The sequence below is a fragment of the Ziziphus jujuba genome, chromosome 1 (genome assembly GCF_031755915.1).
Source record: "Ziziphus jujuba cultivar Dongzao chromosome 1, ASM3175591v1".
NCBI classification, from domain to species: domain Eukaryota; kingdom Viridiplantae; phylum Streptophyta; class Magnoliopsida; order Rosales; family Rhamnaceae; genus Ziziphus; species Ziziphus jujuba.
Genome location: NC_083379.1, coordinates 31,986,143 through 32,058,231, shown reverse-complemented (window position 1 = coordinate 32,058,231; position 72,089 = coordinate 31,986,143). Strand labels below are relative to the sequence as shown.

The following is a 72,089-nucleotide window of genomic DNA, read 5'->3' as shown; positions in this document are numbered from 1 at the left end:
AGGATTTTGATATCTCTAAAAGGAACTTCGAGTAAAGGACTTTTGTTCAAAAATAGAGGTCATCTCCAAGTCGAAACCTACACAGATGCAGATTGGGCAGGTGATATAAATGATAGAAGATCTACCTTAGGCTATTGCACTTCGATAGGAGGGAATTTGGTCATTGGAGAAGCAAAAAACAAAATGTTGTAGCAAGGAGTAGTGCAGAGGTAGAATTCCGCTCTATTGCACATAGCTTTTGTGAAGTGTTATGGATCAAAAGACTCCTAGAAGAGTTGAAGTTCCTACTCCAGCACCTATTAAAGTCTATTGTGATAACAAAGCAGTGATTTCAATAGCTCACAATCCAATTCTACACGATTGAACAAAGAATGTAGAAGTGGATAAACATTTCATCAAGGAGAAGATAGACAGCGGTGTGATATGTATATCCTACATACCCACCACGAGCCAAGTAGCAAACATTCTTGCCAAAGGACTTCCTAGGGTGTAGTATGAGAACTTAGTTAGCAAGCTTGCTATGAGTGATATATTCATGCCAGCTTGAGGGGAGTGTTGGAAGATTCTGTAACTATGTATTTGAATATGTACTATTTTAGGTAGTTAAGAGATTTATGAGCTGTACAGATATTTAGGAATCAGCTTTACTTTTTTATTTTTTAATTAAGGAGATTTATTACTAATTTTGTATCTTAGAGAGAGATATAAAATCTAATGTAGAGAAGCATAATAAAATATCCCATTCTTCACATTTGTCTGTCTCTATTTTTTATACGTATATTCCCATTTTTCTTTGCTAATTTTAACCAAATTTTGTGAATGTTGTGAGAGAACATCATAACTTGGGCAGTCAACAGGTAATAAACCCTTTTGGATGGCAACTTCGCCATGTTCATGCTTCATTTCAAGAATTCTAGTGATGTGTTTAACAAATTATATTCTTATGCTACCTTAGGTCTCTGAATGTTGACTCGAAAACTTACAATAAACCACAGATCTTCAACGGCTTGGATGATTACTCCAAGCTCAAGATTGCAATTATTGGATTTGGCAACATTGGTCAGTTTCTTGCCGAAACTATTGTACGAGAAGGCCATACAGTTTTAGCCTATTATAAATTGAACTACTCTGATGTGGCTAAGAAACTATTGGTGCTTTACTTCTCAAATCCAGATGATCTTTGTGAATAGCATCTAGAAGTGGTACTTTTTTGTACTTCCATGCTTTCTACTGAGAAAGTCCTCAGGTCACTGCCGGTTCAATGATTAAAAATAAATACTTTGTGGTTGATGTAGTATAAGTGAAAGAATTTCCCGGAATCCCTATGTTTGGAGCAGAGAGTAGTTAACATGGGTGGAATTCTCTACCTTTTGTTTATGACAAGGTTAAGGTTGGAATTGATGAATCAAGCATGTTGTGGGTGACTGGTTTCTTGATATTTTTGCATGAGAAGGGTGTCGAATGGTGGAAATATCTTGTTCAGAACATGATAAACATATGGCAGGGTTATAGTTTATCACATATACCATGAGAAGAGTTCTGGAAAAAGTTGAGATTGGAGTCGACACCAATGAAAACTATTGGTTATCAGACTTTGATGGAGCTGGTGGAAAACACAGCAGGGAATAGCTATTCTCTTTATTATGCTTGTGCTTGCATAACATAAATGCATCTGAACAGCTTGATAGGTTGGATCTGGCTTTTAAATCCTTGATAAAGCAGCTGTTCCAGTTCAGTGGTACTCATCAACTGCAACTGTCTGGGAATGCTTATATGTCCCTAGTTTTAAAATACTTTTTGGACCATCTTAAGTATCCTTATATATCCTTACTCTTTATATCTATATACATAGTTTGGTTATATCGGTTGGCCTTTTCCCCAACTTTGCATGTAGGATTAGAATATACATATAGTTGCTTTCATTCATTGCATATATAATGGTGTTTTTTTGTTTTTTGGCATAATTGTTTTCTGGCCTAAAAGCAACTCTAAGTGCTGTTACCTAATCTCGGCTTTCTCATGTTCTTATGCATTAGTTGACGAATTCATAAATGAAGACCGGAATCCCTTTCTGGAATGTGGAAAAGGGTCATGTACAACTCCATCTCTGGCTTTGCCAGTTTATATCTGATACTACTTTAGTTGGATTGCATATATTTTGTTGGTTCACAATAAACTTTCATTTTTAATGTTCATGAAACTTTCCAATTTGATACATGCTTAAACTTCAATATCATTTTTCGTATACAAGCTTTAGGATGTAGAGACATTAAAGTGGAAGTTTTGCCGCATCAATTGGTCTCTTTCCCTGTTGATAATATTGGAAACAGATATCACAATAATTTTTCACCTTCTTGTATAATCTTGGCCTTGAATTGTCGACTAGCCTATCAAATGGTTTAATCTCTTTATCTGTTTCTGGACCATAGAACACAGACACAGAAATCCTATTCCTTTTTGAATTTGTCACTACTCTGTGTACTGGGCTCTTGAACATTCCATTACTTGATATCTGCATTTCACAAACAATCAATTATATAAGCAAACTGTATTCTATTCTTACAATCATTTTCCTTCTGCGTGAATTCAATCATTTCATTGCCAAGAATCAATCTTTCCAAAATACATAAAATAAAATAGATTTAACCTTTGATTACCTCTACTTGATCGCCGACATTGATGAGAAGAGCCTCGGGGATGATTGGAGCTTTAAACCACTGGTTGTCTTTTAACAATTGAAGACCTTCTACATTTTTGTCTTGCAGGACAATGGCGATTGCTGATCCATCTGCATGCGGTTTGAGACCAAGAACGAGACCAGGACCTCCACATTTTGGATAGAAGTTGAATCTTGGTTGCGGTGTTGCTTGTTCTCCACACTGGCTCAGGAAGCAGTTTTCCTCCAAGCTCAATGACCTTGCCATTGCCTTAAAGACAACTTCACTTATCCTTTGTGTTTTCATGGAAAATTTGTGCAAAATTCTCCTGCAGTGTTCATGTATTGTAATGTTAAAGTGTGAAGCACACTCATTATCTTCATACAGTGGGGAGGGGATGATTTTTGTGCATGATGCTTAAACATACTATACATGGGCATGATCAAAGAAATGAATACTTCAGGAAAATTGCTTGCCCTATTTGCATTTATAGACTTAAAGTCTTATTCAGATGGCAAGTAGAAGAATATTACCATGCTAGTCTTTCACAATTCATTTTTCCTTGACTCTAGCTATGAATGTAAGAATTTGTTCTTCTGACTTCTTAGTAAGAAGATCACAAGAAAAATTACCTAAAAGCTTGGGGATTATTTTCTGGCCAAAATTTGAGCTTACGTTAATTTTCTGGATATATAATTAAGAATAGTCGGTAGGTCCAATCAAGTTTCTGTTGCTCTGAAAGAACCACGTCACTCCCCTAGCCTTCAATATCATCAACTTATCGGGAGTATTTATGCTTTTCTTCCACTAGAAGTTCAAAAAATTGTTTAGCAATTTCAGGAACTTCATCTAGGAATTCAGGTGTCATACCATGGTTTATTGCTTGAAACATACATCCCATGTACATGTCATAAGAAAGCTTAAGCTAGAAACCAGAAAGGAAAATAGAACTAAAATGGCAAGCCTATAGGTAGTATATAATACTTTTGGATCCTGTTCTCTTATTTTGATAAGTTTCTGTACTGAATTAAAATTGATCTGGAATAATAATTATTTGTATCCAGTTTTCCTAAATCGTTTTTGTTTTTCCTACTTTGCTGTTTGTATCCAAGTTTCAATTCTTTTTGCTGTCCAGGGAAAATATTTCCTGAGCTAGGTTTGAACCTGATTTTATAGTTTAATAGATTTAGAACTAAGATTTTTTCTGTGATCTTCAATGACTTATCTTTCTTTCTTTTTTTTTTTTGGGAGCCTTTATAAACATGGGCTAGAAAGTTAAAATGATCATATTGAATTAAAAGTGATGTTTGAAGTATTTTTATTGATTTCAAACCTGAAAGCAACCCCTAGTGCTAAGAGTTGATCCAAGTTTCTCAAGTTCTTCGTCTACTCTGCTGCTTGACGGTGTCAAAAGAAGGCCAAGATCAATAACCAGAATCTCCATGAACGGAAACTTACCATTAAGAAGTACACCATCATCCTCTTTCTGAATATATTTTCTGGCATTTCTTTTCCTTCAAAGACCAGCTCTTGCACAGTTTTTGAAGCTACGTCCATCTTGGCAGTGGAAAAAACAGGCTGAGTTATGATATTGACTGTGTAATTCTAAAGCATTTTCATAATATCAGCTAAATTTTAGGTTGTTTTCAACGACTAGCTCATGATACAAGAAACTTCAACTTCTACCAAACTTTTCAGATTTTATAAACAAAACAGAATCATTAAATTCCAGTTACACATGGTTCTGGATATGTTATGGTTTCTTTACGATAAAGGGTTTTGCTAGTTTTAGATGAATATAAGGGTAACTCCTGGTTCACATGGTCCAATACAGTATCTATTGGCTGAACCAAGAGATATAAAAAAAATTCTATTATTTTTTATTTTTAGAAATAATTTTGTCTTGTTCTGTACAAGTCTTGCTGGCTGCTGCTGATGCATATGTATTGATAGCGATGTTTATGTTCATTCAACGAAAGAGGTCCAATTCCTCTCCCCCCCCCCCCCCCCCCCCCCCCAAAAAAAAAAAAGGGAAAAAAAAAAGAAGGTCAAAGGTGGCTACCAACAGACATTTTAATCCTTTTTGTTAATAATTTTTATGGTCAATAATTTTCTTATAATAATTCAGGTAATGATCATAATTTTTCTAATCAAAATTTAATTACTTGTAAAGGTATATTTAATTAGCGGCTCTCTTTGTAATTATTTTTGCTTAATCCCACCCGCTTAACATCCTCTATTAATTGGTTTTGTAACTTGAAATTTCCATGACAATCTCTACATCTCAGAATTTATGGTAGCTGTGGAAGAAAGTTCTATTATTAGTCTTTATCAAAACAAGAGCAAACAAACAAACAAAAGGATGAGAAAGACCTAATATTAAGTCAAGATTTTGACACAAAGTCAAACCATATGCAAAACAGTTCAATAATCATGACAAATTTTGACCATAAAAGCCAAACAAACAAATTAATCTACTGGAATTAATTAAGCTTATTCTCAGGACAACAATCCCATCAATAATACATATGCTGCTTAAACATAGACAATTTGCTTTTACGTGCACACAACTTTAGAAGTTGCAAAATACTAATTACATTTAAATTTTTGATGCATCAATTGGCACTTTCCTTTGCTTATTGCAGTTACGATAGATTCTGATACAGCTTCTCATATTTTTGTGCAACTTCGGCCTTGATTCATCCATCAGCTTTTCCAGAGGTCCAATATCTTTTTCTAAATCTAGAATATAGAACACAGTTATAAAAGTCCTTTCCCTGTTTGAATTTGTCACCACCCTGTGTATCGGGCTCTTCAATAGTCCATTGCTTGATACCTGTATATATATACAGTGCAATCACGTTAGCGTTGCCTAACATAAGCTTAGCATTGTCATTTAGGAATGCACAGTGAATTTTGGTAGTAGCTATATTTAGTAATACCTCTAATACATCTCCAACATTGATGAGAAAAGCCTCAAGAATGATTGGAGCTCTAAACCATTGGTTGTCTTTCAAATACTGAAGACCTTCCGCCTCTTTGTCTTGTAAGATAGCGGTGATTGCTGATCCATCTGAATGTTGTCTAAGACGAACATGCCAAGGCCTTGGAGATTTGGGATTGAAGTGTAATCTTGTAGCCAATTTTGGTTCTCCATGCTGCTCAAGAAAACTGTCCTCCTCCAACTTCAATATCTTTGCCATGGCCTTTGATAAAGTTGAAAATAATATGGCTGGAATGATTGTATTTCGTTAACGTAGTGGTATTTATACAAAAGTCAAAGACTATGTGATAAGTCATATAAAAGTTACAGATAGACTTGCACATACAGATAGGTTTACATATTTATCTTAATTAAATCTGTTAAGATATTTTGTCATTACCCTGCAAGCGAAATGGGGATGCCTTCCGATTGAGCTTGGACCGTAGCAGCAAGAACTGTGAGGATGGAAGAACTTTGGTTAAGACATCTGCAATTTGTTCAGAACTAGGCACATAATGAACTTCTAATTTCTTTTGAATTACTCTATCACGAACAAAATGAACATCAATTTCTATATGTTTCGTCCGTTGATGATGAATCGGATTTTCAGCAAGATAACCAGCCCCCACATTGTCACACCAAATAACTGGAACTCTGTTTAACTCAACCTGTAACTCATTGAGTAAGGACTGTAACCAAAGAACTTCCGCGGCACCATTAGTCAGAGATCTATATTCTGATTCAGTACTAGAACGAGCAACAACATGTTGCTTCTTTGAGGACCAAGAAACTAAATTTTGTCCTAGAAAAATACAATAATTGCCTATAGATCTTCTATCATCAACATCTGAGGCCTAATCCGCATCTGTATAACCTGAGATTGTAATATCAGAAGAGGGTCAAATATGAAGTCCAAAGGTTTTAGTACCTTGTAAATAACGAAGGACCCGTTTACATGCACTCCAATGCATATCTGTAGGTTTGTGCATAAATTGGCTCAATTTGTTTACTATGAAAGTAAGTTCCGGTCTTGTAATTGTCAAGTATTGAAGAGCTCCAATGGTACTTCTATACATAAAAACATTCTTGAAAGCACTACCGACAGTTTTACCAAGTTGAATGCCTGTGCTAGCAGGAGTTGGACTAATGGAACAATCAGCCATACTAGTTTGTTGGCGGAGATCCTTAGTATATCGAGTTTGTGACAAATGCATGCCATTGACATCTCTGACAACTTCTATGCCCAGAAAATAAGATACTGAACCAAGATCTTTAAAAGAGAAAGTTTTGTTTAATTGAAAAACAAACTTGTTGATGAGAGATAAAGAAGAACCGGTTATCAAAATGTCATCCACATTTAGTAGTAGCCAGATACATCCAACATCATAATGAAAAAGGAACAAGGAAGAATCAACTTTAGAATGCTTAAAACCCCATTGTAAAAGTGTACCTTTGAGTTTATCAAACCAAGCACGTGGTGCCTGTTTGAGACCATAAAGTGATTTATGGAGTTTACACACAAAGGTAGGATGAGTTGCATCAGAGAATCCCACCGGCTGCTGCATGTAGAACTCTTTGGGTAACTCACCATTTAAGAAAGCATTATTAATATCAAGTTGTCTTACTGTCCAACCTCTTGAAACTACAATGGACAGTACCACCCGAATGGTTGTTGGTTTGATTACAGGACTGAAGGTGTCTATATAATCAACTCCAGCATCTTGATGAAAACCTTTTGCCATGAGCCATGCCTTATATCGCTGTATAGAGCCATCAGGATTCCTTTTAAGCTGAAATACCCATTTATTTCCAAGCAAGTTCATTTTGGGATCATAAGGCATAAGAGACCATGTTTTATTTTTTGACAAAGCATCAAGTTCGTTCTGTATTGCACGTTTCCATGGAGGTGACTGAAGGGCTTGAGCAACAGTGACAGGTTCAGTGTGAAGAAAATTTTCTATGGAACATGTAAACATTTTCTTTTTGGAGATACCAAGCTTGGATCGAATGACCATTGGATGCGTGGATATTGACAAAGCAGCAAGAGGATCAAGGAACAATTGAGTGTCTCGCATGCTGGTTGTTGTGTCCACAGGTTGTCTCTGGTGCAAGCTAAAAGTTGGAGGAATTGGTATCTGTGTTGGTGGAGCACTATCATGTGGGTTGGATTCTCATGAAGGAGATGGCATGGTGCTAGGATGTGATATGGCCTCTGTTTGTTGAGCATTATTAAAAGCATGTGACATGTCAGATAATAATGGATGAGAATGACTTACATTGGGAGTTGGTGTTGAATAAGGTGAAAAAGGTGGTGGACAAGGAGAAGTTAAAGATGGCCCGTGACTTGGATGGTGGTTATTGTCCTGCACTAAAACACTTAAGGAAGGAAAAGAATGGCTGGAGTTAGAATTGATGTGGGGCCCCCCCTTTTTATCAAAATAAGGAAATGCATTTTCATTAAATATTACATGTGGAGTAATATATATTTTACCCGTAGTAATACTCCGGCATCTATATCCTTTATGATTTTGACTATAACCAATAAAAATACATTTTTCAGAGTGATAAGAAAATTTATTATTTTGATAAGGTCTGATAAAAGGATAGCACTCACATCCAAATATTTTTAAAAAACGAATAATCAAAGGATTTTTTAAATAATTTTTCAAGTGGGGACTTAAAATTTAGAATTTTTGTTGGTAATTTATTGATTAAGAAAATAGCTGTAGAACATGCATCCCACCAATATGTGAGAGGCATGGAACTATGTGCCAATAGAGACAAGGCAGTTTCAGTTATATGGTGATGTTTTCTTTCAATTTTACCATTTTGATTGTGAGTGTGTGGGCAAGGGTGTTGGAATTGAATCCCAAAATTATTTAAAATAATTTTAATGGCCTAAAATCACCCCCCCAATCAGATTGAAAAGTTTTAATGGTAGTTTGAAAAGTATTTTCAACCATAGTTTTAAATTGTAAAATATTTTTGAGGTTTCAGATTTTAATTTCATGGAATAAATCCATGAATAACGAGAATAATCATCTTCAAAAAGAATATAGTACCTACTCATTTGACAAAACAGGGGCTAGTCCCCACACATTAGAGAATACCAGATCAAAAGGTGCATGACTTATAGAATTAGATACTGATGAAAATAAACGATACATTTTTCCTAAAGGGCAGGAATCACAAAATTCTTTATTATTTGAAATTGAGAATTTTTTACACTGAGAAGTAACAGATTTAAGAACAGGTAAAGTAGGATGACCTAGACGATAATGCCATAACTTATTGGAAGATAAATTTGCAGAAAAACAAGTAAACTGATCAACTTTATTGTCCACAGTGGCAAGAGAAACAAATTTTTTTGACTGCACGTTAGGCAAGGACACCTTATACAAACCATCATTAAGGATTCCTTGTAGCAACACCTTCTTCGTAACTCGATCCTTCACAAACACAAAATGTGAGTTAAATTCTACAATCGTATTATTATCAAATGTCAAACGTGCAATACTTAATAAATTTCTTTTGATTTGGGGCATATGCAAAATATTTTTAAGTATTAAATTATTAGAGGATTTGACAAGAGAAGACCCAATATGATGAATTCTCAACCCTTGTCCATTACCTACTACTAATTTGTCAGTTCCTCCATATTCAGATCTCTGATGAATGTTAGCAGGATCCGCTGTTACGTGATTTGTTGCACCACTGTCCATCAGCCGATCAGGATTGGCTGCCTCAGAAGATGAATAATACACATAATTGTTGCTATTATTATTTGATGACGGAGGGACAAAGTCTCGATCAAACCTGTGCCAACACTTAGCAACAACATGACCTGGCACCCTACACAATTGACAATAGACCCAAGAGCCACCTCTAGAACCACATCCTTTACGAGCTCCTCTTCCACGGCTTGATGACCTTTCGTCCCAACTTGCTTTGTTTGACCCAACATAGTGGTCGTTATTCCTAGAAGTAGCAATATTTGATGAGGACATGACCAAGAGCCCTCTAAGATGGAGCCCAGATCCACTTTAAATGTCTGCAGGACCCATAACCCGAGCACAAGCAAAGAGATTGAAAGAGACAGTAAATGGTTTAATCCAGGAGGTGTTTACAACCCAAGGAAGTAAGTTCATTAGTGAAAATGAACTAAAATTGGTCCATATGATTGGGATGGTGAATGCCAATGTGAAAGAGAGTTTAACATATGGACTTCTACAATATGATGATGTGGCATTATATGGTGACATGGCATCCAACTAAGCTTGGCCAAATTTTATAATTAGGAAAATATTAATTTTTATTTATGTTCTGATTGGATTTTGGCATGTTGCCTATTTACTTTCCTAATTTAGTTTTTATTAGGTTTTTAAATTACTTTCCTAATTTTATTAGAGTTGAATTGGTCAAAGAATTAAAGGCCATTCAAATTAGGAAACTAGGAGCTAAATTAGGTTTCCTAAACCTAACCACATTAGGTTTCCTAAACCTATCAAAATTAGGTTTCCTAAACCTAATTTTCGTCCATTATTATTTCACCTTTACTTTTTAGCAAATTTAGGAAAGCTTTGTAATTTATTTTGCCTATTTAAAGGCATATAAGTCATGAATAAAGGGGATATTACAATTTATTCAAAGTGAGAGTGATTCTCTTGGTTCTCTAAGAACTATATCAAACTTTTTCAAGCTTTGTTTGTGGAGTTCAAATTCGACTTATCAATAGGTTATTCCGCACCCTATTGTGGCGTATTCACTATACCAAGGTTCTTACCTCAAATATAGATAACGGATCGAGGTCTTCCATTGATAACTTGTAATTAGACGGTCCTAATTCAATCTTTTTTATGGGTTTAGAGGCAGGTCGCTTTAGGTTTGTATCAATTTGGTATCAGAGACAGGTTTCTAATTACATGTTTGATCCATCTATCTTTGTTGTCTGATTTTGTTCTTCGTTCTTCGTTTTCTTTTTTTTTCTTTTTTTTTTTGTCTCATCTGTTTGGTCATTGCGTTCTTCTTTGCATCTTTTCTTTTGTTTGTTCTTATTCATTCTTCACTCATCCAATCATACCAAACCGAATGGTCATTAAAAAAAAAAAAGCTGAATTTGTTTTCAAACCCTTGATTACAACGAATTGGTCTATTCTCATTGAAGTTTTGTGCGATTAAGGTTTCTTTCATTTTATAAAGCTTGTTCTTTTTGTTGAACGCAAAAAAAAAAATAATAATAATAATAATAATAATTGTTCTTGTGGTTTGTGGCATTGAATTACTGAGATTTCAAGAGAAACCAGGTAGTGAAATTTTTTTAGCTGATTTGAGGAGCACCAAAAACAAGCCAAAATCAATACCAAAGATAATGTTTGTTGAATATTCACTAATTCCATTTTGCAAATCTCATTCCAATTTGTTCCTCACATTCTAGTTTCTTTTGTTCTTGCTAAATTTCTTGTTGAGCTTTCATCGTTGTCTTTTTCTTGTTACTTTTCATTCTATTTGTCTTTTTAGCCTTATTTTTAAAACTGTTTGGTAGGTCTATTTGGATTGTTACTTGCTAGTTTGTTTTAGTTTGAAACTAGTTTGCAAAGAACCAAATAGAATTACTAGAGTGGTAAAAGACAAGAAAGGTGAGAATTATAGAGCGTAAAAGCCGAACTACAACTAGAGTACAAACACGAGTGACCTTGAATTTGAGCGAGACATGTGAGGGAGTGTTGTGAGGCCTTTCTTTTTTACTAACAAATTTTGCAGAAAAATCATGTCACAAGACAAAAGCAAAGAAAGCATAGATGAAACTCTAGGTTTGACTGATCCAAAGTTATACATTCAAGCCATGGTGGGAGAACTTCAAAGAGCACTACGGTTGGAGATGGGGCAGATCCATGATAGGTTGGATAGGATGGAATTATCAATCCAAACACCGCAGCCATAACCTCCACAAAGGTTTGCTCATGGACGTGGTAGAGGAAGAAATACTCGAAGAAGGGAAGAATGGGAATGTGTGGGAGATGACTATGAGGAAGAAAAGGAAGACATTGGTTCGGGAACCAACCAATTCCGTGGGAGAGAGATGTTAGACCGAGGCAATGACTATGAAGGAATTAAGATGAAAATACCATCATTCCAAGGTAAAAGTGATTTAGAAGCATATCTCGAGTGGGAGAAGAGGATTGAGATGGTATTTGATTGTCAGAACTACTCCGAGGCAAAAAATGTGAAATTAGCCGCTGTTGAATTCACGGACTATGCTATTGGATGGTGGGACAAAGAGACACTTTCTAGGAGGCGAGCAGGACAAAGGCCTATAGATACATGGGAGGAGATGAAGGCTTTGATGAGGAAGTGTTTCGTACCTAGCCATTACTATAGGAGCATTGTTTAGAAATTACAAAGCTTGTTTCAAGGAAATAGAAGTATGGAGGACTATTATAAGGAGATGGAAATCCTTATGATGAGCGCTAATGTTGAGGAGGATAGGGAGGCTACAATGGAACGTTTCTTGGCTGGTTTGAATAGGGAAATAGCAAATCAAGTGGACTTGCACCATTATGTGGAGATTGAGGAGATGCTGCACATGGCCATCAAAGTAGAACAACAACTCAAGAGGAGGGGTACCACAAGACCTAGTATTGCTCAACACACTTGGAAAGCAAGCCCATCTACATGGAAACAAAATCAGCCCAAGTTTGAAGATAAAGCCACCACATGGTCTAAATTCGAAGTTAAGGATGAACCATCCTCATCTAAGAAAGTAAGTAAATCCGATTCATCTTCAACTAGAACTCGAGATATCATGTGCTTTAAATATCAAGGCAGGGATTATATTGCAAGTCAATGTCCTAATAAGAGGGTCATGGTGATTCGGGAAAGTGGAGACATTGAAACTGAAAAAGAAGAGTCGGACAATGAATCCATGCCACCTTTGGAGGATGTTGGTAATGAAGATGAAGAAGATTATAAGTATCCAGTTGGAGGGGACTTGTCATTGATTGCTAGAAGAGCTTTAACTGTGTATAAAGATGAGAAGGAAGTGCAATGAGAGAACATCTTTCATATTAGGTGCAAAGTCAAGGATAAGGTATGTAGTATGATTATTGATGGAGGAAGTTGTACTAATGTTGCTAGTTTTACTATGGTTGAAAAGCTAGGTTTACCCACTATGAAGCATCCAGAACCATATAAGCTACAATGGCTTAATGACTGTGGAGAGTTAAAGGTGAATAGGCAAGTGAAGATTGCATTCTCTATTGGTGATTATGAAGATGAGGTTATTTGTGATATGGTACCAATGCAAGCTAGTCATTTGCTTTTAGGACGTCCGTGGCAATTTGATAGAGATACTAATCATCATGGTCGAACTAATAAGGTTGTCTTCAATTTCAAGGGTAAACGAGTGGTGCTTATACCGATGACTCCTGAACAAGTTTTTAATGATCAATTGGCTTTACAAAGGCGGAGAGAAGCTGAACAACAACACAATCAAACTGTATCCAACCACCAAGAGAAGAAAAAAAGTGGTGAGGATAAGAGTGTGAGTGAAAAAGAAAAGAAAAAGAGTGGAAAGAAAAAAGAAAGTTTTTATGCAAAACAAAGTGAGATGAAGGAGCTTTTTTGTTGTAGAAAGCCTATGATTATAATGATGTACAAAGAAGCATATATGAATCATCTAACTAACCCTGATGAATCTGTTTTGCCTAGTTCTATTATTTCTCTTTTGCAGCAGTTCGATGATGCCTTTCCTGAGGAGATTCCAAGTGGGTTACCACCGATTAGAGGGATCGAACATCAAATTTATTTTGTTCCAGGATCAATAATTCCAAATCGACCGGCTTATATGAGTAATCCAGAGGAGACAAAGGAACTTCAAAGGTAGGTAAGTTAATTGCTTGAAAAGGGGTATGTTAGAGAGAGCATGAGTCCATGTGATGTACCTGTGTTATTAGTCCCTAAGAAAGATGGAACATGGAGCATGTGTGTAGATTGTAGGGCTATTAACAATATAACTGTCAAATATCGTCACTCTATTCCTAGGTTAGATGATATGCTTGATGAATTGTATGGTGCATGCATGTTTTCAAAAATTGATCTTAAGAGTGGTTATCATCAAATTCGCATGAAGGAAGGTGATGAATGGAAAACAGCATTTAAAACAAAGCATGGTTTGTATGAGTCGTTGGTTATGCTATTTGGGTTAACTAATGCCCCTAGTACTTTCATGAGACTTATGAATCATGTTTGCTGTGCTTACATTGGAAAATTTGTGGTTGTGTACTTTAATGATATCCTTGTATATAATAGGAGTCTAGAAGAGCATGTAGGGCATCTTAGGTTAGTTTTAGATGTCCTTAGGAAAGAAAGACTTTATGCCAATCTTAAAAAGTGTGACTTTTGTAAATCTGAGCTTGTGTTTCTAGGCTTTGTGATTAGTGCTGCAGGTATCAAAGTTGATCAAGAGAAGGTGAAAGCCATTCAAGAGTGGCCCATGCCAACTAGTATCACCCAAGTTAGAAGCTTTCATGGTTTAGCTAGTTTCTATCAAAGGTTTGTTAAAGATTTTAGTACTATTGCTGCACCTTTGACAGATGTTATTAAGAAGAGTGTAGGTTTTCAATGGGGAGAAGCTCAAGAAAGGTCTTTTAATTTGTTAAAAGAAAAACTAATAAATGCTCTTTTATTGGTATTGCCTAACTTTTCCAAAACTTTTGAGATTGAATGTGATGCATCAGGAATAGGTATAGGTGCTGTTTTGATGCAGGAGGGAAAACCAATTGCTTATTTCAATGAAAAGCTAAGTGGGGCTGCCTTAAGCTACCTAACTTATGATAAAGAGCTATATGCATTGTTAGAGCATTGAAGACATGGCAGCACTACTTATGGCCTAAAGAGTTTGTGATTCACACAGATCATGAGTCCTTAAAGCACATAAAGGGACAAGGAAAGCTTAATAGGCGCCATGGCAAGTGGATGGAATTTATTGAAACATTTCCCTATGTTATTTGCTACAAGAAAGGTAAGGAAAATATTGTAGCTGATGTATTATCCTGCAGGTATGTATTACTTTCTACTTTGGATGCTAAATTACTTGGTTTTGAAAAAATTAAAGAATTATATGCTTTAGATCATGACTTTGGTGAAATTTACAAACTTTGTGAAAGGCATGCCAAGGGAAAGTTTTATAGATTTGAAGGATTCTTATTTAGCGAAAATAAACTTTGTGTGCCAAGTTGTTATTTGCGTGATTTACTTGTTAAAGAATCTCATGGTGGGGGATTAATGGGACACTTTGGAATAGCTAAAACCTTAGCTGTTCTACAAGAGCATTTTTATTGGCCACATATGAAAAGAGATGTAGGAAGAATTTGTAATAGATGCATTAAATGTAAGCAATCTAAATCACGGCTGCAACCACATGGGTTGTACATGCCACTTCCTATACCTAACCACCCTTGGGTAGATATTTCTATGGATTTTGTTTTAGGGTTGCCTAGAACAAAGAAAGGTAGGGATTCGATTTTTGTGGTTGTGGATAGGTTTTCTAAAATGGCACATTTTATTGCATGTCATAAAACCGATGATGCATCTCATATTGCTGATTTGTTCTTTAAAGAAATTGTTAGGTTGCATGGAATGCCTAGAACAATAGTGTCTGATAGAGATGCAAAATTCTTAAGTTACTTTTGGAAAAACATTGTGGGCTAAGTTGGGTACTAAATTGTTGTTTTCTACTACTTGTCATCTACAAACTGATGGACAAACAGAAGTAGTAAATAGGTAGAGTTGTGGTTGCCTACCAAACTCGAAACTCTAGAATTAAGGAAATGTGACAATCTTGTTAAGGTACCTGAAGGATTGCACCTAGCATTACTTCAAGAGCTACACATATATGAGTGCCCAAGTCTCATATCTTTTCTAGAGTCCGGTTTGCCATCTTCTCTCCAAGTTTTGAAGATTGAACACTGCAAAAATCTGATATCCTTGGTGCACGAGGAGGAGTACAGTAATTGTGCAGCTACTTGTTTGGAGTCATTGGTGATAAGAAACTGTCCATCTCTTAAATCCATATCATCGGCCAATGGCAGCTTACCAGCAAGGTTTAAACACCTTTCCATCAGGTATTGTCCAACTCTCCAGTGTTTATCATGGGGCAAGTTACCAGACAACCTTAGAAATCTTGAAATATATGATTGTGATAATTTAATTTGCTTATCATCTTCCTGTGAGCTACCTGAGGCGCTTGAAAGCTTCCAGATCTGGAGTTGCAATAGGCTTGAATCCTTAAAAGCCACATTGCCCAAATCGCTTAAAAGCCTTCTCATATGTAATTGTGGACAGCTGAAGTGGATAACAGATAGGTTTGATGGCAACAATTGTCTTCAATATATTTATATTAAATGGCGCAAGGACCTTGGATCATTACCTGAGGGCCTCCACCACCTCATCAATCTTGGTACACTAATTATTGAAAAGTGTGAAAAACTAGTTTCCTTCCCGCAAGGAGGGCTGCCAGCTTCAAACCTGAGAATGATATATGTGATATGTGATAATATGGTGGCATATCCTAGAGGCATTCAAAACCTCATCTTTCTTAAAAGATTGGAGATATCTTACAGTGAAGGATTCATAAAGGTTTTAGAAGAAGTTGGTTTTCCACCAAACTTAAGTTCGCTTACCATTAGGAATCTCAAGGTGTGTAAGCCACTCTTGCAGTGGGGATTGCATAGAGTCACCTCTCTTAGAGAGCTTCATTTGAGTGGTGAGGCTACAGATATGGTGTCATTTCCACCTGAACCTGAAGAAGAAGAAGAAAAAGAAGAAGAGAATGTGGATGATGAGCTGCAGGGGAAGATGATGTTGCCAAACTCTCTCACCACCCTCAATATTGAGAGTTTCAAGAACTTGGATAGGTTATCCGCTGGAATTCAATGTCTCACCTCTCTTCAATATCTTTCCATCTGTTACTGCGAGAAGCTCAGTTCCTTCCCCGAGGGGGGTCTGCCTCTTTCCCAAATTTCCTGGCTTAACAATATGGCCTGAACATCTTCAGTCTCGACCGATCCATTGATTGAATTTATATTTGTAACTACTGGATCGTATTCAATTAGCAGCCCTTGAAGGACATGCATCACAAAATCATCAGTGGAAATTGAATAACCTCCCATGGTTAGATTGTTTGATATCTCTTTCATTTTAGACAGATATTCAGTCATGGTAAGTGATCCCTTTCTCATAGATTGAAGTTGCAATTTTAATTGCATTAGTTTTGCCTTGGACTAATTTCCAAAAAGTTTATTTAGTGAGTTCTAAAGCTGAAAAAACGTTGCCAGTTTTGTAATCTGAGTTTGAACTTGAGGTGACATAGATGAAAGCATCCATCCCAAAAGTGCTTGATCCAAGCGTCTCCATAGCAAGTATTCTAGGTTGATTTGTGTAGTTTGATTGGTGCCTTCTGTAGCGGCAATCTCCATTGATGGCTCACAGAAAGCTCCATTAATAAAACCTTCAAGGTTGCTTCCTATGATGGCAGGCAACATCTGAGTTTTCCATAGTATATAATTATCATTCTGAAGTTAAAAGGGAAAATTGTAATTTGGCAAAGAAACTTCATTAAGTTGTGGGAGTTTAGGAGATGAAATTGTAAGCTGAGACATTTTTGCAAGCTCTGATACCATGATAAAGTTGAAAATAATATGGCTGGAATGATTGTATTTCATTAACGTAGTGGTATTTATACAAGAGTCAAAGACTATGTGATAAGTCATATAAAAGTTACAGATAGACTTGCACATACAGATAGGTTTGCATATTTATCTTAACTAAATCTGTTAAGATATTTTATCAGCCTTAAGGACTACTTCAAATACTAGTTTTATCTTTACCGTATATTCATCCATAATTTCCCTGCAATACTTGCACGCACGCATTTTGACCAAATTAGATGACTCTGTATTTCAAAAAGTTTGATCTTATAATAGGTAATTAATATAATATTATAATTCCAACATCACATATATATACATATATATATAGATTTTGTCAGTCTTTATATAACTTGACAATATATATATATATATATAATGTTTTGGAACTATAATATTATATTATATTATATTATATCAATTATCTATTATAAGATCAAAATTTTAAATTTGAATTTACTTTTAAAAAATAGGAAGGCTTGGCCAAATTGAGGGAAATCCAACATATTTGTGAACAGATTTAAACTACTAAAAGAAGTCCAATAAAACCATTAGGTTGTGAGCATAAGGCAATGCTGAATACATATGAATATAAGAATCCTTCACTTGTTGGTTGTCTATATATAGGTGATAATTAAGAAGAGATAGCAAGAATGCCAAGAAATTATAAAGTAAGTATTACCTAAAAACTTTTGAATTTTCAGGCCAAAATTTATAGGTATGAACTTCTTCTGGATATGTGACCATGGCAACGTATTGTCACACTGTGAGATCGAGTGGTTGTTGCAAAGAAGGAGCTAGGTCATCGGAATACCCTTCAATTCCATCCAATTCTCCGCAGTATTTCTGCTTCTCTTCCAATGGAAGATGGAAAAACTCGTTTGTCATTTCACGTGCTAAATCTAGGAATTCAGGTTTCATTACATGGTTTGTTACCTGGCCATATGAGTTCTTGAGTGATAGACATTGTACTAAGTGGAAAAAGACCATTTGTGCCATGGCTACATAAATTATTAAACCACTATGATACTAGTTAAATATATGATTTTCAATGCCACCCTTTTGCTACAGAAGTATAGCCAGGAGCGGAGCCAGGATTTTTATGGAGTGGGATTAATTAATGGCATTTTTTTACGCAAATAACAAATAATAATAATAGGGTTCGGGAGCTGAAAGCAACCCCAAGTGCTGAGACCCAAACGCATTTTCTCAAGCTGGTCAGCATGATGGGTTGGCGAAGACATAAGAAGAGCAACATCAATAATTGGTATGTCCATCAATGGAAACAATGGGTGGTCATTCATAAGAACCCCATTGCAGGCCTTGCTATTGTATTTTTCTTGCAAATCTTCTCCTTCAAAGACCAGCTCTTGCGCTGTTTTTGCATGTAACTTCGTCTTCAGTTTATATCCTTTGAATAAAAAGAGCAAAAATATTATTAGTCACAAGCATTTTGTTAAAATTAAATTAACCTTAATTAACACAATTAATTTGGTGAGAAATCTTAGAACGGAAATATAAAAATTACTGGCAGTACATTTAAGCTATAAGATTTGCATTAATATATATAAAATTAATCTAACATAAGGTTTGCCTTACTTTATTAAATTAAAAGTCATATTTGATGATTATTGGATTATAACATATGTTAGAGATTTAAAATTCAAAAAGTGGTCAAATATAAATTTAGCCACATACTAAAACTCTGTTTATATAAAGTAAAATCATATTGAAATTTAGTGATTAATAAATGTAATTTTAAATCTTAACGCAATTCAAATATTTTAAAAAAATATATTACTTCTCATATTAAAGATATTATTTAACTAAATATATATATATATATATATATCATATTGATTCGGACTTTTTTTTGCATTGATACTACTATAATTGCACTTTTAAGCAGCTTTTTAATGCACTCTTTAAGAAGTTAGTGGGTTATAATGCTAATTCAATATGTGAAACAATAAAGCATAACATTAGGCAAAATTCCAAAGAGACATATGGGTGAAACTCCTATACATTAATTTAAGAAAAAAGAATGTATGCAAACTTAAAAAATGCCCAGCATGGGGCATGAATGATTAAAAAAAAAACAAATCCTTATTATATAGTAATAAGTAAAACTAGCATTTATCTTCGTGCAATGAACGATATATGCAATCATAATAGATAATTTTAAAAATAATTTATAATAATTAATTATATTCGAAAACTTATTTAAAAATTTTATTGATAATAAGTATATTTGGATTTTTATTTCAACCGATATTATAAAAATTTGTTAAGAACTATAAATTTGACCTCTATATATAATACTATTCAATTATACAAGTTAAATTAAAAAATGTTTACCGATATAATTTTTTTTTTCTTTTATGGGGTGTTTGATAAAAAAAGAAAAGTATTGAAGGAAACTGATTCTTAGGAATCAATTTCTTAGAATTCAGTTTCCTAAGAGAATGAGTTTTCTTGAGATTATTTTTATAGTGTTTGGTTAATTATAGAGGAAAATAGGATTTACAAGTAATTAAAGAAAGTTATACATTAAAATTAAAGAATAAAATTGTATTCCTATCAGTTTCCCACATTACGAGATTTATTTTCCACTGGGATCCACAAATTCTTTCTTTTAAAAATTATCCAAACAAGAGAAAATTTCACTTTTCTAAGGAATTTTAAATTCCCACTAACTTTACCACTACCCAAACACCCCATCATAGAATTTTTCTATCTAATTTTTTCCATCTATAAAATTCAAATTCAAATTCAATTGCATTTATATAATTTAATTCAAATTCAAATATATTTAACTAATATTTTTCATTTATAGAATTCAAATTTAAATATATTTTTTTATTCAATGCAAACAATTAACTTCTATATATTAAATACTCATAATATAATTTAATTATTTACTATTATTATTATTATTATTATTATTATTTATCTTATAAACACATTTTTACCTTATAAGATAAATCATTTGTGGAATTCAAATTAAAAAATATTTACTTATTTAATTTTTTTCCACTCGTAAAATTCAAATTTAAATTTAAATTCATATATATTTATATAATTTGATTCAAATTCAAAATTATTTATCTAATATTTCCATCTATAAAATTTAAATTCAAATTCAAATTATGTAATTTTTAATGGAAAAATTATGTATATTTTTATTATTTTCCATACGATGCTTAACTAAATAACTACAAATAATCTTATAATAATAATTGTTATGCAAAATATTATATATATATATATATATATATCAACTGATTTTCTATATGGAATGTCCATAATCAAATATTCATTTCATAATTTTCACAATCAATTTTACTAAAATTAAAATATACAATATCAATTAATTTTCTATATAGAATGTATCCACAATCAATTTTACCAAAACTAAATAAAATCAAATATATACAATATTAATTGATTTTGTATAAGGAATATCCACAATCAAATATTTATTCTATTATTTTCACAATCAATTTTATCAAAACTAAATAAAATCAAATATAAATAATATCAATCGATTTTCTATATAAAATATTCATAATCAAATATTCATTCTATTAATTTTACAGTCAATTTTATCAAAAATAAATAAAATCCAATATATACATTTTTGATATGATAAAATTAACAACCTAATAGAATTAATGATTTTTTTTTAATGTTTTTGGAAGAAAACTTATATATTCATATGATAATACGTGTAAGAATTTATTTTATATCTATATATATATATATATATTGTTATCAATATTAATAAAAAAAAGCATGTTTATTTTAATTTTTTTCAAAACAAAAATTTATTTTATATATTTTTTAATACAACCATAATAGGTCAAAAATCCCATACTTTTTCATTCAATTATATAATATTGTAATTAATAATAAAAACATATATTAATTAGTAAATAAAATAAAATTAAATAATTTGTTTTGAATATAAATTTTATTTTATTTTGTTTAACAATTATTATTTATGTTATTATGTTTTTTTATATCCAAATAAAAAGATATCGTTATTAATTTCCATATAACCATTTTTGTATGTGTTAAAATATTTAAAATATTTTTAATTAAAGAACAATATATATGCAAATAAATTTATGATATATATTGTTATAAAAATAATTTTTTTTATTCCTTCATTCCTAAAGTTAATCTATTATATATAAAAATCAATCTAACTTTGTTATGTTTAACACTTATTATTTATGATATTATATTTTTTATATTAAAATAAAAAGATATCTTTATTAATTTTTATATAACCAAATTTATATATGTAAAAATATTAAAAATATGTTTAATTAAGCAAACAATATATATAAAATAAAATACATTTTATGTCATAAAAATATTATAATAACAAAAATATATATATATATATATATATATATATATATATATATTTTTATTCCTTCATTCCTAAACCGAAATCTATTAATGTAAATATTAAAAAACATATATAATACTATAAAAATATTAAAATATTATAATAGAAAGAGTTAGCAATTTCATGAGTATAATAATGTATCATTATTTTGTTGTGTTTAATATATGGTTATTGATATTTTTAAAAGAATATATATTTTTTAAATTTATTTCAAAACAAAAATTAATTTTATATATATTTGGATACGATTATAAAAGATAAGATTATAAATATAAATAAGTAAATATCATTGAAAGAAAAAAAAAAAAAAGATTTTGAAGGGAAAACGATGACACGTAACAAGTACTCTTCTTCTTTTATATATATTTATAGATATATGAAATGGAAATGTACTTTTTTTTTGGGTGAAAAAATGGAAATGTACTTGAGAGACGAGATGGAAGGCATAGAGAAGTAGGAGGACGAGGGGGTGGAGATGCAGAAAATGATAGAGTAGACCAGGTGCTACGCTGGAGAAGTTGAAGTGGCAGAGGGGAAAGATGCAACATTCTCGCAGAGATATCGTCCCGCCAGCTGGACAGAAAGAGTTGCAGAAATAATGGGCACTTGATCTAGCTTTTAAAGGTGTTGGTGTACAACAATAATCGAGCACATATATGTGTATATATATATTCCCTAACGAAAAATTCTGCACATAATACATATATATAGGACGGAGAATCAGTTTATATTTTTAGTGTTTAATCTGTTAAATAACAGGTATACAAATTAAAAAAAGGAATATGTTAAAAGATCAGATTAATTGACAATGGCAGATGTATTTGTGACGGAATTCATTTTTCAAAGCCAGTAAATATAAGATGACTTTGCAAGGTGATATAGAAATTTCAAGTTTTAATACATTTTCTTTTCTTTTCTTTTCTTTTTTCTTTTTTTTTTTTTTTTAGTTCTACAAGAAAATAAAATATCAATAAATTATGAAAAATCCTACACAAATACCATCCTTTAACAGATAAAGAAAATCACACCATACAAATCACCAAACAAACTATTTTATACATGATATTGACATTACATATATGTAAATCAGTTAATTATTAATTTGAAATTTGAAAGTGTTGATTTATAATTTTTTTTTATTTCCATATATTATGAAATTAATTGTTCATATTGAATACCCATTAATTTAAAATTTAAAATTTTCAATGTAAAGTTTTTTAAACTTATAAATTTTAGATATTAAAATTTAAAATTTTTAAATTTGAGTCACATAAATTATTTATTGATATTATTTATCAATACTAAATACCCCATTAATTTAAAATGGATAATTTCAATATAAGACTATTCAAATTTCAAATTGTACATATTATTATAATTAGTAATTAATATAATCAATTAAAGAAGATCGTAATAAAATATCAATTATGATATTGAGATGTTAAAATTTAAAATTTGAAAATTTTCATCCATAAAACAAATATTATTAATCTCAGAGCTTTAAAAACGATCTTTTGAACTAAGTAAAAATTACGATAATAAATTATGGACAAACACTCTTTAATTAATAAACAAAAAAATTTAATTACTTCATAAATATTAATTAAATGCCATTGTATAGGGTTAATATTACGATTGATAACTAGGCTATATTTAATTTCATTTGGATTTTTAAATATGGAAAAAATAAATATAGAGGTAACAAATTATTTAGGGCATAGTGGTCTAAAACACCCAAATAATGTTTTTTTTCTTCCTAAACATCCAAATTACGATTTTTAATTAGAAATAATAAATTTGGACATTAATTATGGAATTAAAGGAGTTTGAATAAAGCTACTTTATTTTTTGGAAAGTAATAAATGAATCTGAATAAGACAAATAATATTCTATTAACATAATAATTATTTTTTGGGAGTAAATGAAGCTTGAATAAGGCTAATTATTTATTTCTAAAATAAATTATTTTTTTCTCTTGAATAAATGAGGGCATACACAAGGCTAAATTCATAATATTGAGATTCGAGAATCGTGGTAAACATACATGATCATTTTTTAAATTGATTCAAATAGTGAAGGAAAAAGCTTTGATTTGGAATAATGGTTTGATTTTAGAGATTAAAGAAAATTTGCATTCATCATTTAAAACAATATTTGTGCCCTTATCAAATTTTCAAGGTGTTCACCTATAAATAGACAATGAAGCAAATAATCTTTAAGCTTCCAATCAGTTAAACATATAACTATTGAGCAGTTTCCTCTTTAAATTCAATTTTTATTATAATAATTTTTTTATTCTCTAAAAAAGTTATTGTTATTTTTTACTGTCTCACTTAGTTGATTAAATTTATAGTTAAAGTCCTTTTTGTTACAAGGTATTTAAGAATATTTAATTTGTTTGATCTCTGCAAATTAGTTAATCGCTGACTTTTGTCAGATTTATTTTGTATAATTTTTATTATTTTATTGTCATATTTTATTTTATTTTATTTCTCTAATTGAATTTATAGTGACGTCCAAATTGTCCGATTTTTATAAAACTACCAAATAATATAAATGAAAATTGTAAAATTGAGAACAAACTATCAATGGATTTAGTCTTTACTCATAAAAAATAATATAATTAATTAATTTGATTTGATTTAAATATAATTAATTATTATAGATTATTTTCAAAATCACCTAATAGTTACGCATGTTATATATTGTATGGAATTGATACTAGTTAACATTCAGTTAAAAACACAAAACAAATCCCCCTGCTGTGAAAATTTCCCCAACCGCCATGGTAATTTAAATGCTTGATTTTTTTTTTTTAATTAAAACACAAAACTATTTTGCACGATGCAAAAGAAAGATACAAATTGTCTAAAATGTATTACATGAATATCCTAACTAGTAGGGATAATCCAATAGTAAAAAATGGTGCAAATCACTATTATTTTAGAGAATCTCCGGTTGAAATGTAGATTATGAAAACAAACATATCACATAAATAATATGAAAAATGTTTAAAAAATATTACTATTTAATGATAATGTTTAAAATGAATATCAAACTGATATGATTTAGACATTAGTAATATTAATGTCTTTTTTTCAAACTGATATGGTTGTGGGAGACATGTACTTAGAAACTATAGTGGTTTTAGCACTTATATTGTGTTCAAGTGGACTATATAGAGGTAATTATGCAAGTAGAGATATTAAATAAGATGTCTAGTCTAACTTTCTCATTATTATTGTTATTATTATTATTATTATTTGGATATTTTTTGTAGTGAATCATTGGCATACATTCTGGTTGGCTGGCAGTGCAGACAGAAAACGATGGTTGTCATGAATGTCATCAAGACAATAACCTCTTCTGTATCATTTAGCTTTGTTGTTCGAAAGTACCCATCAAATAAATTTTTACTAAACATGGCTTGAACCCAACGTAGTACTTTTTTTCTTTTTAACATTTTAATTAGTTTAGGTTTATTAATATTATTATTATTAGTTTTTGTTTGGGTTAAAACATTGGAAAATTGTTGGTAACATGTGAGAGGCCACAGCCACAAGACCCAAAGTTTGTGGCGTGTGGGGTGTCTCTGTGGCCTAAGTAGAAGCAAACTTTTCTATTGGAAAGCCCAATATCGTCAACAGCCTGAGGGAGGCTTCTAAAATTCAAACAAAATTCACGGCCACAAACCCACCTCTCTTTCCGTGGCCAACTGCCCACCTCAAGTCTCTACGCAAAAGTGGCCATCACCACCACCACCACCACCACCACCACGGTCTCTGATTCTTCTTCCTCACTGACACTCAAAATTTCCTAATTTAATAATAAACTTTGTTTTTGCTCGTTTATTTTCTTCTTTGCCTTTTTAGTCGAAAATGGCGAAACTTACACTCAGAGCAGAGAATTTGTTCTTTCTTTCACAAGATGCAAGCCCGCAGCAGACCTGGGGTTTCGATTCGTCACTCCGACACCCCCGGCAATTGCGTCTGGTTCCTCCGAAGCGGCGCTTGGGATTTCCGGTGCTTTGTAGCATCAAGGAAAGGCAAAATATAGAGAACAAGAGGGTTGATGGAGTTCTCACTGGACTCCGCATCGATGGAGTGGACGGTGAGGCTTCGAGTTTGGATTCTGAGAGCGAATTTGGAGCTGAGGTTGGGTCTGAGGAAGTGGGTTTTCAATGGAATTGGCCTCCGTGGAAGAACATTCCTCAAAGATATAAGCTTATTGGCACCACTTCGCTTGCGTTTGTTATATGCAACATGGATAAGGTGTTTTACTTTGAATATTTATCTTTTTCTTTGAAAAATACTATATTCTTAAATTTCATCCACTTCCAGTTTATACAAATGCTTTAGGTTGGATATATTAGCTGAAGCAGTCCTAGTTCGCAAATTTTCTATAAGTTGCATATTCAACTTTGGTTTGGGTTTTGAAGGTGGCCAACAAGTCCTTCAAAATCAATTATTTTTTATTCATGGTGGTTCTACATGATATGTACGTATAGAAGTAGCACTTTCTGACAATAACGGAGTCATTGGACAGACTGTTTGAAATGAAAAGGAAAAAATAATTATTTCTTCTAGCTGGTTGGCTGAGAGCAGGAGTTGGTTATAAGCTATCATTTTTTTGTTTTCTTTGTACGTTGAAATTGAAGAGGTTGATTTCGTTTGACATGCTTGGCAGGTGAACTTGAGTGTTGCTATAATACCGATGTCGCATCAGTTTGGTTGGAGTTCGTCTACAGCTGGATTGGTGCAGTCATCGTTCTTTTGGGGGTATGCAATCAGTCAGTTGCCCGGAGGGTGGCTTGCCAAGATATTTGGTGGCAGGTCTGTTTATCATCATTTCAAATCCTTTTTGTATGCTTAACATTCATTGATATTGTAATTATACAACAATGTTTAATCAGGAATTCTCATCTACTTCTAGAGAGTTAATTATCGACGACTTTCTTAAAGCACTGTCTACATGCCTCTGTTTATAGTTTCATAGCTTCCATGTACAGTCGTTTTGATATACTTATATGGGAACACCATCCTGCCTTAGTAATTTAATAAAGAAATATAGTATTTTTCTTTACCCTTAATGTAACCATTTCATGGCATGCCTTGAATATCATTCCTATACATCCTGATTTTGGCATCAATGGTAAGTAATGTTATGCTTTGCGTTAAGAAATATACTCTTGGTCAATTTACACAAATGGTAACAATCAATCATCTTCGTGTTCATAATTACTAAATAGTGCTTGCACTAAAAGTATTTCTTTTGTTTATGGAGCATTTATGGTTGGTGATATAGATTTCATGCTCATCATTTTATCTTCTTTCTAGCACAGAAAAGTTCTTGAGGTTGGAGTTTTGACTTGGTCATTGGCTACAGCACTCGTCCCTGTACTTGCTGGATACATGCCTGGCTTAATTTTGTCAAGGATTTTGGTATGTTTTCAAGGGTTCTGCCGCATCTTGTTTCTTAGACAAACCTGATTATTTTCTACAGTGCACTAGTAGGTGCTATTTTGCTTGCCTTCTACCCTTATAAGTTCAGTTCTGTTACTGGGGAATTGGAGAGGGGCAAGAAGCTTATTGTATATTCTAGTTACCTTTTAGTTTGGATAAATTTATCTTCTTCTAGTTACTTACTCAGTCCTCCTCATCTCTTTTTTATATATAGGTAGGAATAGGAGAAGGAGTTTCCCCATCTGCAGCAACCGACCTAATTGCCAGGCATGTATGACTTCATATAGACATGGGAGCATAGTAGTCTGATAAATTTTACTGTATTAATTTTTGATATGTTTCCATTCTTGTTGTGGGTCACTAGCTTCCCTTCTTATGTATGTTCTTTAATCTGCATTTGTGCTTCTAATGGGTTTGTATTCTTTGTATCTTCTTCTTTACTTCTTAATATATATTTTTTTAGCTGGCCATCCCTGTTAATAATGAATATTCCTCTATTGATTATCATTTTCTTTTTGTGCTTATAGTATAATATTTCTACTGCACATTTATGATATAGCTTATTTCTAAAATGAAGATCTTAAACCTCATGCAGGACAATACCTTTGGAGGAGCGCTCACGGGCTGTCGCATTTGTTTTTGGTGGTTTGAGTGTTGGAAGTGTTACAGGGTATGTCTTATCCATTGTAGTGAGGCAGATAAAGACTCATTCTTATATGAAAAACTGCTAGATACATGGTCTGATTTGCTTTTGACCATAATGATAACATTCAACCTTAGAAAACATTTCTCACATTTAACTATGAATGGATTTTTTCTAGAGTATTATTTCTTATATATGTTTGAAAGTCAAAATATATATATATATATATATATATTTCTATGCTTAAAGATTTATAGAAGCAAAAATCACCAAAACTAACCATAATTTCTTTAAATTTTGTTACACCAGTCAAATGCATTTTTCATTGTGTCAACATTTCATTGAGTCAGTCTTTTATTGCTAAAAGACCCAGTGACTGATTACAATGTTTTCCAGTAGTGTTGGTCTTGTATTGTCTTTAGTTAAGTCAAATGACAATCTAGCATACAACATGAATGATATTATTTCAGTATTCTACTATAGGCTGCTAGTGTGCCATGCAAATCTACACACAATAAGCTTCCCCAAATTAGCTTTTCCTAGTATTTTTAAGTCTTTATTTGCTGTGCCCTGTTTTATATTTTGTTTACATGAGCGCTCAGGCTGTCTTTGGTCTTTTCTAACATATGTAAATTCATACAGGCTTCTTTTGGCTCCTTCCCTCATTCAAAATCTTGGTTGGGAATCTGTGTTTTACATATTTGCCCTTTTGGGGATAGGCTGGTGAGTAGCCATCTCTAAACCCACAGATAATATTGTCATATGATTTTAATTCAGGGTGAGAGACCTCTTTGTAGTGCAATATGCCAATAGTTATTATTCGAATAAGATAACAGAAGAAAAAAAATATATTGTTTCTTTCTGTTCATTGGATAAAATTAAAAATCTTTATTTTCTTTATTGTCCTATGCTCTCTCCAAGTTCGTTACGAAGAATTTGGTCCACAGAATACAGCTTTGACTTGTGTGTGAATTATGATCATCTTCTTGCTAAATTTGAAGGTATTCGGGGTTTCAGTTTCTAAAAGAAGGAAGATCTCCATTCATTGCTGAATCCACTGCACGTGAGCACCAAAGCCCTCATATTCTTTTATTTGTAAAACTAAGATGATTATATTCCCTAGTTTTGAAGATGCATATTAACTAGTTAATCTGAAAAAATCTTCGGATACATTTTTATGTTTCATGGCATCATTAAAATTAATTATAATCTGTGAGCTTCTCAATATAGTTATGAATATCAATAATGATCAGTCAACCATGGTTAGTGCTAACAAGTACCAATCTCCTTGATAAACAATTGAATGATTCCAAATAACAATGAGAATGATTCTATTAATGTTAACTATTATTTATGGACCTTATTTTAACTTGAATTTAGTGATAGATTCTTTTTCCTTTTATAATGTCTTAGGTCCACAGTCTATATTCGTGAACAAAACATGGAATGCTTCTCTGAATAAGTTGGGCGGCTCGCTTAAGGTACGGTGCATCTTGTGTTGTATGTGGTTGTGTTATTTGGGGCACTTATAATATGGAGAAATGTGCAGGTTTTGAGGCATAATACTTCTAACATATTTAAATGTTAAAATCTTAGTATGTAGCTGGATATGTGGTGGAGAATGATGGAGATTACATAGGATTATAATTACTAGGGGTTTTATGATTTTTAGGGGTTTAATATTATTATGTTTATTTGATTTCTTGAGTTTTAATATTATTATTATTATTATTTTTTAATTTAGTTTCCTTATGTTTTAAGGAAGTTTTATTATTTAGTTTTCTTATTAAATTAGGATATTTCATTTTTAGTTTCCGTATGTTGTTAGGTGGTTTTATTATAAATAGGGATCTCTACAACCTTTGATGGACAGTTGATGAATAATACAAATATTTTTCCGAGATTATTTTATCTGGTTCTGTGTGATGCAAACCAAAACTAGGTGTGATGCCTAGTAAAAAACGAAAACTAGGTGTAATATCTAGGATTTTAGGAGTGATTCCTAAAATTGTTCCAATGTGATGCTAGAATCCTATCTTTAATTATCTGTTTTCTTTTCTACCTTGTCTGTCCTGCATCAATATGGTTGTCATTCTTTATGGACAGAATATAAAAATTCAGTCATATATAGATTGAAGATGAATATCAATCACTTTATAGGATACCTTTCAGTAATGCAGGTTGATTTATGTGAACCCATCCTAGCCATGGCCAGTTTGGTTGTCATTGCTTGTAACACTGCATATTAAACTTTTCTAATATAAAAAAACCAGGTTTCTGTTAAATTGAAACTTCATACCATAGAAAGAGATATTTGTGAAGTTGTTATGATCCCTGTATGCGAGGATTTGGGAGTTATGCCACTTGAAACTATTAATAGTGAAAGCTAGATTTTGTTATCAGTATTCAGGTCAGCCTTGTGACATTGTTGAGGCATCGATTTACCGGCACGATGAAAATTCAAACTGCAAAAGGGATGACCCTAGTTTTACATATTATTAGTATTGTAGACTTAGAAGATAACATACATATTTTTGTTCACATGGTTTGTGTTAACTTGTAGTTTGCGTTATATCCCTATAGCTAAAGTCTTGGTTGGCTATAAATGTTGACCCCCTTTTTTTTTTTTTTTTTTTTGGTGCTCACTCTTGTATTATAGGATGTACCATGGAAAGCATTTTTCCAAAGTCAAGCAGTGTGGGCAATGATCTATGCTCATTTTTGTGGAAGTTGGGGTCACTATACCTGCCTATCTTGGCTTCCCACTTATTTTAGGTATTTCCACTCTCACAGTTAATTTTGTCTGATGTTATTTTGGTGCTACGACATTTTTCTAGTTTGGTTAACTTAGTAACCGTCATAGTTTTGGGTTCTAAATTGCAATGGTGCTTAGCAAAATTGTTAAGTGAGACCTATCTATCGAACTATAGTGCTTTAATAATCATATTATTTTCTTCTTTTTGCACTGACATTTATATTTTATATTATATAAATACTAATATATATATATATATATATAGATATATAATTAGTATATTTGAAATTGCACTAAAACATGTAGAAGTATAATAGATAATACATGAATGTTTAACCTGATTGGAAAAGAAAAGGATAAATCCTCTCAAGTGTTGTCACTCGAGAGATCCGAAGTTTTATAAATCTATGTGCATAAAAATATCAACCATGCTGTTTTTCTAGCCTGAAATCATCAAGTACCAGGAATAAATACCAACTTGGTCTTGACAAAGTCATAAAACTACTAAAAGAGCCTGAATTCCTTTTTACTAAGGGCTTGGTAATGGCATCTGAATTCCAAATTAGTGTGCTAGAAAAATAAATTTGTTTTCTTTGTGATATCATTTACTTGGTCCTTTTACAGCATTCTCTAGCACCATATTCAAAAAAGGTCATGTGATGACTCTATTGTAGCATGTAATATGATATGATAATAATTAATTGAAGGCAAGATTGTAGGCTTATCTTTTTCTGCAGATAATGACGAGCAATCAAAATGCTTTATTTTTCACCCTTTACCTTTATTACCTTGAGATATCCTCTTTGAAAAAATTTAGTACGTGTATGATAACTACATATAAAAACCATTGTTACCAAGTCTGACAAATATTGGATATTATTTGAACTAACTATATTGGGTGTTATTTTGTGCGATGATTTTTTTCCCTAATTGTTCTGAATAAGGTTATCTAGCATCACCAAAATAATGTTTCTTTCCTTGTTAATTACATGCAATCATAAAGAAGCTGAATTTTCAATTAACATGCCATGCAGTGAGGAGCTGAACCTAAATTTGACGGAGGCTGCATGGGTAAGTGGAAGAGCAACGTGTTCAATTTTTTATTTTTTATTATTTTATTATTTTTTATATTCATATCCACTATCATTGACTTTCAAATGTTACACTGAGAAGTTTACACTTAAGAAAAGGGCTTTCATGTACCTAGAGTATCGCACTACTCAACCTGAATGGTATCCTAGATGCCATGTAAAATAATTATTAAACCATGTTTAGGATACTTCATTCTCACTCCTTCACAATATTTTTATGCTGTACGAAGAAAAATTTGATTGCTTCTGCTTCTTAGCAAGGTCAGTCTTGCTGTTTGGAACTCACTATAAAGTTAGGGCTGATGCAGTGACGTTTTCACCTCAGAACTTTGGGAAATTGATACATAGCCCTATTTGGAGCAAGCTTAACAAATAAATATAAAATTATTTATAAGCCATGCCCTTAGTAGAAGATATATCATAAACATCATATCTTTACTTACGTTGTCTATTTGGAAATACCATTTTATGAATATTGCATGGATGTTCAATATTCAATTACTTGTTATAAGGGTTATTATTATTCATTGCAGGTTTCAATCCTTCCTCCTTTGGCTTCAATTTTTGTGACTAACCTTTCTGCACAATTTGCGGACAACTTAATTGGAAATGGAGTTGAGACCACTATGGTATGGACTATGGAGACATTATGAACAGTTAATAAAAATTCCCAAAATGCCCAACATATTGCGTAGTTTATACAATTTTTCTAATAATAGCAGAAAATCAATTCAGCTTTCTAATTTCTTATATGGTCATATAAGCCCTGCATATTTATATTTAGTTGAAAAATAGAATTGCCATTTTGGTTGTGAAATCCTTTTAATAATCCTGGTAACTGTGACAAGCAAGTTTTTTATTTTTTATTTTTTTTAATCTGGGTTTGGGGATTTATTTGAACTCAGAATCATTGCCTGAGGAAGAACTGGCTTTATCAAAAGCAAGTATTGCTTAATAAGTTTACTGCTTCAAACCTCATGAGCTTAAAATTCACTACTGCTTATATAAATTTTTTGAGTTGATATTAATTTTTTTTGCATGTAGGTGCGAAAGATTTGCCAAACAATTGCATTTTTGTCTCCTGCAGTTTGCATGACTCTTTCCTCTGTTGATCTAGGATTGCCCCCTTGGGAAGTTGTGGGGATTCTGACTTGTGGCTTAGCCCTCTCAAGCTTTGCTTTGTCAGGTATACAGAAATTCCAATCGAGTACTTTAATTGTAGAACGAGATGAACAAAACCTAAGCTTCTTGTGCTTTAAACTAATGAGCAATAACTAAATCATACAGGACTTTATTGCACCCATCAGGATATGTCGCCGGAATATGCAAGTATTCTTTTGGTATGTAAGCGCATGAAACCCAAATTATTTTCTGTGATGGGAGTTGCTGTTGTGCATTCCATAATCAGTGGGCTCAATGTATTCATCCCACCCTTTGAACTTAAACTCTAGTCAATACACTGTACATCTTTGCTTAGGATATACAAGACCTATTATGCTATTTTGTGGTATACTAAAGTCTCTTATGGAGCAAGTTACCAAAAAAGAAAAAAAGTCTGATTGAGCAGCGTAGGTTTTTTTACCTTCTTTTGGTGATAGATCCGAGTACGTTACACTTGCTGTTTTATCAAGCTAATATCATAAACATTTGGTACCATGTCACTGTATCACCCTATGTCGTTTGGATATGCATAGCAGGTCTTTGCAGTGTGCCTTTATTTAATTCTTTCAGAACAAAGTATAACGTCCAGCAATCCAATTATGAATTTATGACTAGTTCAAAATTTTTCGCAGGGTATTACCAACACTGTTGGGGCAGTACCTGGAATAGTAGGTGTTGCACTCACAGGCTATCTTCTTGATACAACTCATTCATGGAGTGTAAGTTCCACCATTATTTCTTTAAACTTCTATTTGTAATGATGGGTCATATCCTTCATCTTTTTTCATATAATGTCATCATGTGATTTCCATCTGTTATGTAGATATCATTGTTTGCGCCATCAATATTCTTCTACTTGACTGGTACGGTTGTTTGGTTGGCATTTGCCAGCAGTAAGCCTCAAAGCTTTTCCGAAACAGACTGATATTTTTGTACTATAGGATTACTTCTCTTGAATGAGGTATCCAAATTGAGAGAAACTTCATTCAATCTCAGTTCAGGGTAGAAATTAACTTCATTCATTAGGTTTCCTTTTGTATATTCACATGGGGAAAAAAAAAAAAAGAAAAAAAGAAAAAAAAAAAAAAGCACACGTATATTCAAATGTAATATCTTGTAATAGCATATCTTAATCTGTTTGTTATTTTAACCAAGTAGCCTTCGTTGGCCACCAAAACGTTGTATTAATTTGACTGCAGTTTTCATTTTGTACAGATCTTTCAAAAGTCTCTTATTCTTTAAAATGTTTCATAAAAAGTCAAAGTTTTTGTCCTTAAACAACTCACCTACCAACTCTTATCAAACCAGAGACGTACCAACAATTTGACTCGTTGAATACCAGGACTAAGAGGACTTTGCATTGTTTTACTAGTACATGGTATTGTTTAACTTTGGCTGTTTCCCAACTCAGATAAAGTAGATCTGAGAAGTATTTTATACTGAAAAATTTTCCTTTGCATTCTATCATTGAGAAAAATGACTAATACATTTGAATTGCATTCTATTTCTTATTTCATCAATCACTATATGGAACCATTTACACTTCCACAGCACGGCCTACCGACAGGCAGGTGGTACAACATATGGTAAGTGAGCAAATACAATAGAGTAGGGACCAATAACTACTGGTTCTGAAGAATTTACATGTAAAGGCTCCAAGGCAGGTATGTCTCCAGATGAATTTACATTCAAAATGTTGCCATTGAGAAGCATGGTTTGGCTGTGTAAATTACCATCTTTTGCAGTTAGATGATATTCTTCTCTTGTTACACCATTTAAACTTTGAGGCAGCTTAATTGACTTCGATTTATGATATCTGTGGTGTTTATGTCGAAAAGACCAGGTACTACTGAAGGCAAGTTTGGCTTGAATGGTGGTACTATTCTCAAGGTTGATTAGCAGTACTGTTATCCCTTTCTGTACGACGAAGTAAAGTCAGAACATAAAATGAGAATGCCTAACCAATTTTTCCCTAGAAATTAAAGTATGATATAAACTTACTGATTGTTTTGCACAATGAGCATAAGCACGTATCTTCTTTGTTCCAGAAAAACTTGTCGACAGTACATGTTTACCCATTAATCGGTGCCAAAGAAGAGCACTGCGATGAGGAAAAACAGGAAACAGGCATTGTTATGCTAAGAATATCTTGCAAAATTATAAAAGACATGATTTAGAAAACTGAAAGTTGGAAGGTATTAAGTTGAATGTTCAATGACCTGTAATAATCTGGATTCGGCACAAAGTTAGCAGTGTTAAGCAAACCGTAGTTTCCGCCGATCAACGATTGTCTGCAGTAGGTTTTGGTATCATAAACAGACGCCATACCCAATTGATCCAAGTACCTGCATTACAATTCCAATATATATTACTACTTCGGGTTAAGGTTGTCTTTCAGAAGAAACCAAAAATTTAAATGACTGGTTTTTAGTCAAGTTACCAGAAACTAAATACAAATGCATTGGTAACAAGATTACGGCCACTGTTGTAAGCCCCTCCAGCCTCCCCAACCCAAGCAGTCGCTGAAGTCGGAGAACTCTTGAGGATGTCACGGAGGTTGCTAAATGTATCAGACTCGCCATCAAGATAGGAAGGATTTAGAATCTTCTCAATGAGGTGCTCATCAACCCCTACAAGCAAGAATAAGAATCTTCAAAATTCAACCATTTTAAGGAAACTTGTGGATAGATACAAAGGATGATGTTCGAAAGGTTTTGTTTGCTCATGTAATGATACCTGGTCCCAGATTGTAAATATGGTGGGTGACCACATCTACAGATTTTGTAGTTTTAGTGACAAATTCCTTGAACCAGTTTGCATCGAAAAATCCACCAGGTGCAATAATCAGTGGCTTTGGTTCAATTCCTTTGTAGATATCTTGCACTATGTTTTTCAGAGAAATTGTGTCAGAGGCATACTGGTCTGCTGCAACTCTTGTTCCTACTCCACTCCCACACAATTCATTCCCTGATAAAATAAAATAAAGTAAAACTAAATCCCACAAATATTTATACTGGAAAACAAACATTCACAACAATTTTTTTAAGCTAAATTAAAAAATAAAAACTAACTGGTTTTACCTAGCTCCCAACCATGAATTAAGTAGTTCTTTTGGACAGTATAACGGATGAGAGATTCAGCATTTGAGTGGTCCCAAGCACCAGTTGCAGAACCATCAGATTGTATAGATCTCCCATTAAGAGCATTTAATCCAAAAATAATCTTAGCCCTGAAGTAATTAAAAGAACCCATTGGGATTAAAAATGTTAGCTTGCTTAAATTTCAAGAAATCTAAAATTTCTAGGTGAGAAAGAAAGAGAGAAAAGAAACAGATTCTTGTTACCCAGATTTCTTGAAGAACGAGTTCAACTCATCCCATCTGTGCAAGGGTAGGCAACCCTGAGTGAAACCAAACATTTCTGATGTGTTCTTCACAAACTGAGTACAGGGTTGTTTGCTATTCTCTGTTTCATAAATGACCTTGTCTTGCAAAGTACCTCCCAATCTAATCTTCAATGGCGAAAAAGCTGTCATAGTGAGGAACAATATGGTACTTTTAGAAACAAAGTTTTGCTTCTAAAATATACTAGAGGAAATGTTCTGCCATTAAAGAAAGGATTGGACATTGAGGATTTCTTACCTTTTATTGCATTTAGGAAAATATTGTTGTTTAAATCCTGCATAAAGAGAATTACCAAATGAATATGGAAAGGATATATGAAACAAAAACAAGACCCATACACAGAGAATAATCATAAATGAACACAGAAAACAAATAATAAACAGGATACCAATTCATTCGAAAGAAAAGATAAATCGGGTAAAAATTTGGACCAATGAATGAGCAAGCCAAAGACTTAAAATAGAGAGATTGATAACTGTAAGCATGAAATTAGCAAAAACAGAACGCCCAAACTCCAAGTTGTCCAAAAAAAAAAGCAACAGCAAAGTTACAAGAAAAGCAGAGGAAAAGGGAAATAGCAGTCAAAAGGGACAGAAGAGCTTCTTGTTGCGGTTGAAAGAGCACGAATATAGACCAGACACAGTTCAGAATCAGATGATTAGCAACTACCAAAAAAAAAATCTTATTCACAGATACAAAATGATTAAAAAAAAGGTGTCCGAAGCAAAACGAAAAAAATAAAATAAATATATATATATATATATGTAAGGAGAAGACATAACATACCAAATTGAGAAGAGAAGCTCGACCCCAGCTGCATGTTCCATAGTCACATTTCTCAGGAGGCCACCAGTCCAAAGTTGCACATATAAAATCATCATCAATCTTTCCAATGGCGGCTTTTCCATCAATAAAAACCGTCCCTTCAACAGTCCCATCCCCATTATTCACAGACTGTGAACTCGCAGAAATGAAGCTGATTCCAAACAAACACAACCAGAAACACAAACCCATTTGCCAAATCCCAGAACCCATTTCAGGATTCTTCATTCAAAACGCACTTCTCAACAAGATCTGAGTTTTTTGTCTCTATCAAATAGGTGAGGAAGAGGAAGCCATCAGAGTGAAAAGGAAGTCAGGCTAAGGCTTAGCTAGTAAAAGAAAAAAGTATTTCCTTAGGAGGCTAATGACTAATAAGGCAAGAGATAATAAGAAGAAAATAATGGAATTTTGATTGTATTTGCAACTTGCAAGTGAGAACAAAAGATATACGAATCAAAAAGAATTCAAGCAATTTGGGTTTTAGGCCATCATTAAGCTTAGCTTAGCTTTCATGGAGCTTTGCAATTTATTTGCAAAGGTTTTCGTATAGTGTGAAGTTTGTTGCAAGTGGGCCGTGGTTGGTTTTTTTTTCCTTTCTTTAACGGAAAGTATAACAAAATAAATAAAATAAAATTTGTGAAAAAAAAAAAGAAAAAAAAAAGAAAAATGGATGTGTTTTACCGGAGAAAATCTTCAGTGCACCGGGTGCACATACACCCTCCCTCACATGATTCCGCCCTATGTGAGGGAAGGTGTATGCGCAAACCCTACTGTGTGCTCTGTGTCAGACTCAGGTGGAGCCCATTTCTGGTCTTCATCTGAAATCTATATCTGAGACTATTTTGGCTGGCTTTTTTTTTTTTTTTTTTTTATATTCTGTTTTTGGGGTTGAAATTTAATAAAATGCATCGAATCAGATCACAATGGTAACACCACTAGTTTAATTTAAGAAGACGTATAGAAATCATAATCTAGAAATAGAAAGGCAGAGGACCATAGAGTCACATAACTTAATATTTTTTTACTCGGAATGTGACTACCTTTTATTTTATTTTAGTTTTTTTTTTGTTTTAATCATCGAATATTGAAAAAAGAAAACTTTCAGTATAGATCTGCTGTTTAAAGATGGCTCTGCCAATGAGCCGCTATCATGTCAGCTTAGCAAATAGCGGAGCTCAAATAGATTTTTGACCTATGTCTAATGACATCACATGTACCAAGAGTTGTCTCGCTAGGCTTTTAGATTCAACAAAACACATCTATAAAAAGGGAGACCATCAAAACAAGTGAAATGGGCCCCTTTTTTTTATTTTTTTTATTTTGAGATAGTTATGAAGAAGTTTGTAAATTTTTATACTTGCTAGTTGTTGAACTTCAATTGAACATGAAATTAAAACACATTCACTTTAACATCTGGTAAAGTTTCAAGACAAAATAAATCCATATAATAAAGCTGCTCCAATTGTGTTCCACTTTTTATTTATTTATTTATTTTTTGGTAGAGCAATTGAGTTGCCCTTGAATATTAAATTAAAGTTGGGCCTAAATTGAGATTTTTTTACACTTTTAAAGTTTAATATAACTCAATTTATGGTAACTGCACTTGAGAAGAGAACAGAAAAAGGAAAGGGAAAAGTGACCCTTTGGATTTTTTTTAATTTTTTTAATTATGATTTGGTATATTACAAGAAATAATACAACTTTGAAATAGAAAAAGGAATATATAGTAATTAAGTTTCCTAGAAAATTTTGGACGATCCCAATTGCAAACTATGGCCCATCAATTATCAATATGAGCAGTTAATTTATTAAATTAGAATGAGACAACTTGAAGAAATGTGATCGGCACTAAACTATATTCTACATGAGTCATGATAAGTCTAATGCCATCAATCTTTGATTGGAGATGACAAAAAAAAGGGGGAAAAAATTTGATTGGAGAAATTATGAAGATAAGCACTCAATCACACAATTCCCAAATTTTTTGTTAGATTACTAAAACTATCTTCCATAAAAACATAAATATAAATCAATAATATAGAATTAAAAATAATATTCACCAAATATATTTATCAAATAATAAATAATATTATAATATTTAATTAATTTATTATTTATTTATTTATTCATATTTTAATTATATAAATATATTAATTAATAAGAATTAATATATATGATTTGGTGAATATTTTAATGACAATAACATTATTGAATATATATAAATATATATGAAAACCGTGTTAATCAATTACCAGTTCATTTCAAAATATAATGCGAAACATAATAAAAATAGGTTATGAGTGATTTTTTTAATAATTTAAAATTAAAAATTTAGTTGGAAAAATAAATCAATTTTTAACACTAATAATGTTAGCAAAAGCGGATAGAAATAAAATTTTACTTCCTTAATAGGAGCCTATATGTCTTTGGATTTCATAGCTCTTGCAAACTGATTTACTTTAATGTAAAATATTTCTATTAGAAAAAAAAAAAAAACTTTTAGCACTTATAATATTATGTACTTTGTTTTGGAAAAAAAAGTTATCATATTCTTTGTTTACCGAAAAAAAAAAATTTCGGTATCTATAATTATCTCTTACTATAAATATTAAAAAAAAAATGTACCTTATAAGTTAAGATAATTTCTAAAAGATGGCACTAAAAGGGATTCTTTTTTTTTTTTTTCTTTTTTCATATCAAATGTGAAAATTCGGATTTCTAAAAAGACATTGATTACTAAAGCTATTGCCAATGGAAAATAGCACCGTAAGCTTATATATTGACTTGCATATTGCAAGCAAAATATGGACAATCATAAATGATGGTGAGGTAGGAAAGGAATTGAAGTAAGCAGCGCATCAAAATCTGCCATGCCATATAGCCTAGCAGCCGTTTGTTGAGTTACTACATCAATATCCATGTGGCACCTTGAATGTTCTTCATTTAAGTATAAATTAAGTCTATCTCTTTCAGGAAGCCAACCAAAAAAAAAGTCTCTCTCTCTCTCTCTCTCTCTCTCTCTCTCTCTCTCTCTCCCTCTCAATCACTCTCTCAAGTCTCATCACATATATCCCTGTATATAGAAAAAAATATAATATGTATATATATATATATACACAACCTTGTGGATGATATGAGGTAATCAATCAATCAAAAAATTTAATAAATATTTTGTAAAATTTACTTATATTATTTTAGTGTCGTATGATATTGAAAAATATTGCATATAATCATTATAATGATTGAATAAGTGATATGAATAATACAGGAAAATTATATTGCAATTCAATTACAAGTCTACTGATTTTTTGAAAAACATTTTTTATTTCAAATTTTCATATTTTTATTATAGTAATAATAATAATGATAATAATAAAAAAGAAGGGAGAAAAAAAAAAAAGTTTCATCCATTTATTAAGCACTTGTCCTTCCCTCCCTTTCCTTCAATTTGGGTCAACTGCCTCTGTTTGCTACAGGAACTGAAGACATCCCTATCTTTGTTCATTTTCATCGTGGGGAGCAAAGGATCAGGTAGGGTTTTCAACCAAAAAAAAAGAAGAAAAAGGACCACCAAAACCTAATCTATTGGATGTTAGATAAAAATAAGCTTTTGTTTGGTGGGTTTTAGTGTACTCTCTTCAACCTAACATGTAAGGCCTTCTAATTTCCTAATGATTTCTTTTGCTGTCACCCATTAGCATTATCACCAGACTAACCAAAAGGGTATACGTAGTTTTTAATTATTTTGAGTCAATTTTGATGGTCAAAGAAATTGTGCACTAGCAATCATTATTAATGATTTAGTATAAGCAAAAAAAATATATATATATATATATATATCAGTCAACATCAATGAGCAAATGAAAAATATATAATATTACAAAATAAAATAAGAATAACAAATTTTCCCAGTCTCCAAGCAACAAAAATTCCAAGCCAACAGAAAGAATAAAAAAAATTCTTAACTTGGGCAAACATTGTAAAAAATTTCTTAACTTGGGTAAACATGGTATATTTCCTTCAGAATCGAGAACCAAAATAAATTTGTAGACTTTAAAGAGTTTCATCAAAATCAAAACTGTTCACCTAGAAAATTCGGTTGTGGCAACCCAAAAAAAAAAAAAAAAGAGGGAAATTCAGACAACAACCTCAAAAGTCTCAATCACAAAGCCAGAAATGGTTTTGAAGGTCTTAATTGCTTTACTTGAACTCCTCTCCCTTAAGGAATGAAACTATAAAAAATGTGTCTGTCTACCATATGAAAGATTCCTATCACAGGCTGTCCCACACACAGCCAGAACCATTAGGTAAGACAACGTGGTGCTTCAATTACATTTAATGAATATAAACAAAAACATAAGAAAAACATAACATCAATAAAAACCTAAAAAACACTGAATTTTTTGTTTTTAATTATGGATTATCTTTATGAATGTGATTAGGTTGATCATGAATATGACGTTCTCTTTTTCATTTCTATGTTACTACCTAATATTTGTTCTTCATGTAGGTTGTGCTCACTTTCTATTTAATATAAAGATAATGCACTAATTTAAATTAAATTACAAATGTAAAATGTCATTAACTTCAAAACAAAGGAAAGGACAAATACAGCAATCTAATTAATTTTTTTAAGGATACTTTCAAGCATTTTGATATAAGGTATTGGAAGAGAGACATATAGTGAGATCCATGTAAATCCAAGTAGAAAATACCTTTTAATTTGCTAGGCTACAATACATCCTTTTTATACATCTTAAATGCTGTATATAGTCCAAAAAATTGGCTATCTGCGTTTACGTGATGTTGAAGAGTAGATGAAAATGGTGTTATCTTCAGTACAAGTACTTTTTTTTTTTTTTTAATAGGTAGGAAAGACTCGAAAATATCTGTCTGATTCAAATTTATGGATTAAGTAATAACTATCATAGCAAGGAAAGCAAAATAAAATTAAAAAAAAAAAAGTCCCAAAAATATAATAAAAATCATTACATTTTCATAAATTTGATTTTTTATTTTTGATTTTTGATTTTTTTTAATTGGAAATATAAAAATTTGAATTTGAATCACTGTCTAAAGACATGTATAGAAAATATGAAAGTATTTATATGTGTTTATTCATTCTATGTTGATGATTTCAAACTTCAAATAGAACATAAATGAAACTCGATGTTATTTTATTTTTCCATTACGAGGAGTTGAAAGTGAGAGTACTTTGTGTTGTACACAAAGTTTTTTCATCAAAACAACAATTTAGTTTTTTTTTTTTTTTTTTCCCTTATCATGTTGTTATTATTATTATTATTATTATGGTTTTAATAAATGGTTACACAAGCAAATTTTATGGAAGTCTATACCAAAGATGAAAGTTGGCCGTATGGTATTATCGTTTGCTACTTTTTTGTATCTTAATTAGTAATGTCAGGTCAGGCAGTCCGCCGCGACCCCCCCCCCCCCCCCCCCCCCCCCCTCTCAAAACAGGTTAGGGTGTGTTGTGGTCTGGGCAGCTTGCCTCCACCTTGATGAATCCCTATCTAAGACAATATTAAAGGTGCATTTCCCCATATTGGCTTAGTGTATTTAGGGCCTACTTGTGTTGTAGGGTTGGAATGTGCAATTTTAAATTCAGATTATTTAAGTTAGAATATTTTAAATTTAGTCCAATATGGTTGGATAAGAGAGTCTTTAGGAATTATAAACTTCAAAAATGCTTCCCATAAGAATTGAATGCTGGTTAACAAGGAAAGGAAAGAATTTTGATAAAGTTGGGAACTTAGTTCCCACTTTATACTCAAAACCTAACAAAATTTAAAGATCCCCCAACTAAATTTTTAGAATTGAATTATTAAAGGATATGATTAATTGAGTTGGTAAAGACTATATTTTCTTATCTTCCTCTGTCCAGATTCGAACATGGCAAGTTGGTGATGCAGTTAATTATTAAAAAAAAAAAAAAAACAATTGAATTATTATGCTACAATGGTTATGCCATGGGCCACTAGGCTTATAGAACTCTGGGCTTGGACTTAGTTTCAGCCTATATATACAGCCCATAAAGCCAAATCCAACATCAGGAAAAAGTCTAGTCCGCCTTTACGCGTTTTCTATTTCTATCTATTTAAAAAAAAAAAAAAAAATGAAGCTCTCTCCCTGCTGCAAGGGAAAAGAAATAGAAAAACAAAATATGAAGGAAGTTGTTGAACAATTTGCAAATTAGTAAGGAACTTTTATATCCCAGTAATAATTTATATATATTTATTTTAAACTTGTAAACAAACTATGTTTTACTTCATATATTCATATATATCAACTATCATGTTCAAATAATAATAATAATAATAATGATGATAATGATAATCAAGTGCAAGCTAGATAAATATGATAGATAAAGAAGAAAAAAGGATAATAATTATAAACTTTAACATTTTGGTGATTAAACAAAAGACAGAGGAGGAGTGTGATATAAGCCCAACAATGATTGAATACGTATAGATATGTATCATACATTCAATAGTCACCTAATTCTGGTTAACAAAAATTATTCCTCCCATGCATTAACTAATCATGGATTAGGATACTCTTATTCCAGGAAATCTCCAAGCCACACAGAGAGTTCCATTTGTCAAGCCACTAAATTTGCTGTTATCCAGAAAAGGGGAAAAAGAAAATTTGATCTACAAATTAAAATCCTGATGACAATTTTAAAAAAAAAAAAATCAGCTTAATTACTAATTAGGAAAAGCTAGCAACATTAATTTGATTAATCAATTAGTCCCAGTGGGAGGAAGAGCTTGGTTGTTGACAAGACAATATCCATAAAGCAATGAAGGGACTAAAGGATTAAATGGAAACATGTTTGGCAAACAATTCCCTTTCACTGAGACATAGGCCTCGCAACAATCACTTCCAATGCTGCGAAATTGGAGATTGTAAATTGACTCATAAACATGGAGAATACATCCCGGAATCTTCATCAGAGGCGACCAACACTCGATCACGGCCTTTCCATATCCCGGAAGGAAGCCTGGATTTGTCGGCAGCGGCATTGACGTCCCCGGTTGGACCAAGGTTGCAGTGAGAACTGCCATTAGCAGCATTGAATATATTGCTTCATGACCAGCTTTTTTACTTGCCATGGTTTTTGGTGGTCAAAAATTGATAAAGCAAAAGAATGCTTGGGATGTACCCATTTATTTGGAGAAGGTAGACATTGTTTTTAAACTGTTTGTTGTGCGTTTTTATGCTGGTGAATTTAATTGAATATGAGTTACCAAAAATTAATTAACCTATAGTTATAACAGTACCTCTAATTGCTAGCTGTTTTTTAATCTTTGTTTATTATGAATAAACAAGTTTTAATGATGAAAAATGTTTAACTCTCGGATTAATTAATTAGTTTGGCTGGATTTTAATTTTTAGTCTTATTATTTCTTGCAGGTTTTTTGGTATGAATCAATGAATTTGCTTTTATTAATCCTGCCAGTTAATTGAGCGGTTAGGATACATGATATTTTACCTTTAATTTGAGTTTAAGGATCAGTAATCTAAAGACTGTTATTCCGAAAAAAAGAAATCTAAAGAGTCTAATTTTATTGCTTTAATAATATATATACTGCGTAAGAAATTAGAAATGTATACATACAAGTAATTGGAATAATAGAAAATAAAAGTAATTGGATATTAATTCAAAATATGTAAGACTTATATGAGTTATTGAATATTGAAACAAAGAGTTAATTTGGTACATAATGGCAACCCAAAAGACCATACATACAATCAAATCCATCGGCTACCCAAAAGATCATACATATAATGAAACCCATCGGCTATGAGAAGAAATGTAATCAAATTTTGTTATTATTTATATATATATTAAATTGGGATGGAGGATTTAGAATCAGGGTCATTATATTAATAATAATAATAATAGCTTTTTTTTTTTAATAGCTTTGTCCATGTGGATTATTTTATTTTATTTTAATATGGTTTGCTTACAAGTTTGTTATATACACATAGCAACAAGTTACTATGTTATTTATTAATTAGCTAGTTTTTAGCTAATTTTTGGGTTTTTATTTTTTTTTATTTTTTTGTCCTCTCTCTCTCTCTCTCTCTCTCTCTCTCTCTCTCTCTCTCTCTCTCTCTCTCTCTCTCTCTCTCTCTCTCTCTCTCTCTCTTAATCTGGTATTGCTCCAAACATATAAAAGGAATCGAATAAAATAATGTTACATTCTCACTTCTTCATTTTATTCTATTTTATTTTTTAATATTGGAAGAGGGATTCAAAGAACTTTATCAATAGTACTTTTGTAATTAAATAATACTTATAATTTATATTTGCATATATGTTATTTCAAATTGATCTCTTTATTTGTGGGAGATTTAAAATAATGTATACATGTATACCAATGTTAAAATAGATATATCAACATGATGATCATCTTTTCCGGTAAACCACTTGCGATTACAGAACATATTGTAAAGAGATATACAAGTAATTAGGAGCTTAAACCCTATGACAATGAACCATGAATATATAGTTGTATGTATATTTTATTCATTAAGATTTCCTTACAATAATAATAATAATCTTATTAATTAATTTAATTAGCTAGCCAATGACAAATAGAGGGGGCAGTCGAATAAGGCTTGAAATAAACTAGTTCAGGGGCCTAAGGAAGGGCCTTGAAACAGAAGAACTAGTACTAGTCTTTGTTAAGAAGTTCAAGTATGAAGTTGGAAGGGTTTTCGAAATACGAATATATATGTCTGCCAATTTATCCTCCTTTGGCAATATTTCTCCTCCGTCAGCCTCTGCCTCCGGGGCTATCTCCTGTGAGCCTTCGGGATATGCTTCCTTTGGAGCTATCTCATCATCTGAAAACTCCGTCTTTTGAGCTTCCGCTGTTGAAACCATCATCACCATGCTCATCATCATCACCATCAACATGACCATGCCGATTGTTCTTGGAGACTTTGATGCCATTGTTTTTTGTTTTTGATATGGTTTCATATGGGTTTTCAAAAGTGTTCAGATGGGGTTTTTATATCAACAAGTGTATGTACCACCTTTATGCCTAAGTATTACCGTATACGTTTGGTTTCTTGTCCTCCCAAAAAGCAAAAGTAGTGTTTATACGTTTTATTTTTGTCTATTAAATGCCCAAAAAAAACAAACCAAACAAAAAAGAAAAAAAAGAAAAAAAAGTTACCATACATTTCACCTCTAAATTATATTAATTTTTGATAATTCTCTTTACAAATTAGTTCATTTTTTATTGCAAAACTGAATTGGATTGGATTTGTTTATTTTAATTTCAGACCAATCAAATTGAAATATTCTACATTTAGATTAATATAATTTGATAAGACTTTTAATAGTCTATTTTAATCCAATCATACAACATTAATAAACTTTAAATTTTTATTTTTATTTTCATAATATTTAAAAAATTAAAACTAGATATATAAATAAAATAAAATAAAATATAATAAAATGTAACAAGTTTTTAAACAAAATTGCATGAATTGTGTATGTTCATAATGCATGATCTTGGCGTGATAAACAGAGCAATATAATTCAAGCTCAGTTATTACCCACAAGAAAAAACTTAAAGTTCATGGGCCTGGGATGCGCTCGGGGGGCCAGGCCCAAAACAACAAGGTTCTCAGTCGTCATCATTCTTGTTCCGCACGAGCTCGCGAGTGAGAGTGAGATAGAGAGAGAGAGAGAGAGAGAGAGAGACAGAGGAGATTCCCAGAAATGCTGAGAAGAAAACCAACGAAAATCGAAGTCAAGATCGAAGACAAAGACGAACTCGAAGAAGCTCGCAAACGCGCTGTCTCCTCCGTCACTACCACCACGTCCACCGCAGCCAACACCTCCACCACCACCTCCGCTCTCCTCCATCACTTCGATCGTAACAAAGACCCCTCTTCCAAATCCCACCGAATCGGCATCTCTCCCTGATCTCCAAATCTCATGGAGGTCGAAGTCAAGCTTCGGCTCCCAGACGCCGCCGCCCATCGCCGCGTCAACGACCTCCTGTCTCCCTTCCGCGTCGCCACTTTCCGGCAAGAGAATCTCTTCTTTGACGGGGCCGCCGCTGAGCTCTCGTCGCGCCGAGCCGTCCTCCGCCTGAGGTTCTACGACGACGACACCCGTTGCGTCGTGTCGCTCAAGGCCAGGGCGGTTCTCGTCGACGGCATCAGCCGGGTCGAGGAGGACGAGGAGGAGCTGGAGCCGGCGGTGGGGCGTGCCTGCGTTGCCGAGCCGGAGAAGCTTCTGGCGGCGGAGTGTAGGATCTTGAAGAGGGTGAAGGATGAATTTGGGGTTTCGGGGTTTGTTGGGCTTGGAGGGTTTGGGAATGTGAGGGATGTGTATGAGTGGAAAGGATTGAAATTGGAGGTCGATGAGACTCGGTATGGGTTCGGGACTTGCTATGAGATTGAATGCGAGAGTGCTGACCCTGAAGGAGTCAAGAAGGTGCTCGAGGAGTTTTTGAAGGAGAATGGGATTGAATATTCTTACTCAGAGGCCTCCAAGTTTGCGGTTTTTCGATCCGGAAAGCTGCCTTAGTGCGTGAATTAATTTAATTTTCCATAAAAGATATGTTTTTAGATGTTTATTTGCTTATTGAGAGCATTTTCTAAGTGATTTTGCCCAAGATTTTAATTAATCTTGGAATGAGTTTGTAAGAATTTTTTATTTTGAAATTGGATGCAGTATTTTGTTTGATGAAAATGGAATATCTGTGCCTTTAGATTTTCAGAGTGGTTTACGATATTATTTGGTTGCATGTAGGATTAATAACTGTTAGAGTTCAATTGCTTGTTTTTCTCATTTAATCCAAATTTTTTCGATGTGTAATTGCCTTGTTATAGAATTTCAGGTCACCCTTTCTTCTCCTGTGTTGTTCAATTCCTCAGCAATCAAATGAAGATTTAGTTCAGCACTTTTAACTCCATAAAAAGTGTACCTCCTTCTGTATGCAAAGATGAAGGGAAAAGGAAGCTACTATGGTTAGAGCTCTAATTTTATGTCTTTATTTTCTTTGATATTGTCATGCATAAGAAAAGGGGCACTAAATTTTTTTTTTATCTGGCTTCATCAATTTTGTAAGCTTGGTTATCAACTTCAAATTGCCGATGCCATTATTATTATTATTAATATCTTAATCATCGTGACTAATTGTCATTGCCATGAACTGAGTTTTGATTATGATCTTTAATGTGTCTTTGCATGTGTACCTTCACATTTGTCACTTTTCAATATGATGGAAAACCGAAAATCACCATCATATCATTTTCGTGCCATTGCATTGATTGCTTATCCAGATATGAAAAATTTGCATCACAGTAGAATGATTACCAATGCAATAATAGATAGCCAGCTATGAAAAATTTATCTCAAATATGCATATCTATTCCATTTTTTATGCATACAATCTACCAAGAGTGATGGGTGAGACGATTAGAGGACATAATTGCGGGAAGATAAGAATATTGCCCTCATCCTTTTGTTTTCCTTTTAACTTCATTGTGGTTCGCTACTCATTCTCATCAGTTGTCAATGTCTGATTGGTCCAAAGTAAACTGGTGAGAATGTGATTCCTAGATGATGGGGCAAGAACTGTTAGCAGATATCAAAGTCAAGATTAAACACAAAGATCAGTTATCAATGTCTGAGTCCTTGGTCCAAAGTAAACTGGTGAGAATCTGGTTCCTAGATGATGAGGCAAGAACTGTTAGCACAGATTGAAGTCGAGATTAAAGACAAAGATAAGTTCTCAATGTCTGAGTCTTTGCTCCGAAGCAAACTGGTGAGAATGTGATTCCTAGGTGATGTGGCAAGAACTTTTACAGAGATCGAAGTCAAGATTAAAGACAGAACAGTTGTCAACGTTTGAGTCCTTCGTCCAAAGTAAACTGGTTAGAATTTGATTCCTAGATGATGAGGCAAGAACTGTTAGCAGAGATTGAAGTCAAGATTAAAGACAAAGAGGAACTGGAAGAAGCACACAGATGTGGTGCCTTCTCCGTGATTGCCACCACCGCCACCCTCCTATTTCAGATACAAACATCGAAACCTCAATATATATATATATATGTACAAACACCCATATTGCATATTTGATGGGGGTGGAATTGAAACTTCGGATCCCAAGTGCCATGGTCCACTGCCGTCTGAAGGATCTTTTGTCTCCATTCCATGTTACCACACAACACCAAGAGAATTTCTTCTTTGACGGTGCAAACAATGAGCTGTCATCACATCAAGCTGTCCTATTCCTGCGGTTGTATGATGATGATACCCGTTGCTTCATATCACTTAAAGCCAGGGCAGTTCTGGTTGATGGTGTGTGCTCCGTTGAGGAGGATGAAGAGGATCTGGATCCAGTGCTGGGGCGTGCCTGTGTTGCTGAACCAGAAAAGCTTTTGTCGGTGGAGTGTGGGATCCTGCGGAGGTTGAAGGAGGAATTTGGGGTTTTGAAGTTTGTGGGGCTTGGTGGCTATGCAAATGTGAGGAATGTGTATGAGTGGAAAGGCTTGAAATTGGAGGTTGATGAGATTCGTTATGAGTTTGGGACTTGTTATGAGATCGAGTGTGAAACTACTGATCCTGAAGGAGTCAAGAAGGTGCTTGAGGAGTTCTTGAAGGAGAATGGGATCGAATATTCTTACTCGGTGGCCACAAAGTCCACAGTTTTTCGAGCCAAGAAGCTTCCACAGTTAGTGAATTAGGTGAATTTGATATAATTGTGTGACAAGATGTTTATTTGATAATTAAAAGCTTTTAGAAGTGATTCTGGCAACTTGTGCCTGAGTAAGGTTTTAATCATATTGAATGCATTTATAAGAATATGAATTTGAATTTGGAAGCAGTAGTCAGTTTTATGAGAATGAAATTTTTGGATTGTGCTTGGAATTTCAGAGTGGTTTAAAATTGAATTGGTTGCATTTAGGATCAAGAACTATGAGTTCAATATCGAGTCTTCCAAGTAAACACCAAATGTTTTAAATTCTACCCTAGCCTTTTCATAGAAAACTGTTCAACATTTTTAAATCCTTAAAAGTGCATTCCTTTTGTATGCAATGATGGAGGGAAACGGAACGATTGTAGTTTAGACCTATAATCTGTCTTTGTTTTCTTCCATGTCGTGCATTAACAAATAGTAATAGTAATACTAATTGTTTGTCTAAATCATCTATTTAATCTTGATAATCACCATGCCAGAAATGTTAATGGTTTTAATGATTATTATTTATGTCATATGAATTTCGATTTTGAGCTTGTGCGTGTATCTCTATATTTACATTCACATTTGTTATTTTTGAATATATAATTTTATCATTCATGTGACTGAACTGTTTCTTTTTTCGGTTGAAGATTCCGTGGGGAATAATTTTCAAGACGGAGTGTCTCTTATTGTCTGGGTGTGCAACCGAAGTAAATAGAGAAAATAATAATAATAATAATAACAATAAAAAAAAGACGATTGTATTAAATTGTAGAGAACAAACAATTCTAAAAGTTTTAATGCTTTAGTGATTGAATGATTTTAATCGATTAAAAAACAAAAAATGTAAGAATAATACCAGAAAATTGAATAATCAAAGCCAACAAAATAAGCAGTCTAATGGCCAGTACAAAAATTAAAGGACTACAATAAGAGATAGGCAGAGGCAAACTAAAATAAGAGGTAGGCGGAGGCAAGCACTAAATTATCTAGGCAGCCTGTTCAAGGCTAAAGAAAAACTAGAATTAAAACTAAAGATAAATATTTTAGTCTAGAAGGATGTGGTAGATGTTGAGATGTTTTCAAAGTGGACAAGAGGCTTTAATTTATAGTAGATGGAATGTGGGCAAAACATATACTTCAACAAATTCAATTGGTTCTTTCCTTTTAATCGATGTGGCGTAGATGCTATTTTCCACCTTCTAGTCTCCTTTATCTAGGCAAAAAGTATTGGTATAAACATTGCTCTACATTTCATTAAATTAGAATAGTTTGATGACATGTGTAATATTTCAATTTTCGGCTTTAGCTCTCCATATAAATAGCCTATGATAGCCATTGGCACGACCTTGTTGGTCTTCAATTGTCTTCTACTGCATTTGATCTTTTATCTATACCAGAATCCCTTCAAATCATGCTTCCAGTCATCTTTAAGATAATACTTTCAGCAAATCCTAATTCCATGTCCAAGCCTTTGTTTATTTTGCTTTGGACCTTAATTCTCGATTGTCTTGAATGTCATGACGCCTATTTCTCCAACCTAATCCATTTGAGTAAACCAAATATGGTTGAGGGATGTAATTTTGGCTATTTATCCAGTTATGGCCTTGGAGCATAATCCGTTGGCCCTTAATATGAATTTGATTTCCGATCGGTGGAGGAACATATGACTGAACTTTCTGTCCCATGAATTCAACACTTTCATCCCTGTAGGTGCAACTAAATGGCCTACATTCTAGTAGGTGTGGCTTGATGAGTCACCATTGTGCAAGATTTGGCTTGAGGAGCTAGTAGCATGACTGATGTGACTAAAGGTGTCAGGATCCGTCCAAAATTCTTTCCCGGAACCCTGGACAAGCTCTGATCCTAGGGAAATACCACTGAACCTTCCAATGGAAAATCCGGCAGCACCTCCCCTAAGGGTAGGACTAACCAAGATTTTTCTGCACAGAAAACACACTTCAATAATATCTCCTTATTCCTCCCACCTTACTACAATTTGTACCCACAAATTTTCAGCACTTCAAATAAATAACAGGAATCAGTGCATAATTAATAACTAAATGTCCAATACAGTATACAGAGCATTATGCCTGTAAATATGAAATTAATACGATGACAGATAAAGAAGTAATATAGGATGGAGAGCAAAAAGGAAGAAATGCTTCTTGGACTTTCGGCAATGAACTGAGACGGCGAGCTCTTCCCGGACGATCAACGTCTCCCAACCTGGACCTAGGGGAACGGAATTTAAAAATATGAGATGTTAATCATCTCAGTGAGTGACCCTATCTACTGTACACTTTTAATATTAATAATATAGCAATAAAAGGAATTTAATTAATCAATACCAAACAATTAAATAAATAAATAAATAATAAACATTTGAAGGTAATATTTTCTCTCAAAACCCTCACTATTCACTCCGTTTGAAATGTTCCCCTTTTAAAACATTTTCGCAAAAACCCGTTATTCATATGCCCCCAACATCAAGGAATCGTTAATTTAATAAATAATAATTAAATAATCCAAATATAAATAAAATGTGATAAAATATAGTAAATAATTTTAGAATACTTTATGGTTTGAAATTTCTATCTGAAAATTTATACTTGACGCACCACACCATATACTAGTGATGCCCTCCGATACCCGGCGTCCTGAGCACCGACTGGCGGGGAGGTTAAAGAGAGAAACTTGCATACGGTCGCTTCGGCGTCCCGACAGCACCGCTGCTGAAACCGTCATCCAGGCCATGTAGGGGGGTGGCTATGGCCAATATCAAACTTACCTGCCCTCGGTCCAATGGCAACTCACGGGAGACATTATAACTTGTGCGCTAATCCACATATAAAGCCAGAACACCAATACTGTATGAGTGCGTCTAAAATAATTAACCAAATTTTCCAAAAATTTACCGTGGGAATTATACCATTTTCAAATTCAACCTCCTACATTTTTCTTTAACATTTCGGTATAACAATATACAAATAATTTTTCTCGTATTACAAAGTCCATCAATTCATATTCCACGGTAAAATTTGAATCCACCAATTTAAACCAATATTTCTCTTGAAATATTTAAAAACCAAATCATGTGATACGAACCTAGGACGACCTGCTCCTAAACCCGTATTATATTAGCCCGTATCTTTAATTAAGTTCAAGTTCTAATGGAATGGACCTCAACCCCTAACCAACCTGTGGTTAGAAACTTTGGTATAATGTAGACGCCACAATAAGGGATGGAAAACCTATTGATAAGTCAAGCTAAAACAACCAATTCTCTAATGGTGTTTTAGGTGTTCTCAGAGAACAAAGAGATAATTAATCTCACAAGTATTTTCTCAATCAAATCAAAATTGTATTATTATTGAAAAATAAGCCTTTAAATAGGCTACAAATCCACGAAATAAAACCCTAAAAACAAAGGGAAAATCGGCCATACAAAGTAGTTTCCTATGGTGGCCGAAATTCTCACTCCTTTCCTAATCTAATTTGGATTAATTAATTCCTTTATTTTGAATTAGGAATTAATTAATTTACAATGAAAATAATAAAATAATAACTTTCCTAAACTTATTCTTCCAGAAAAAAAAATAAATAAAAACTAAAAAGTAATGGTAGTTTTCTAAAACAAAAAGTAAAAACAAATTAGGAAACTAAAAATGCTAGCCTTTTGATCAAGTTGACTTTGATTAATCTTTGACCTCTTTGAGCTCCAAATCAGCTTCTAGATGCTTTGTAGGATGCCAAATAAGCTGAATATGAAGTCCCACACGTTGCCCATGCTTGGAAAAATAAGAAAAGGCTAATACAGTAAAATACAGTAAAGCCAGCAAGGAATACAACAAATTCGGCCAAATTGTTGATGCTGTCCGTACAAGACCTTTTTGATTGCATTTGAGGCTGCTTTAACTTGATTCCATGACCTTTTAGGCATATGTATTGAACCCATAAAGCATTGGAACCATTTCATACTTCCCGGGCTCCAAAAATGTACCAAAACCGTCACCCGGGTCTGTATCGGCTTCCACCACTTGGATGCTTAGAATAGGCTTTGTATCTTCAAGTATGGACAAGCTCTGTTGAGATTGATTACCTCCTGTATAAATACTCCCAGGTTGTCCTTAAATCTCTTAATTTGAGCTCTTGTGATTGGCCTAGTCTTCATCCGTGTCGAGTCAGCACCCCAGCGGGTTATCGGTTGAGAGGCCTCGGGCGGAATCACATCATTCCCCTCCTCTTGAAAAGGATTTGTCCTCACATCAAGATCATCACCTGCAGCAAAAGGAGTTAAGTCAGCAACATTAAATGCAGCACTCATGTTATACTCACTCGGTAAATCAAGCTTGTAGGCATTCTTGTTATTCGGCTCCAAAACTTGAAAAAGTCCATCCATAGGCGGCATGAGCTTTGACTTTCTTTGTTTACGAAACCTTTCCTTTCGTAAGTGCAACCAAACCAATTCTCCTGGGTCAAACACTATTACAAAAAAATCTAGAAATACATGCTCATTATGGTAAAAATTACACTTTTTAAAGTTAGCAAACAATATTTCCCAAATTTTCAAATTGCCACTAAGTAAAGCTCTCAACAATGCAGATAAATTTCTATGTAATAAAGACATCTTTAAATAAGTATCTTTAAAATTCATGGTCAGCAATGATTTCTTATTCATAATTACTTTATTAACATCACCAAAGCTAAGATAAAAATTTATATTCTTCCTTTCTTGTCTTCCTTTTCCTTTCTCACTCAATGCCATCTCACCTTCCTCACTCTCGGCTTTTGCACCAAATTTTTCACTCTTGGTTTTATTAAAAATCTTTCCACACAACCTGAGTATTAGAAGAATTACCTTGGATATCAAGCTCACCTTTTCCCTCTTGATTGGATGGTAGTCCACTTGGAATTTCATTTTGGGAAGACATCTCCAAATTCCTTCAAAAGAGAAATCATTGAACTTGGCAATTCAAGTTCTTCAAAGTTAGTTTGATCATTAAAATAATTTTCTTTATAAATCATGACCAGCAAGGGTTTCTTACACTCAATAACCTTATTAATGTCCCCTAAACTCAAATAAAAGTTGCTACTTAACCTTTCTTTTCTTTCTTTTCCTTTTTCCCCCTTGGATTGGCGCAAACCTTCGGATTTCCCTTCCTTCTCCAAGCTCTCGGGTTTGCCACTCTCTTTCCCCTCTCTTTTGATTTTTCCTTGATCTTTCCACTCAATATGAGTCTTAGAAACCTTACCTTGATCAGCAACCTCATTCTTACCTTCTTGAAAGGATGGTGAAGCCGTTGGTGCCATACTTGCTTTTTCCTTGAGCTTTTCGGCTTCTCTCCTTTGTTGCATTTGTAATTGATCTTTGTAAACATCTTTAGGAGATAATGGTTCCAGCTTGACCTTCTTCCCTTTAAACCTGAAAACAATACTATTTTCTCGACCAAAATGAGTAGCATCTTTATCAAATTGCCATGGTTTACCTAATAGTATATGTCCAGCAATCATGGGTACAATATCATATAAAACTACATCCTCATATCTACCTATATTAAATTTTACTTTGGCTTGTTTATTCACTTTTATTTCACCACTATCATTAAGCCATTGTAATCTATAAGGTTTTGGATGTTTAATAGTTATTAAGCCTAATTTATCAACTACAATGTTACTAATTACATTTGTACAACTTCCACTATCAATAATCATACTACAAATCTTACCTTGAATTTCACATCGGGTGTGGAAGATGTTCTCTCTTTGAATTTCATCTTCATCTTTGTATGCAGCAAGTACTCTCCTAGAAAGCAAGTTTAATTCAGCATTGGATGCTTGCAAGGTTTCGGGTTCAACGTCCAAGTCCTCCTCCTCTTGCTTGGCTTCATCCTCATTTTCTTCACTTTCCGATTCTAGCTCGTCATTGCCCTTTAACACCATGATTCTTCTATTCGGGCATTGGCTAGCGATGTGTCCTCCTCCCTGGCACTTAAAACACACAACATCATGAGTTCTAGAAGGTTTAGGATCTAATTTTACCTCATTCTTTGGTGCTTGGACAGATTTGATTCTAGTCTCCTTCCTTGGCCAGTTTGAACTTTCTTCTTTGACTTTCGGCTTTGGCTTGCTTTCATAGATGGGATTGTTCCTCCAGCCACTTGAATTGGACCTTCCACTGTTGGAAACACCTCCAAACCATGATCTTACACCCCTCCTCTTGAATTGATGCTCTAATTTAATAGCCACATGCAACATCTCCTCCAATTCCACATATTGTTGCAATTCTAGTTGATTGGCTATTTCACGATTCAAACCACCAAGAAACCTTGCCATGGTTGCTTCCCTATCTTCATTCAAGTTCAATCTCATCATAAGCATCTCCATTTCCTTGTAATAATCCTCCACAGATCCATGTCCTTGAGATAAAGATTGAAGTCTTTGATGCAGCAACCTATGATAGTGTGATGGTACGGATCGCTTCCGCATGGCTCCTTTCATTTGTCGCCAAGTAGTAATCAAGTCATCACCAACTCTCCTTCGGGTGTTTTGCTCATTGGTCCACCATTGGAGTGCATAATGGCCAAACTCCATTGCTGCCAATTTCACCTTCTTAGCCTCCGAATAATTATGGCGGTCAAATATCATCTCCATTTTTTCTTCTCACTCCAAATATGCTTCGGGGTCACTTCTTCCCATGAATGGTGGGATGTTGATCTTGATATTGCTAAGATTGTCATCTGTTTCTTCCCTCCTATATCTTCCATGGCCAGCTCTATCTTGGACAGCAAAAGTTTTGTTCATACTTTCCTTAAAGTCTCCACCGAATGGCTCCTCATTAAATTCCTCTCTCGGTCTCTCGCGACCTCCTTGTCCTCGGCCTCGTCCTCCATGGAATTCTTGCCTATTTCTTGTGTACGAAATTCCTTGGGAAACTTCTAGCCTTCCCATCCTTTGATTCACATGCTCAACTTGAGCACTAACCCGCTGTATTGAATCCAAAACAGCTCTCATGTCCACTTGGTCTCCACTCCCGGTAGCTCGGGCATCGCCATGGAATGTTACGGATTCCTCCTCATTGATCCTCAAGGGTGGATCTCCTCTCCTCATTCTTGATTCTGTCATGTTAGTATAATAATGCAATAGAAACAAAATAGGACCTTACCAATTTCACTCCCTTACGTGTTTCACTCAAATGAGAACTCGACACTTGTGTTTGCACACTTGTTTCGGCTTTTTTTTACCCTCTTTTAAGCTCAACACTCTTGCCTTTTTTTTTTTCACTCAAAGAATTATCTCAAAGTTCTAATTAAAACACCCACAAAACAGAAATTAGATCACTAGTATGTTTTAATTAAACTTACCAACAAAACAGTAAGCAAAAATAAACAAATACCAAATGGAATGAAAATACCTATTTTCGGTTTTTCTAGACAAAATAAAGCAAATTAATGAGAAAAATTTGGAATTTTGAAGAACTGGACTAGATGGTAATATATTATGAGTTCAAGAATAAAATTCTAGAAAAAGAAATTCAAATACGAACAAGAATCAAATTGAACAAAAATATAGAATAGTGTTGGTTGTTGTTCTTTGTAATTCAAGTTTTGTATCAAATCCTTTAACTGATTTTAATCCAAATAATTTAAGCACCCAAAATCAAAATATCCAGCAGCAATAATAATTCCCCAGCAACTCAAATATTGGATAACTAATCAAAAAACCAGCAGCTCCAACAAATTTCCAGCAAACAAATCAAACTCCAACAAACTGAAATATTTTTATTTTTACTTTTATTTTTTATTCGGCTTCCCCCCCCCCCCCCCCCCTCCCCCCCCCTTTTTTTTTTTTTCACTCACAGAACATAAACAACTGCAGTAGCAAGAATAATTACCAAATTTGCAATTCCAACTCCAAACACAAACACCAAACCCGTGACCTCCCAATCAAAAATTCAAATTGTGTGGATTTGTTTTTTATTTTTTATTTTTTATTTTTTTATGTTGCTGCAAACCCTTCCTTTTTTTTTTTTTTAAATATATGAATGCAAATATTTAAGACTAAAACAGAAAAGGAAAATCAACAAAAACCAAAATTAACAAGAACAATGATGAAAAACAACCAACAAACTAGGAAACAAAAAAAATACGATAAAACTAGGAAATCCTATTTCAACTAGGAATGATTTTTTTTTTTTTTTTAAAGATGCAAAACGTGCATGGGATGGATGCAACCTTAACCTAATGCTAAAATTGCAGAATAACACAAAAACAAATAAAGCAAATAAAGATAGATCAAACCTGAACAAAATTTAGCTCTGATACCAAATGATACGAACCTAGGACGACCTGCTCCTAAACCCGTATTATATTAGCCCGTATCTTTAATTAAGTTCAAGTTCTAATGGAATGGACCTCAACCCCTAACCAACCTGTGGTTAGAAACCTTGGTATAATGTAGACGCCACAATAGGGGATGGAAAACCTATTGATAAGTCAAGCTAAAACAACCAATTCTCTAATGGTGTTTTAGGTGTTCTCAGAGAACAAAGAGATAATTAATCTCACAAGTATTTTCTCAATCAAATCAAAATTGTATTATTATTGAAAAATAAGCCTTTAAATAGGCTACAAATCCACAAAATAAAACCCTAAAAACAAAGGGAAAATCGGCCATACAAAGTAGTTTCCTATGGTGGCCGAAATTCTCACTCCTTTCCTAATCTAATTTGGATTAATTAATTCCTTTATTTTGAATTAGGAATTAATTAATTTACAATGAAAATAATAAAATAATAACTTTCCTAAACTTATTCTTCCAGAAAAAAAATAAATAAAAACTAAAAAGTAATGGTAGTTTCCTAAAACAAAAAGTAAAAACAAATTAGGAAACTAAAAATGCTAGCCTTTTGATCAAGTTGACTTTGATTAATCTTTGACCTCTTTGAGCTCCAAATCAGCTTCTAGATGCTTTGTAGGATGCCAAATAAGCTGAATATGAAGTCCCACATGTTGCCCATGCTTGGAAAAATAAGAAAAGGCTAATACAGTAAAATACAGTAAAGCCAGCAAGCAATACAGCAAATTCGGCCAAATTGTTGATGCTGTCCGTACAAGCCCTTTTTGATTGCATTTGAGGCTGCTTTAACTTGATTCCATGACATTTTAGGCATATGTATTGAACCCATAAAGCATTGGAACCATTTCATACTTCCCGGACTCCAAAAATGTACCAAAACCGTCACCCGGGTCTGTATCGGCTTCCACCACTTGGATGCTTAGAATAGGCTTTGTATCTTCAAGTATGGACAAGCTCTGTTGAGATTGATTACCCCCTGTATAAATACTCCTAGGTTGTCCTTAAATATCTTAATTTGAGCTCTTGTGATTGGCCTAGTCTTCATCCGTGTCGAGTCAGTACCCCAGCGGGTTATCGGTTGAGAGGCCTCGGGCGGAATCACATCATCATGCCCAAAAATAATCTTAAAATCCAGATACAATTAATTAATGAAAATACCTTGCTCATGCATAATAAATTCAATTAAATCACAATAATAATAATCGGGAATTTCTTAATAACCTAAAATTCCGTTTAGCATCAATGGGTATATATATATAAAATAATATTTATTTATTTATTTTTTTTCCACAATTATATTTAAATTCCACAACATGAGCATAATTCCAGATACCAAATTAGCACCAAATAAATATAATTAATCACCCCAAAATAGTTTTAAAGGTGGGTCACTCACCTGGAGCACGCAATTAACCTAAGATCCTCCATGGAATCAATTCCACGACGCACATGTGCTCCTAGAACAACAATTCACACACAGTCAAATAAATTAATATTTTATTCGGGTAAATAATATCCGGTACCCGGGGGGGTTAAACACAAACGTTAACCAAAATTGATGAATAATATACCGAATCGAAGCTTAAGTGACGAGGATTACGAATCCGATCTTACTTCCCGGAGATCGGACCGGTGGTGACCGGAATCTCGCCGGAAAGCTCTCGGTCTTTAGAGCCTTGATTCTCCCAAACCATCTCGAATTGGACGAAAAGGACACCGGATCTGGGTTCAAGGGGTCGGAATTAGTGGGGAGGGACCGGCGGTGCAATTGGGTACTCGCCTGAATAGTGATTTCTTCGGTGAGCCATTGCGGTCACCGGCAACCGTCCCGCCGGCGGCTCTTGCGGTGGGTGGTGGCTGAGATTTTTGGGGGTTTTGTAGATTGAAGGGAGAGGGTCTCAACGGGATTGGCGGTGACAAGAATGGAGGCCGGAATGAGGAGATCTCGGCCGTTGAAGAAATCGGCGCCGCCGCCAGAAAAAAGCCCCGATCTGGGCGCGTCGCCGGTCGGTTGGCCGTGAAATTTTGAGGGTTGGCTGGGAATGGAGAGACGCTCCTACCTGGCCGGCGCATGTGGCAAGATTCGGCCGGAAAAATTTGTAACCCCGGAGGCCGGTGGTTTTCTCTCTCTCTCTCTCCTCTCTTTCTTTCTCTCTCCTTCCCCCCGTTTCGCCAAAATAAAAGCCACCGTTGGTGACACCGTTCACCAACGTAGACCTCTCAGATGTCGACACGTGGCATCACTGTTCATTTAAGCCAGATATATTAAAATATTACGGTAGTCGGAAAACTTTACAGGTCCATAACTTTTTAACCAGATGTCCAATTTAAGCGTGCCACTGGTCTATAAACTCGTATCGACGAGCACTTTACAACCATACAAAAGTCAAAGCAAAATTCTACAACCATAAAAAGTCAACTTCCGACACCTTTTGGACAATTTGAATTTCGACTTTGTTTGCCCATAACTTTCAAACCGTAGCTCCGTTTTCGACGTGCTACTAGTCTACGAACTCGTGCCAACTTGTACTTTGTAATGGTATCTCAGTCAACCTAGAATTCCATCCGAGTGAAAAAGTCAACTTTTGACCCCTTGGTCAACGGTCAACGGTCAAAGTCAACGGTCAACCTCGGTCAAAGTTGGAAAATTTCCGTTGTACTTTGCGACGGGGTGTTACAATCTTCCCCCCTTATAAAAATTTCATCTTTGAAATTTTTTATGTTGCTGAAACGTATAAAAATATCAGTCGCGGTTTACACGACTCTCACGTCACTTTCCTCGACTATGTGGATTCACCAGTAGACTTTAACTTAAGACATAGTTTTGTTGATCAGTACGTATGCTTCACCTCCTAAGATCTGTATACACACAATTGTATAGCTCTTCTTCCGAACCTGAGCAGCTTAACTTAGCAAGTATAATAGAGACCTCATCCACTATCACTACACTACCATCACGCCTAATAGTGAATTTTAACTTTCCCCCTCATGCTCCCTAATTAAGGATATTCAAACTAGACCACGAGAACACGATCTACAAGTCTTGGTCATAGTCGAATGCTAACCAGAAAGTGCTTCTGAAGCATGCATCCTTAAATCAACAACCAACTCTCATAACTCGATCAGCAATTCAAAAGGTAAGATTAGAACTTAAGTCTAATTTCCTAAAATACTGGTATCACCAAGTTAAGGTTGAGATTAATTCTCTTGTCTTCGATTATCCTCCAAGTACTTACAATTATAAAACCCTTGCTCCTCATTGATTAACCGATAGTCTTAACCTCGACAAACATCAATCTTTCTTTTAACTAAATTCATCAAGGTCATGAATAAAATTTTCCAACATCCAAATACCATTCTTGAAAACCCTAAGTTTCCCCAATTTCAAATAAATTCCATGAATCCACACCTCAAGCAATAAGGAATTTAAATCTTAATTCTAGCATCACCACCAATACTATGAACAAATCACTAGATCCTTAACCCATAAAAGTATTCCACACTTTTTAAATTCTAACTACGTCCCAAAAATCATACTCCTTATCATTGTAAATTATCACCAACAATATCAACCACCTTGAATCGATTAAACACCACCAATACGAACCTTAAATCTCCAAGGAAATAACATATCAAGATCTTAGCTTCTAGATTGAAAATAACCATGCTTAAACATCTAACCATGCCTAAGGAATCATCCTCATCTGATTGACCTCATCATCAACCAAGTAGAACTTTAATCGCTATGCAGATCTTGTTTGATTCTCTAAACGCTGTTGTACCTTCTCTTTGTGAACGATAGTTTAAGCACGAAATCCATGTTTACATCTCCCCACCCGACATGGAAATGGGCAAGGATTGAAACTACCTCAAACATTTCTATTCCCCACTTTTACTTGTCGGTGACTTAAGTACCTTTATTCGAATCCTGCAACTTCCTTTATCGTGCCAAACCATAATGTCATCTAGTGAGCATTCCATACATCTTTGTACCCTTGAGGTGTATCGCATACATTGAATCACGTGCTTCCTTTAGGATCTCCTTTTTGAACTCAACGATATCCTACTTTGGATTCTCAATTGGCGATACTTAAACCTTAAGTCGCTCTTGGAAAAATATAACATAAAACAAATAATAAAATATATTTTTCAAATATACCACCAACATAAAATATACACAATTTATCAACCCAAATTAAATTTCCAAACTTCTTCAAAAATCAAAATATAATATATGAAATTTACTAATTAAATCAATGGAATAATAAATAATAAGAAAATTATTTTAATTAGTTTAAAATACCTTAACTTGCATAGGCAATTGTTAAAACTCCACATTGGAACAATAATAAAAACATGAATAAATGCATAAAATCAAATCTTAAAATCCATAGCATAAAATGAAATATGCACGCTCGTAATGGAGGTACGTACGATTCCTTCTAATATGCTACGAGATCCATGATTCCAGCTGTCGCCGGCACTCCGCTACCAATACAAACCAGGGTGGTTGCCTATATTGGCCGTCCGATCCCCTGGACTCGTAGGCAACATGATTATGAGGCTAGCTCTACATGGACCACATTGGTTCGCCGCCTCCGTATGGTGCAGTATATGCAGTATAATATCAAACAATATAACATACAAATACATGTACGAACATAAACAAAAAATACTTAAATAAAATACCTTTAATTTCAAATATCACTTTGAAAAGTATTTAATTTTTAATAATCGATCAAAAAAAAAATATCTTGACACCTTGAGGTTGATCGACACACATCCATACTCGACAACAAGTATTGATTATGGGTGGTGACCTTGTTAAATCGTTGATAGCCGATACACACCCTTAGGCAATCATCCTTCTTCTCCATGTATGAAACAAATGCCATTCACGATGATAAGCTTGACCTAGTGAAACCTTTATTCACCAAATCTTGTAGCTAAGCATTTAAGTCCTTTAACTTTAATGGAGTCGCACGGCATGGCGGTACTGAAATAGATCGATGTCCAAAGCCAAGTCAATAATGATTCGATATCCTTTTTACGGTCGTAATCCAAGTAACTTGTTGGGAAAACGCTTTCAAATTGCTTCCCACTACGAGCAGTTCCAACGCTCACCATCTATTTGGGCATCAACCACATGGGTCAAATACCCTTAACAACCATTCTCCGATAGCTTCTTGGAGACGAGGATAGAAATTAACCACAGCAAAGGCCTCCTAACTCCTCCACGAAGCACCACTTCAGGTAAGCTGAATCACTTTAACTTTACTCCTTTATGCTAGCGGTCCATAAACATAAGATGCATAAATACTCGATCCATATCTAGGGTCGCTTCAGATCCCAAAAAGATTCAAAGATTGGATCTGCCCCCATTACTTGACCTTCAAAAAGAAAAGGCAATCCTCGACCATCGACTAGGCCATAGGAATTCCCCGTTAGGATAGATGATTCTAATTGACACCCTCGAAGATTAGAGTTATTCAAACTCGGGCAACGAATTTGCTTCGAGACAAAGGGAAAGAACGCTTTAAGATGGATAAAATGAGAGATTAGACGCGGATAGGATGCACAACAATGCATAGTCCCTTAGGAATACTAGAACCTAGAGCTCTGATACCAACTGTCAGTGCCCATCCAAAATTCCTCCCCGGAACCCTAGACAAGCCCTGATCCCAGGGAAATACCACCGAACCTTCCAACGGAAAATCTGGCAGCACCTCCCCTAAGGGTAGGACTAACCAAGATTTTCCTGCACAGAAAACACACTCCAATAATATCTCCTTATTCCTCCCATCTTACTACAATTTGTATCCATAAATTTTCAGCACTTCAAATAAATAACAGGAATCAGTGCATAATTAATAACTAAATGTCCAATACAGTATACAGAGCATTATGCCTGTAAATATGAAATTAATACGATGACAGATAAAGAAGTAATACAGGATGGAGAGGAAAAAGGAAGAAATGCTTCTTGGACTTTCGGCAATAAACTGAGACGTCGGGCTCGCCCCGAACGATTAACGTCTCCCAACCTGGACCTAGGGGAACGAAATTTAAAAATATGAGATGCTAATCATCTCAGTGAGTGACCCTATCTACTGTACACTTTTAATATTAATAATATAACAATAAAAGGAATTTAATTAATAAATACCAAACAATTAAATAAATAAATAAATAATAAACATTTGAAGGTAATATTTTCTCTCAAAACCCTCACTATTCACTCCGTTTGAAATGTTCCCCTTTTAAAACATTTTTGCAAAAACCCGTTATTCGTATGCCCCCAACATCAAGGAATCGTTAATTTAATAAATAATAATTAAATAATCCAAATATAAATAAAATGTGATAAAATATAGTAAATAATTTTAGAATACTTTATGGTTTTAAATTTCTATCGGAAAATTTATACTTGACGTACCACACCATATACCAGTGATGCCCTCTGATACCCAGCGTCCCGAACACCGACTGGCGGGGAGGTTAAAAAGAGAAACTTGCATACGGTTGCTTCGGCGTCCCGACAGTACCGCTGCTGAAACTGTCATCCCGACCACGGAGGGGGGTGGCTATGGCCAATATAAAACTTGTCTGCCCTCGGTCTAATGGCAACTCATGGGAGACATTATAACTTGTGCGCTAATCCACATATACAGCCAGAACACCAATACTGTATGAGTGCGTCTAAAATAATTAACCAAATTTTCCAAAAATTTATCGTGGAAATTATACCATTTTCAAATTCAACCTCCCACATTTTTCTTTAACATTTCCGGTACAAAACCACCGATAACAATATACAAATAATTTTTCTCGTATCACAAAGTCCATCAATTCATATTCCACGGGCATAATTATAAAATTTGAATCCACCAATTTAAACCAATATTTCCCTTGAGATATTTAAAAACCAAATCATGCCCAAAAATAATCTTAAAATCCAGATACAATTAATTAATGAAAATACCTTGCTCATGCATAATAAATTCAATTAAATCACAATAATAATAATTGAAAATTTCTTAATAACCTAAAATTCCGTTTAGCATCAATGGGTATATATATATATATAAAATAATATTTTTTTTCCATAATTATATTTAAATTCCACCATATGAGCATAATTCCAGATACCAAATTAGCACCAAATAAATATAATTAATCATCCCAAAATAGTTTTAAAGGTGGGTCACTCACTTAGAGCACGCAATTAACCTAAGATCCTCCATGGAATCAATTCCACGATGCACACGGGCTTCTAGAACAACAATTCACACACAGTCAAATAAATTAATATTTTATTCGAGTAAATAATACCCGGTATCCGGGGGGGTTAAACACAAACGTTAACCAAAATTGACGAATAATATACCGAACCGAAGCTTGAGTGACGCGGATTACGAATCCGGTCTTACTTCCCGGAGATCGGACCGGTGGTGGTCAGAATCTCGCCGGAAAGCTCTTGGCCTTTAGAGCCTTGATTCTCCCAAACCGTCGTGAATTGGAGAAAAAGGACACCGGATTTGGGTTCAAGGGGTCGGAATTAGTGGGGAGGGACCGGTGGTGAAACTGGGTACTCTCTGGAATAGTGATTTCTTTGGCGAGTCGTCACGGTCACTGGCAATCGTCGCCGTCGGTGATGCGTGCGATGGCTGGTGGCTGAGATTTTTGGGGGTTTGTAGATTGAAGGGAGAGGGTCTCAAGGGGACCGGCGGTGATAAGAATGGAGGCCGGAATGAGGAGATCTCGGCCGTTGAAGAAATCGGCGCCGCCGCCGGAAAAAGCCCCGATCCGGGTGCGTTGCCGGTCAGTTGGCCATGAAATTTTGGGGGTTGGCCGGGAATGGAGAGGCGCTTCTACCTGGTCGGCGCGTGTGGCAAGATTCGGCCGGAAAAATTCGTAACTCCGGTGGCCGGTGGTTTTCTCTCTCTCCTCTCTCTCTTTCTCTCTCCTTCCCCCCGTTTTGCCAAAATAAAAGCCACCGTGGGTGACACTGTTCACCCACGTGGACCTCTCAGATGTCAACACATGGCATCATTGTTCACTTAAGCTAGATATATTAAAATATTACGGTAGTCAGAAAGCTTTACATGTCCATAACTTTTAAACCGTAGCTCCGTTTTCGATGTGCTACTAGTCTACGAACTCGTGCCAATGTGTACTTCATAACTGTACCTCAGTCAACCTAGAATTCCTTCCGAGTCAAAAAGTCAACTTTTGACCCCTTGATCAGCGGTCAACGGTCAACGGTCAACCTCGGTCAAAGTTGGAAAATTTCCGTTGTACTTTGGGACGGGGTGTTACAAAAGGTGCCAAAATTACTGGGGCTAGTGCGGCCCAGGGGGCCAACAAAGGCGTAGAGCATATTTGGAAGCCAGCATTTAGGGCAGAGACAACCTTAGGGATCAGCACTCCAATAGGCTTTGGCAAAGCCTGGGGGGTCTATACCTGAATGGATGCGGCTGGTAAGGCCATCACTTCAGTAGGTGGCAATATGGTCTAAATGGCTTGCACCTAAATAGATATGGCTCAAGGGGCTAGCATTGGAATGGATGTAACTTGGGGGCCAATATAAAGAAGGATGCGGCCAAAGGTACCAAGATTTGTTGGTATATGACGTCCATCAAGCTTTGGGGTGAATTTGTAAACTCTCGTACCGCATTGGTCAATTTTTAGTCGCGTTCTTGAATGAATTTTAAATCTTTCGAATTCATCTTAGCTTTTTAGTTGATTAATCCCACTAGGCATATGCCAAAAAATAATGTTGGAAATATTTTCCAACACCACGCGTCTCTAATTGTGCAAGCATACCATCTTCTAGGTTAAAGGAAATAAAATAATAATAATTGTACCAAAATAAAAAAAATCACAGAATTGTATTGAATTGCAATGAATAAACAATTCTAAAAGTTATAATATTTTAATAATCAAAAGACTTTAACGAATTAAGAAAATAAATAAGAATAATGTTAGAAAATTAAATAATTAAAGCCAATAAAGTGTTAGAATAAATTAATTTGTATAAGCTATATAGTTTATATAAAATAATATATAAACACAAAATGATTTAATTTTATTCAATTAATATATGAAATATAAAAATAATAAATAGAATTTATAGGAAAACTAGTATATAGATAGAGACTGGAATTGAACTCTATATCCTTAAGATAAATTTGTCCCACTCAAGAACCCATCGTTTTATGGTAATCATCTTTCAAGATATTAAGATCTCTCTTGAAAATAGTAGCGCTCCAAACTATCAAAATCAGCAAACCAAATTTGACCTAACTCCCCCACAAATGCAACACTTAACATTCTTTAAATGTAATAAATGTATGATTTTAAATTGCAATAAAAATTGAATTAATAGAAAACAAGTAGAATAAATCTATTTATAAAAGCTAAAAGGATAAATAACCAATAGACATATCCATTTATAAATATATATAAAAATGATACCTTATTAAATGTAAAGGTACTTTTAAATGATGAAATAATATAACCTTTTACAAAATCAAAAGGTAGATATAATTTCCATCTAATATTGAAAACTAAATTAATATAATTTAAAATTTTCCAACATAAATTAGGCAATCTAAGGTTCAACACAAAAGTTAAATGGATAAAATAAAACATAGACGACCTAAAAGCAAGACAAGGATTCTCTCTGTTTCAAGAAAAATGGAGGATCTCAATTTGACTTAACAAAATTGTGCTACATAGGCTTTTTAAATCCAAAGGCTATTGTTGTTCATGTCATTATTATTAATTTGGAAATAATCATATTAATTATTGATTTATGCTAATTTTCTCATATAATTTAGAATTAAAAATTAATTAATAAAATATTTTCTATCCGAAATTGACTTCTAATCATTACTCTTACGAAAAAAAAAATTTATAAAATATATTTGCATGATAAATACTTCTTAATAATATTTATAATTAAATAACAAAACAAATTAAGAACAAAAAATTAAAAACAAAGTTGACTGCTAAGACATTGGAATAGGCACTGTGCAGTCCGATATACATATGATTCTCAATTCCAAAATAGTTAGTGTAACCCAGTTTATATATGAGATTTTAATATTTATTATATTTAGTTTTTTAATATTCCTAACAAATATTTTTAATGTTTAAGTATGATTAAAGTACTTATATTTTTACATGATCTAAATTCATGTGACTGAAGTACGAAAGAATTTTCAAAATTTTGACACTACAAATTTTCCTACATTTACCCAAACGATACATAATGAATATGGACATTGAACAGGCGTGGAAAGTGATTGATTATGGTATAATGAAGATGTTATATCATCATCTTCTTCTTCTTTTTTTTCTTTTTCTTTTTTTTTTTCCTCTCTTTTTTAATGAGTTTATATGTGTTTGTTATACGATCAAGAACTTGAGTGAGTTATGAGTGAGTAATATGTTTTCATCTTCTTCTTTCTTTTTCTTTTTTTTTTTTCTTTTTTTTTCTTTTTGTCTTTTTTAATGGGTTTATATGTGTTTGTTATATGATCAAGAACTTGACTGAGAGTTATGATTGAGTAATATGTTTTGTTTTAACAACAAACTTTGTTTTTAAATTCTTTGCTTTTAATTTATTTTATTATTTAATTATATATATTATTAAGAGGTAATTATTATGGAAATATGTTATATCATATTTTCATTTTTTTCCTTAAGACTAATAGATTAGAATTCAATTTTGGATAGAAAATCCTTTATTAATTAGTTTTTAATGCTAACTTATACCCAAAAAAAATAAATTAGCATCAATCGATCAATTAACATTATTGTTTTGTGGTACAATTTTAAGTTAAATTGAGAGGATCCTCGTCCCTAAAAGCAACACTAAATTAAAAAGCTAAATTATAGGCTTTTTTGGCTAAATAATAGGCGGGCAGCTAGAAAGTCTATTCTATTAAAAAAACTAAAACTAAAATTAAAAAGAAATCTTCTAGTATAGAAGGATATGGTAGATGTTGATGTGTTTTAAAATGCATAGGAGGCTTCAATTTGTAGTAAAGGAGGCATCTATAAATCATTTATTTTTCGGATGTGGGATAAACATCAAAACTTATACTTCAACAAATTTAATTGGTTATTTTTGTTTAATCCATATGGGATAGATGTTATTTTTCATTTTCTAATTTAGATCGAAAATATTCGTACAAACAGACTCCACTTATGTTTATGAACCAAATTTTTTTTTTCCACCGTTTGATTTTCCTTGTTTGATTCTTTATTAATCCTTTCCTACCATTAAACTTTTATTGTTCTATTGTGGCGCTAATGTTTCTTTTTTTCCATTCTGGATCAGTTTTCATATGCTGATAAACAATCGATGCAATGTCATGAAAATGACATGTATCATTTTCTAGGTTTGCTCATCATATTCTCTCTCTACTAAACTCGAAAATTCAAAATCCTATTACTTTTAAAGTTTATTTGAAAGCCATCAGTTTTCCATTCTGGTTTATTCTATTTTCAAAGCCTATCTGTTGGCCCTATCGGTTCGCTCATCTGATTTCAAAGTCCAATTGTCATTCAATGCTAGCATATTAGAGCTGCATAAGCATATTATATGAGGATAGATATTTATGCAACATATTCAACTGCATCATGCTGATGCTGATTGTTGGTATTGATTAGTGTTGGACAATACTAATGCTGGAAACACCGGGTGTCTCTAATTGTGTAAAGCATAGGAAATATCCAATATCAGGCGTTTTTGATTGTGCGAGCATAGGAAATAGAGGTGATAGAGACGATTGTACTATCGCAATTGCTGAGAACAAACAATTATATTTAATTACTGAGAACAAACAATTAAGAAGGAACTAATAATTTAATGATTAAAAAACTTTAATCAACTAAAAATAAATAAATAAGAACAATGCAAAAAAAAAAAATAATAATTAGAATATAGATGGTTCAAAGTCCAGCACAAAATTAAATGGCTAAAACCAAATAATAAATGGTTTAAAGAATATTTTAATATAAAGAGATACAGTAGAAGTTGAAGTGTGGTTTTTAATGAGTCAATGAGACTTCAATATATAATAAAAAAAACCACTCACAAATCTTTTACTTTTTTTCAATATATGATAATTGAAAAATTTATAGTTCTAAAACTCAATTGGTTTTTTTTTTATGTTGTTTTACCTAATTTATGTGTGATATTTTCCTTATACTTCCTTATTATTTTAGGCAGAAAATATTTATACAAACCATTGGATAGCCTACAATGTAATATTTATCTCAAATGCGAATATTATTACTCTTCCATTTTTGTTAAGCGTATATTCTACCTTTAAATAGTGGATGATAAGATTCTCATAGGGTATAACTTGTCATTTTATGTTGGTATCTAGCAATATTTAAATGTTCCTTTAATCATCAGTACTTCTTCTTCTTCCTCTTTTTTATTTTATTATTATTTTTTTTGAGATTATTTAGACCAAAATTATTGGAGCCGTTGATGTTGAAGAAAATCTAGTTTCTGTGCAAGATTTGGAAGTTGGAAATTGAGCCGTTGATTTTTTCATGATTTTTTTTTTTTTTTCCCCTTACCATCCTCGAGGCATATTTCTTTTCTGTTTTTTGGCTTAAAAATCTCAATCATTCTATGAATCTGTAGACTAAATTTATCAACTCTTGGTGTCAGTCATGGATGTAAGTATTTTGTCAAACTTATTTGCTAATAATTGTCAATTTAGGCGATTAGTTGCCTCAAATTTGAAATATCACATGCATATCTATATGTTTTATTCTTTTCACATATTATGAACCCAGATTATAAGAGATTTTATTACATGATTAATGTTTCAACATGATTTCTCAAGATTTCTTATCATCTAATTACCCAAAAAAAAAAAGAAAAAAACAGAAAAGAAAAGAAAATCTTTTTATCGTCAGAAATAAATGAGTTTGGGAAGTTGGATATGTGAGGAAGAGGATATTGTTCGTATAAAAAGAACAAGTTCCTCCGCGATTATCCAAAAGAATAAGTTCCTCCATGATTATCCAAAGTACTTGACATAATATGCTCGGATAAGAACTTGAGGCCTTTTGTATCTGACATTATGCACTGTCGTGTCATTTGCATTATGTAGAATCTTACATGGCCTAATCTACACCTTATCGTCATTGTAAACCTAGGCTAGTTTGGATTTTTAGAATAAATTATGATAAATTTTTAAGTAAATTTTCTTCATTTTTGCATTTTCCTCAAATTATAAAATCCTCTTCATTTTTTAACTTTAATTAACATATTACTCTTTTAAATCAAATATGGGTAAGATTATCTTTAAAGTTAACTCATTATACTTCTTAATTTGATTAAGAAGTATTGGCTTTACCACTAGATTGTGGGTGAGGAATATTAATCACGTTAATTATATATGGATGTTGATACTAATTTTTTAAAATAGAAGCTATTAAAGAATTGGATCGCCATTGAACCAAAAAAAAAAAAAAAAAATAGATTAAAAGTGGAAAAGTAAACAAGTGTAATTGCCCTGGTTACAAATTTGTTTTCTTTGTATCGAAATTTTATTAAATAATCTTACATTTATTTTTTAAGCACACAAGATATAATATGCCTGAATAAATAAATCTTATTTTAATTGATGAAGTCAATTCATATCAATCTGAAATTAAGTAGGTTAGCATTTTAGTAAAAATTATTGAAAAAATAATGAATATTCCACCGGAAGCGTAAGTTTTGAACATGCTATCCCTTAAACAGAAAAGCTAGGAGGTAGCCAAATATAAAATAGTAGTGCTTATTTCTTATTACACTTCAGACAAGTTTGTTGTTTTAAAAGGCACTATCTTCTAGTACAACCCTCTAAGCT

At 33.4% G+C, this 72,089-nt stretch overlaps 7 protein-coding genes and 1 pseudogene across 8 annotated transcripts; 5 read left to right on the top strand and 3 right to left on the bottom strand.

The window, feature by feature from the left end:
• LOC132800339 (arogenate dehydrogenase 2, chloroplastic-like) overlaps positions 1–2,131 on the top strand; it is a 3,124-nt pseudogene extending 993 nt beyond the window's left edge.
• On the bottom strand, positions 2,095–3,540 carry LOC132800361 (jasmonate-induced oxygenase 4-like). Its single transcript, XM_060813862.1, has 2 exons — positions 2,658–3,540; positions 2,095–2,512 (listed from the first exon to the last, which is right to left on the bottom strand). The coding sequence occupies exons 1-2, from the start codon at positions 2,961–2,963 to the stop codon at positions 2,270–2,272; spliced, it is 549 nt and encodes a 182-aa protein (XP_060669845.1). The 5' UTR covers positions 2,964–3,540; the 3' UTR covers positions 2,095–2,269.
• A 9,022-nt stretch (positions 3,541–12,562) lies between these two features.
• Positions 12,563–16,683, top strand: LOC112491307 (putative disease resistance protein At3g14460). Its single transcript, XM_060813793.1, has 4 exons — positions 12,563–12,584; positions 14,064–14,190; positions 14,496–14,659; positions 15,563–16,683. The coding sequence occupies exons 1-4, from the start codon at positions 12,563–12,565 to the stop codon at positions 16,681–16,683; spliced, it is 1,434 nt and encodes a 477-aa protein (XP_060669776.1).
• Positions 16,684–25,345: 8,662 nt separating this feature from the next.
• On the top strand, positions 25,346–34,568 carry LOC107415695 (probable anion transporter 6, chloroplastic). Of its 2 annotated transcripts, none has more exons than XM_025072695.3 (15): positions 25,346–26,036; positions 26,452–26,597; positions 27,107–27,206; positions 27,442–27,494; positions 27,823–27,897; positions 28,513–28,593; positions 28,872–28,933; positions 29,284–29,351; positions 30,530–30,645; positions 31,660–31,696; positions 32,250–32,345; positions 32,761–32,902; positions 33,004–33,056; positions 33,510–33,596; positions 34,429–34,568. In XM_025072695.3, the coding sequence occupies exons 1-15, from the start codon at positions 25,644–25,646 to the stop codon at positions 34,465–34,467; spliced, it is 1,548 nt and encodes a 515-aa protein (XP_024928463.3). In that variant the 5' UTR covers positions 25,346–25,643; the 3' UTR covers positions 34,468–34,568. The 2 variants fall into 2 exon arrangements, with proteins under 2 accessions (XP_024928463.3, XP_015879558.3); XM_016024072.4 differs by lacking the exon at positions 34,429–34,568 and adding an exon at positions 33,701–34,085 and having other exon boundaries at positions 25,350–26,036.
• Positions 34,345–37,678, bottom strand: LOC107415693 (heparanase-like protein 3). Its single transcript, XM_016024071.4, has 9 exons — positions 37,067–37,678; positions 36,518–36,554; positions 36,221–36,404; positions 35,958–36,106; positions 35,614–35,844; positions 35,318–35,507; positions 35,097–35,222; positions 34,879–34,978; positions 34,345–34,794 (listed from the first exon to the last, which is right to left on the bottom strand). The coding sequence occupies exons 1-9, from the start codon at positions 37,328–37,330 to the stop codon at positions 34,435–34,437; spliced, it is 1,641 nt and encodes a 546-aa protein (XP_015879557.3). The 5' UTR covers positions 37,331–37,678; the 3' UTR covers positions 34,345–34,434.
• A 6,188-nt stretch (positions 37,679–43,866) lies between these two features.
• LOC107415652 (uncharacterized) lies at positions 43,867–44,238 on the bottom strand. The gene has a single exon (XM_016024009.1). The coding sequence runs from the start codon at positions 44,236–44,238 to the stop codon at positions 43,867–43,869; it is 372 nt and encodes a 123-aa protein (XP_015879495.1).
• Positions 44,239–46,792: 2,554 nt separating this feature from the next.
• On the top strand, positions 46,793–47,846 carry LOC107415662 (triphosphate tunnel metalloenzyme 3). Its single transcript, XM_016024025.4, has one exon. The coding sequence runs from the start codon at positions 47,085–47,087 to the stop codon at positions 47,679–47,681; it is 597 nt and encodes a 198-aa protein (XP_015879511.3). The 5' UTR covers positions 46,793–47,084; the 3' UTR covers positions 47,682–47,846.
• Positions 47,847–47,991: 145 nt separating this feature from the next.
• LOC107415671 (triphosphate tunnel metalloenzyme 3-like) lies at positions 47,992–49,983 on the top strand. The gene is made up of 2 exons (XM_025072825.3): positions 47,992–48,124; positions 48,669–49,983. The coding sequence occupies exon 2, from the start codon at positions 49,127–49,129 to the stop codon at positions 49,844–49,846; it is 720 nt and encodes a 239-aa protein (XP_024928593.3). The 5' UTR covers positions 47,992–48,124; positions 48,669–49,126; the 3' UTR covers positions 49,847–49,983.
• The last annotated feature ends 22,106 nt before the right edge of the window (positions 49,984–72,089 follow it).

Bases quoted from the DNA above. Each gene is read 5' to 3' on its own strand.
- LOC132800361 (XM_060813862.1), bottom strand. From the start codon at position 2,963: ATGAAAACACAAAGGATAAGTGAAGTTGTCTTTAAGGCAATGGCAAGG. The intron at 2,513-2,657 runs GTAATCAAAGGT...TGTGAAATGCAG, and splicing joins ATGTCGGCGATCAAGTAGAG to ATATCAAGTAATGGAATGTT.
- LOC112491307 (XM_060813793.1), top strand. From the start codon at position 12,563: ATGCCACCTTTGGAGGATGTTG. The intron at 12,585-14,063 runs GTAATGAAGATG...TTGTGTTTCTAG, and splicing joins GCCACCTTTGGAGGATGTTG to GCTTTGTGATTAGTGCTGCA. The intron at 14,660-15,562 runs GTAAGGAAAATA...TATCTTTTCTAG, and splicing joins TGTTATTTGCTACAAGAAAG to AGTCCGGTTTGCCATCTTCT.
- LOC107415695 (XM_016024072.4), top strand. From the start codon at position 25,644: ATGGCGAAACTTACACTCAGAGCAGAGAATTTGTTCTTTCTTTCACAA. The intron at 31,697-32,249 runs GTAAGTGGAAGA...TATTCATTGCAG, and splicing joins ATTTGACGGAGGCTGCATGG to GTTTCAATCCTTCCTCCTTT. The intron at 32,903-33,003 runs GTATACAGAAAT...TAAATCATACAG, and splicing joins CTCAAGCTTTGCTTTGTCAG to GACTTTATTGCACCCATCAG.
- LOC107415693 (XM_016024071.4), bottom strand. From the start codon at position 37,330: ATGAAGAATCCTGAAATGGGTTCTGGGATTTGGCAAATGGGTTTGTGT. The intron at 36,405-36,517 runs GTAAGAAATCCT...TCACTATGACAG, and splicing joins TTTCCTAAATGCAATAAAAG to CTTTTTCGCCATTGAAGATT. The intron at 34,795-34,878 runs GTAAGTTTATAT...TTCGTCGTACAG, and splicing joins CTCATTGTGCAAAACAATCA to AAAGGGATAACAGTACTGCT.
- LOC107415652 (XM_016024009.1), bottom strand. From the start codon at position 44,238: ATGGCAAGTAAAAAAGCTGGTCATGAAGCAATATATTCAATGCTGCTA.
- LOC107415662 (XM_016024025.4), top strand. From the start codon at position 47,085: ATGGAGGTCGAAGTCAAGCTTCGGCTCCCAGACGCCGCCGCCCATCGC.
- LOC107415671 (XM_025072825.3), top strand. From the start codon at position 49,127: ATGTGGTGCCTTCTCCGTGATTGCCACCACCGCCACCCTCCTATTTCA.